This window comes from Lathyrus oleraceus, chromosome 7 (genome assembly GCF_024323335.1).
Source record: "Lathyrus oleraceus cultivar Zhongwan6 chromosome 7, CAAS_Psat_ZW6_1.0, whole genome shotgun sequence".
Lineage (NCBI taxonomy): Eukaryota > Viridiplantae > Streptophyta > Magnoliopsida > Fabales > Fabaceae > Lathyrus > Lathyrus oleraceus.
The window spans coordinates 473,384,413-473,456,501 of NC_066585.1; the positions used below are offsets into that span (position 1 = coordinate 473,384,413).

General features: G+C 37.6%; 4 protein-coding genes across 4 annotated transcripts; 1 reads left to right on the forward strand and 3 right to left on the reverse strand.

Moving 5' to 3' along the window:
- Positions 1-7,623: 7,623 nt before the first annotated feature.
- Positions 7,624-10,500, reverse strand: LOC127104413 (uncharacterized). The gene is made up of 5 exons (XM_051041597.1): positions 10,413-10,500; positions 10,118-10,189; positions 9,149-9,921; positions 8,771-8,954; positions 7,624-8,660 (listed from the first exon to the last, which is right to left on the reverse strand). The coding sequence occupies exons 1-5, from the start codon at positions 10,498-10,500 to the stop codon at positions 7,624-7,626; spliced, it is 2,154 nt and encodes a 717-aa protein (XP_050897554.1).
- Positions 10,501-11,656: 1,156 nt separating this feature from the next.
- Positions 11,657-23,907, reverse strand: LOC127106865 (uncharacterized). The gene is made up of 8 exons (XM_051044158.1): positions 23,687-23,907; positions 23,547-23,598; positions 23,339-23,455; positions 15,109-15,797; positions 13,953-14,079; positions 13,573-13,851; positions 13,365-13,466; positions 11,657-12,287 (listed from the first exon to the last, which is right to left on the reverse strand). Exons 4-8 carry the CDS (start codon positions 15,795-15,797, stop codon positions 11,796-11,798), a joined length of 1,689 nt encoding a protein of 562 aa, XP_050900115.1. The 5' UTR covers positions 23,339-23,455; positions 23,547-23,598; positions 23,687-23,907; the 3' UTR covers positions 11,657-11,795.
- LOC127104414 (uncharacterized) lies at positions 16,620-20,125 on the reverse strand. The gene is made up of 3 exons (XM_051041598.1): positions 17,829-20,125; positions 17,439-17,750; positions 16,620-17,352 (listed from the first exon to the last, which is right to left on the reverse strand). Exons 1-3 carry the CDS (start codon positions 20,123-20,125, stop codon positions 16,620-16,622), a joined length of 3,342 nt encoding a protein of 1,113 aa, XP_050897555.1.
- Positions 23,908-66,933: 43,026 nt separating the features above from the next.
- On the forward strand, positions 66,934-67,437 carry LOC127106866 (cyanogenic beta-glucosidase). Its single transcript, XM_051044159.1, has 3 exons — positions 66,934-67,105; positions 67,191-67,268; positions 67,331-67,437. The coding sequence occupies exons 1-3, from the start codon at positions 66,961-66,963 to the stop codon at positions 67,420-67,422; spliced, it is 315 nt and encodes a 104-aa protein (XP_050900116.1). The 5' UTR covers positions 66,934-66,960; the 3' UTR covers positions 67,423-67,437.
- Positions 67,438-72,089: the final 4,652 nt, after the last annotated feature.

Genomic DNA, 72,089 nt, shown 5'->3' on the forward strand with positions numbered 1-72,089 from the left:
CTTGATGATCAAGCGTATCATCCTACCACAAGGTGATCCCAGGGGCAAATGGACTCCCACATACGAAGGGCCATTTGTAGTTAAGAAGGTATTCTCTGGTGGAGCCATGATACTTGCTACGATGGATGGCAAAGACTTCCCACATCCCGTGAACGCAGACATAGTTAAAAAAATACTACGCATAAAAGAGACCCGCTAGGTCGACGTACCTAGGCAAAAGTAAGGGCATCCCGGCGAACCAAAAGGGTTCGGGCAAAAATTAGGGATAAATATATAAAGACGTACACCCGGCAAGTCGAAAACCTGAAAAGGCGGCTTGGGCAAGAAGGGGTATCCCGGTGGACTGAAAACCTGAAAAGGTGGTCCAGGCAAAAATTAGGGATTAAAGCGTATGACTATGTCCCGTTCTCTGTCAGCTCCAACCAAGTTCAAGGGACTGAACAAGCCAATCACTTCTATCCGACAATAGGTGATGAGATGCTTGAAGACATAATGACAGTAGTGGAATTAAAATCAATAGGACTTTTTCTGCATAGCTTTCTCTTTGTTTGCCTGACAATTTCCTCTTACTAGGATTTCTGTCTCCTTGTACTCAAATTGCCTATTTATAGGCCCTCTTTCAAAATCAATACAATTTTATCTCCAAAAAAAGATGCTTTTGTTTTCACTTTTTCTGTTTTGTTTGCGTAAACGTCCATTGATTTAACTTGAATTGATTTATGCATTTGAATACGATCAATGTTTACCAAAAATGCATGCCTAGAACGGTAATAGCAATTACTACACGACTTCAGGATCGAGGAGAAGGTCTAACCATGCTTCCCAATGAATCCGTTGCTAATTCGATTCCCCGGCAACGCCAGTTATTCCCCAGAAGAAATGGGCATCACTAGACGAATTGGTCATCTCTTCTATCCCCAGCCAGGCTCTGTCGAATGTTTCTACCATCAGACAGAAATCAAATCCCCCAGCTGAGACAGGGTCATCAATACAAATATCTCCGACCCGAAGACTGAGATTTGTTTCCCCAGTAGAGTCCCCTGGAAGAACGTTTCAGACACATAGTGCATTCATTACATCACTTCATATCACATACCTACATACAATTTTCATTCCGCATCATATACATTACATCATTTTATAACATACACATGTGTACAATGCTCTCATTTATTCCAGACGCATAATTCACTCATTACATCATTTCACAGCACACGCATGCATATAACCTTTGCATCTCATGCATCATGACATGGCATGAAGCTAACTTTATTTTTCAGGTCAATTATCCTCCTGACACAGTCAAAACAAAGGTCCATTCAGACGGGCATCTTCATCCATTACATTCAAGATTTAACTATATCCCTCAGATACTGCCTAGCGTACGGTATATTCCGAGGTGTAGTCTAGCGTACGACTACTTTCTTCTTCAGATACATCTTTCAGATATACTCCATGTCAACATTCATTCTGACATCCTCCTAACGATGGCATCTATAAGCCCATCCCAAATATTTATCGCAAATACAGCATACACAAATACTATCAGATATAGCCTAGCGTACGGTTCATTCTGATTCGGCCCAACATATAACTCCTTCCACTCAGATACGATCTAACGGACGATCCATTCTGATCTTCAACTACTCCAACACGGTCTAACGTACGACCCAGTTGGACCTTCACTTCTCAGGTACCGCCTAGCATACGGTCCATCCTGATTCATCTCAACATATGACTCCTTCAACTCAGATATGATCTAGCGTACGATCCATTCTGACCTTCAATAACTCAAAGACAGTCTAATGTACGACCAAGTTAGACCTTCAAATCTTCAAATACCACTCAAAGACAGTCTAATGTACGACCAAGTTAGACCTTCAAGTCAGATTCTGCAAATACAGTCTAATGTACGACCAAGTTAGACCTTCAAGACAGATTCTGCAAATACAGTCTAATGTACGACCAAGTTAGACCGTCAAGTCCTCGGACAACTCAGATAAGGTTTAATGTACGACCAAGTTAGACCTTTATCTCCTCAGATGCTACCTTCGGATGGGTACATTTCTGAATGGTAGTCTAGTATACGACTACTCCCTTACTCAGATGCTACCTTCGGACAGGTACATTTCTGAATGGTAGTCTAGTATACGACTACTCCCTTACTCAGATGCTACCTTCGGACAGGTACATTTCTGAATGGTAGTCTAGTATACGACTACTCCCTTACTCAGATGCTACCTTCGGACAGGTACATTCCTGAATGGTAGTCTAGTATACGACTACTCCCTTACTCAGATGCTACCTTCGGACAGGTACATTTCTGAATGGTAGTCTAGTATACGACTACTCCCTTACTCAGATGCTACCTTCGGACAGGTACATTTCTGAATGGTAGTCTAGTATACGACTACTCCCTTACTCAGATGCTACCTTCGGACAGGTACATTTCTGAATGGTAGTCTAGTATACGACTACTCCCTTACTCAGATGCTACCTTCGGACAGGTACATTTCTGAATGGTAGTCTAGTACACGACTACTCCCTTTTCAGCAGATTCAGCCTAACGGACGGCTCATTCTGCAGCTCAGATGCGATCTAGCGTACGATCCATTCTGATCTTTCATCCCCGGCAAAGTCATCCGCCTAATGAACAACTCACTCTGGTATTCAGACACGGTCTAACGTACGATCCATTCTGATCCCTTATCCCCAGCAGTATATAGCATACTCTGACTCCCCAGCGAAGTCGACAGCATAATGGATGACTCACTATACGGCCTAGCGTATGACCCGGTGTGACACCCATGTCTCCAGATATCGTCTAACGTACGACACAATCTGGAAATCTCGTCATCGAATCTCCTGGATGGCATCTTTAAGCCCATCTCCATCAAGACTAATGGACAAGCGCAAATTTTTGGGGCATTCTAGTGTTCAATAATCTTTCACCTCCAGTCCACGAACGGCATACTCGCCATTCTAACTCTCTCGGTTCAAGAATATTGAACAGGGGCAGCTGTCATACCCCAAAATTTGCCCGTTGATATTACAAAGCATTTTCCAAGACCCTCCGACTTGTTCCACAAGGCACTGACATCCCAAAGGAACGAAGGCCCAGCTCACGAATGGCCCAATCCAGAAAATGGCCCAAACTGGCCTGTTCGCTACGCGTTCACTACCAGCTCGCCTAGCGAGGCTGACAGACAACAAAAAATTTCGGGCTTCATTCTGAGCCCATTAGGTCATGAAAAAGGGCATTATAAATACCAGCACTTCAGTAATGAAAAGAGGGGACGAAAAACAGAGGAAGACGGACGGAAACCCTGGCACGGAAACCCTAGAGGCTACTTTAGAGAGTTCCGAGTGAAGAAACCCTGAAGGCCGCTTCCCCGCCCCGAAGCTACCGCCGCCCAACTCAATCCGACTCGCCAATTCAAGGTTGCAATTCGATTGCAAACAGGTTTGCATTACTATTATCGTGTTATTTTCTTAATTTGCATGTGATACCGCTTTGTGTTCTTAACTTGCATGTGATAATATAATTGAATTCATAAACATATTTGAGGTTTTGCATGTGAATTTAAGTGTGCCTGAATATTGTGAATGCTGAACCATGTAATTATGTGTTGAATGCCATAAGCCATGCCGCAGGTTGAAGTCATACTGTTCTGAAATTCAAAACCCGCAGCCGCTCGCTAGCACATCGCTAAGCGAGCATGTAGCGAGTGTTCGCTAGGCCTTCGCTAGGCGAGGCAGAGGCGAACGGGACAGCCATTGATATTTGTTATGTTCTATGCGTAACCTGATCTATTCTATGTTAATTATGCACTGTTTTGCCTGACATTCATGCTGCTGTATTTTCTTTTGCGGTGTAATCTTCGATTACACCCCGATTTGGTATTCTAACCCGTTTGCTGAATTTTGCAAAGGTTCACATGTTCCAGGAAAAGATTGCCGTTAGGTCTTCCACTTTATTTGTGGGATACCCTTGTGGAGACTCACCCTAAATTGCTTAATTAATTTTAATGTGTTAATTTTAATGTATTAATTTTAATGTATTAATTTTAATGTATTGATTTTGATGTGGAGATTCACCTTAAATCACCTAATTGACTTTAAAATATGGCCTTTAAATATGTGATCTTGGACCTCTCTTTTGCCTTACGATATTACGGTATAACGGTCATGTCCCGCGAATGTGGGGATACACTTAGCAATGGCCCTTCGATTAAATCATCATAAAATAAATCATGGTCCCTCGGATGTTGCCTTCGAAAATACAATTTTGTCCCTCGATGACCCTTCGGTGTAGCCTACGGTTAAATGATGATCGTCCCTTCGAATGCTAAGGTATCCTTACAACTGTTGCCTTCAATGACCTATCGATGACCCTACGGTGACCCTTAAACATCCAAAGGGTAAGATTACTTACTTCTCAATAGTAAGGACAGTTTTACCCTCATAAGGATAGGAAATGCCCATAACGACCTCAGGAAGGTATAACTCTCAATTACTGGATCATAACCTAAAACATTTTCCACCCCTCACACTTTACACTTTACAAATCCTAGAAAATCACCACTTGGTATACATTCATACTAGAATCATTACCGAGTCATATTTTTCTAAACAACTTTCAAAACTAAACGAGATAACCACTTTGTATACATTCATACAAGAATCATTACAAAGTTAAATTCTCTTTTCAAAACCTTTTCTAAACCGCTTTCAAAATTAAACGAGATAAATACTTTGTATATATTCATACGAGAATCATTACAAAGTTAAACTCTCTTTCAAACATTTTTAAGCAATTCACCAACACTTTTTTTTTCAGACAAAAATATAAGTGATCCAGCAATTAAGAGCCCATGGATAACCATGGATACAAAGGGTGCTAACACCTTCCCTTTGTATAATATACCTCCCGAACCCAAAATCTATTGAGGTCTTTCCTGTTCTTTTCCACCTTTCCTTATTGGATAAAAGAAAAGTCGGTGGCGACTCTTGCTATCCGCGACATTGCGATTAAAAACACATTAAAGTCCAGTTCACCGTATGACAATCTGTTATCACTGTGGAGCTCCAACCGATGGAGTAAATTTTCAAACGTTTGACCTGTTTCAATGAGGATGATAAAAGTGTTACTGAAAGAGTGATGAAAGTGCAAGAATTTTTTTATACGTATTACGGAAAAGATAAATACACCTTATTGTCGAGTTTGCCGATGGATGAAATACTTTGTTCATCCTTCCATGTGTTCCATTTATCTTTAAAGTCTGTTATCTAAAATTTATTGCATAAGAATAGTGAGAATAACTATCACCCCATTTATATCTAACATAAAAGCATAAAATAAATGATTAAGTATAACTTACTTTCATGTCGAAGCAAGTTTCAACATTCTTTCGTCTCAACTCCTTACATAATTGAAAGATTTCATCGTGTTCTAGTTTGGCTGTATATTAAAGCAAAAGAAAATTATATTTAGTTATTATCTATCTATGATATAAATAATACAATATAAGCTTGGTATGTCGTGTAACCAAAATGGGAATCAACGTGTGAGCAATTTTTTCAATGTACTTAATAAATACCTGCGGGTGCGATAAAAGAATTTGTTTGTAGACTACATTTATTGTGTAGTCACCATCTTCTCCTTTCAATTTTCTTTCCCTGGTTAAAACTCTTGTTGTAGTCTGTGAAACACCCCTGGATAAAGCCACATATAATTGTCCATGACTAAAAACATGTCGTGGAAGATATATTCCAACATTTGGAATGGTTTGTTCTTGTGATTTATTTATTGTAATTGCAAAACTTAGTCGCACAGGAAACTGCTTTCTACTAAGGACAAAAGGAAGTCCATCACTTGCAGATGTTTTTATTTTAATTCTAGGCAAAAAAGCATGTTTTCCCGCGTTGCTTCCTGTCAAGATTTCCACATCCAACATATTCATAAATAAACCACAACATAATAACCAGGTCCCATTACACAATCCATATCTAGGATCTAGATTTTGTAACAACATCAATGGTGCACCCTTTTTTTATCTTTAGAATATGTGGTGGCAAACTACCTTGTGCAATTGAGTTTAAGAATTCTTGCTGGTATAAATTATGATTATCTCCTTCAACCTCGTCAAACGATAACAAATTACGTTCTTCTCCTGGAAACTGATCGATAATCATATCATTCAATTTCTGGATATCATCATTTGTTGGTGTCAAAATAGCTCTTTGTACTATATATAGGGCATCCCAACCATGCAATTCTAAATTAGGAAAAATATGTTGGATAAGTACTTGTATGGAATGTTCACCTTCCCATGGTATTGCAATATGTAAAGGTAACCTCACCATGTCATCTGGTTTGGTAGGTTCGACACCATCACCAATGCGAATAAGAAATTCTGCAAACTCTTGATCATGCAATGGTCGCATATTTTGACGCAAACGCAAAATCTTGGTATGATTCCATAAATGAGACTGAATAATACATGCTGAAATCATTTGTGCCTTAGTACCTTTTCTTACAACAGGAAGAACTCGACGAAAATCCCCCCCCCCCCCGATCAGAACTTTTCCACCAAATGGAGCATTGTTGCTACAAATGTCTTGTAATGATCGATCTAAGGCTTCCAAACAATTTTTGTTTGTCATTGGTGCTTCATCCCAAATTATTGCGGCAGCAACTCTAATGAGATTTGCAAGATCCTTTTTCTTTTCACTACCACAAATGGAACTCGGTTGAATATCAATAGGTATCTTAAATTGAGAGTGTGCAGTCCTACCACCGGGTAACAATGTTGCAGCTATACCAGATGATGCAATTGCTAAGACAATTTCTCCTCTACTTCTTAAACTTACCATTAATGTTCTATAAAGGAATGTTTTACCTGTTCCTCCTGGACCATCAACAAAAAATACCCCATTGTGTTTTTGAACAATTACATTCATAATGGTGTTGAATGCAATCATTTGATCATTATTTAACTTAGCAATAGATTGAATATCTTCATTGGGGATATCGATCGCTAACTCCTCTTGTATGATACTTGGAACTGCACCTTTGTCTATTGTATTAGGGGGTAAAGATGGGAGATCATAATCATCAATATTTTTACCATGCAGGTTTAAGAGTTCATTCAAGTCCTTCAACAACATATTAGTTAAGTTTGATTCCACAACATTGTTAGCTGTTTGATAATCCTCTACCATATGTGTAAAAAACTCATTACAAAGGCTTCTAACATCAATAGGTTCACAAAATATTAAAATCGTCACGAATAACCTTCGTAAAGCATATGGCATTCAGAGACTCGTAGCCTCAACCAAACAATCACGAATACTATGATCAGTCTCTATAAATCCCCTATCCTCGGCTGATTTTTTGAATGTACTGAAAGTCATGCCATTATTTGTAAGAAGATATTCCCAACTGGTTGGACCTGTGACATGCGATAACAACGGTCGCAAGTAAAACTTATCTCCCTCCGAAGGTGATACCGTATAGATTCTCCCGATAACTTTTCTTGTTGATCGCCTACGATGCCATTCCATATCCCGCTTGTTCCAACAATAATGCTCTGGAATCTCTCTATACAGATACTTTCTTGCTTATGGATCTCGTAGATTCAATGCAAAGAATTGTGTGAGCATTGTTTTGGAGTTGCGTTCATTATTTAACACATCTGCAATTTGTTGATGATCATAAAAGCGCACTTGATGGCAGTTCGGCAAGTGGATCTGCAATCTTTCAACTGAAGGATATAATCGGTAAAGAGTGAATCGAAATATTTTCCATAATGCCTTGGGAGCACAAATCCATCTTGCATCAACATATTGCTGAACTTCATCCATGTATGATCCTTTATGAACCTCCATAGCCACACAATCAGGGCCCTTGTACACATATTTGTATAGATACTTGATACTTTTAATGCTACTGCAAATCTCTACATTGATGTGACAGTCATACTTTAACAGTAACCAAGGGTTATAAGGAACCACCCATCTATTATCGACAGACCTATCTTTACCTAATGATACAGACTCATCAAACCTTGTCCTATACTCGGGATATGAGTCAGTGCCTTGATGTGTTTCATCCAAGAATTGTTTGGGAAACCTTTTTTTACAATGTCCGTCTTTCATACATGGAGACTTTCGGTTGATTATGCCGCAAGGTACGTGGATCATATGTCTTACAACAGCTTCATGCAACTGTGGTTCACATTCTAATTTAGGTATTTCTGCTCTTACCATACTATCATAATCTTTTGGGTCACACAACTTATCGTTACTTTCTAAGACCAATAACATATGCACATGCGGCAGTCCTCGCTTTTGAAGTTCAGTGACATACATGTAGCTTTTAACTTTACCCAAGACTCCTTTATTAATAACATCATCCTTCAATTTCTCAAATTTCGAATGAAATATTCTTGTTAGCAAATCTGGACGATCTTGTGGTGTTTGAAAAGACAAAAGTTCTGATGTTATCTCACTCCAAGAAGGATTGTATGTCATTGTTAGAAAAATATCTGGTTTACCGCCATTAAGAACAATAGCCATGTCATCTTCATAACGTTGTGTCATGTCTCGACGACTGCCAATAAATGATGATGGCAATATTGTTCTTTTTCCAATGTTCTCTACGATGATTCATGAAATGCATTAGTATTAGAATATATGAATTATTAGCATTAGAAGTACAACTAATTATTAATCCAAAACTGTATATTTATGCTATATGAATTTGTACCTTCATTAGTTTCACCAACATGCAAAGCATCATGTAAACCTTGGTACAATTCAGAACGTATATCACTTTGGTGCTCTTTAATCCACCTTAATCTCCCTGATTCAATTTTGACATAATTGTCTACAACATATTGTTGCAACAGTTGACCCGCATTTAACAACATTGATTGATCATTTGGGCGAATCTACAGTTGATTGAAAAAAATGTCGGTGTTAAATGTAAAGTTTTTTAAACATCACTTAGCTAAGTAGATTATCTGCTAAAATTATCCAAATTTACCTGAAGCATGTAACTGTAATATGCTCGGCATGACACTCTTCTTCCATTGCAATTTGTTGTGTTTATGTCTCAACCATGCGTCCCAAATGGAAACAATACAGGGTATTGCAAAGGATCATAATATCCCTTTGTCTCTTGAACTTTCTTGAGATTTCCATCACAACGAATGACATTAATATCCCTTCCATAATCCATAGAATCTGCATCACATCCAACAATAATTTTCGCAACTTGTTCAGCAGTTGGAAGATTGTATTGATGGTGATTACGTGGACGCTCTTTAAGTATGAGGCTACATTCACTGATATTTGGAAGTATTGAAAGTTGCTTGAACCTAATTACAAAAGGATTAAACTGATGGAGCATTTTCTGTAATTTGTGAACTACACTTTGGTGCAACTGTGGATTTTCCTGCATTCTATTATGTAGCTCATTATCGGTGTCGTAGATGTATAGTTGAAAGAAACGCAGTCTGACACCCTCATTTGGATAGAAACCTCCTATGTTATGGTAAAAAGCACCTTGAGCACGAAATGTGTATATACCACGACCAGATGCAAGAATATTCTCATCAACATGAACACCAATTGAAGTGAATGAAAGCACATGGTTATAACTTCGAATATGTTGCCTAAAATGTTTTCCTTCAGTTGAACCATCCAAAAATAATTGTTGCAATTCTATAGGAGCATCAACTCGTGAGAATGATACCTTTCCACCATTACAACACGTGTCACGTGATTCATGATGAAACAATCTTGCATTGCAGTGTCTACAGGTAAATGGATGAGGCAACCGGGATTTTGCCATCATCATATTATTTTTGAAATTTCGAGCAATATTGTGCTTTGCTCGAAAAGCATGTCTTGATTCTACAGGCAGGAGTTTGATATTGATTACTAAATATTATCTAAAATCTAAAATACAAATAAAAAATATATGCAAGATGCCTCAATTATTATATTTTAATATTGCATGATTTTAAATTTTACGTAAATTGAGCAAAGGATACATTTATTTGAAGCAAAATTTTTACGAACATATCTTGAGGACGACGTGATAATGCACCATTTTCCCTGGCATCCATGTTAACATATGATATTACTGCATCCTCCAAAGCTTCATCAACATCCATATCATCTGATACAAAAATAATAATTAATATATATACATTTGTAAAAATTAATACTCGCATACTTAGAACTATATCACTTATACATGTATCGGATTGACTCGTGATGTTTCGTTGATTAGGTGATGTACAATTACGATCTGCGGGTTTAAATACATAAAATAAGATATGACGAAAGCGAAAAAAAATTATGAAATGTAATGTATAATATATATATTGATCATCACCAACCAAGTGCAACATCATTAACATGTGTAATTCTACTTGGGCCGACATCACTATCATGAGTTCCTTGAAAGTGTGATCTTGGAAAAGTCATATTTGTAAAATTTTGAAATGGAACTCTCGACTGACTATTTATATGATGAGATGTTTGAGCTTGTTTCTCTTGCTCTTTTCGCCGCCTATAATTTTCACGTCGTCTCAACAAATTGTTTTCTCTCTGCTCGTTGCTCATATTTTGTCTCCTCTTCTTTTCATTTTCGGACCTTCTTGACCTCTGTTGTTGACTTGATATTTGACGGGTATTATTTTCTATTTTATTAATGTAATTGTCAACTGGAAACTATACCGAATCCTCTACAAAAACATAAAATTAAAATAAAAAATTATGAAAATTAAAAAAATAAGCATGAATAACATATAATCATTATATTATTCTATATACTATTTTATTAAGTTATATCATTATATTATGCTTATAAAAAATTATATAAGCATATAATCAAATTATTAATAAACATAAACATAACTTGATATGGTATTCTATATACTATTTTCATAACTTGATATGGTATTCTATATACTATTAGCGGAGTAAAAAATAGTATATAGAATAATATATGCTTACACTACTAGAAAAACTGTTTTTAGCGTCGGCCATTTACAGACGCTAACGGTGAAAAAACAGACACTAATATGTGGTTAGCGTCGGTTTAGCGTCGGTGTCGGGCCTTGAATAAAAGTTGCGAAGCTACTGTGTAACGTCGGCTAAAGATACACCGACGCTACGTAGCCTCGGGGAGACGGAGGCTAAAGCGGACACTAATGGAACCGACGCTATGTTGTTTCAAAACCATGAAAAGTGAATATTATGTTTAGCGTTGGCCGGTCCGACTCTAAAGTCAACAAAAAAAGTCAACAGATAGCGTCCGTTTCACCGACACTAAAGTCAACATAGAAAAGTCTATACTAATATTTAGCCTTGCATAAAGCGGACACTAATGGAACCGACGCTATGTTGTTTCAAAACCATGAAAAGTCAATATTATGTTTAGCGTTGGCCTGTCCGACTCTAAAGTCAACAAAAAAAGTCAACAGAATGCGTCCGTGTCACCGACACTAAAGTCAACATAGAAAAGTCTATACTAATATTTAGCCTTGCATACACCGACTCTAAAGTCAACAAAAAAGGACAATAACGGGTTGCAACATGACAACCTCAGTCGAACAAATTTTTTCAATCCACAATATCATATTTATGGTAAAACATTTGGAAACAATTTTAAACATTCGTGAAAGTAACTACAAAAGTTCTACCCACATTAACTTTCAAAAAACATACACAAAAAGTAATCACATCCGAGATTAATTCGTTCTACTAAAAGTACAAGATCAATCTTCATCTAATGATTGATCATCCAAATCGTCATCATAATGATGAGAATGTGATACAAAAGTTGAAGTGTCAAATTTCTTCATCATAAATTCCTTCCAAGCATTCATCTCCCTCTCCATCCTTTGTGCAGTCTCGGTAGCAGCTTTTGCAGCCTCGGTAGCAGCTCGCATTGCTTCGTTAGCCTCTTGTAATTGGGTCGTTGCAGCCTCGGCAATTTGTTCAGCTCTAATTCTAGCTGCTCTTTCAGCTTCTAATGACATCCCAAACATAGAGTGTTGAGGAGTTTGAGATTGTTGGGTAAAACTTTTTGATCCACGTTTTAGATTAATAGCTAAATCTGCAGCGCCATAAACCCGACCACGGTTACGGCCCCCAGCAGCCTCTGTCCATAGCTGATTTACACGCTCTCCATCTAACACCTGAACAACCTCTCCATTCCCTTCTTCAGTTGGCTGAAGTTCTGCATCAAACTTCTCTTTAAAAGTCTTCTGCATAACACAACATTATAATGCTAAGTTAGTGCTCTGTTAAGAATTTAGAGATGATATGTTGGTTAGAAGTTAGTGCTCTGTTAAGAATTGTTAGACAATAATTCAATAAAATGCCAACAGTAATAACCATCCTATTTAATATTCAAATAAGTGTGACAATAATGCATAATCAATTAACAGTAGGTTTTCATAAATCATGAATCAAATCAATTTGCACCACAAGATTGCTAGCATTTTCATGTGACTGAACCAATTAAGCTAGTTTCCATTTGATCAAAATCGACTTAGTAAACTCATGCATCTAGAAGGTAATATATGTGACAGAATTTCATTTTCAATGGAATCGATTCCCTAGCAGAACTCAACTTGTCCAAACATCTAACAAATTAACTCTAACCGAATTAACATTCCAACTTTCATCTAACAGAAGTTATAATTAATTGCATTTTAACAACTCTTTCCTAACTTAACTCACAGTGTAACAACCAAACAAAAAAACTAATAAAAAATATTACTAACTATGCTCCTTGTTGATTAATAGAACGAATTATCACAAAAGTTAGAGTTAGTTTACATGGATAGAGTTAGCAGTTTTGAAACTCTATTAGAATTATATACCAACCTTAATTGGACTGCAAGTAAAAAAAATAGTTCAAATTAGTGGTTAGCATATGGTTAATTGAATGTTTGATTTCTGTTAGTGTTAGGAGTCGGATTAGTGAGTAATGTTGAGTTGTTAGCACGTCACTGTCAGTAGGTTGAAAAAGTAAGGAATATTTAACAGCAAGATAACACAAGCAGGAATTTCAAACTGATTGCAGGAATTTCAAACTGATATCAAACAGCACAGCAAATATTGATGCAGGAATTTCAAACAAATATCAAACAGCACAGCAAACTGATTGCAGGAATTTCAAACTGATAGTTAAAAATAGGACTTGTGCTATTATATCTAACTTACATTAGACTATAAAAATGGATAACTAGATCCTTTTTGGAGAGTTTAATTTGAATAAGTCTGCTTCTGAAAGCATGGATGCAAATATTGATGTAGTAAAATTTACGAGAACTTACATAAGTAGATGCAGCACGACTGTCAACCCATTCACCATTTTTCCTCTTGTGTGTTTTTAAAAATAACTCATCGGGACGCAGATCCCTTTGAAGTTCACGTGACTACAAAAATCAAATAATCCAATAATCAATACAGAACACGAGTAAAACTGTCAAGATATAAAGAATCTTCATAATAATAATAATTTGTTAGGATTTTATTACTTACAAGTTGAAGTGCAACATCAATATGAGCCTTACGGCCTGTGGTGTGGACTGCTCCGCCTCTTGCGGAAGCTCGATTGGTCTTGTTTTGAGAAGACACAGCCAAAAACTCGGTCTTTTTCCAATAAGTTTGAAGTTCAACCCAAGCATCATCACCAATCCATGAAGGTCGAGTCCCTTTTCTCCTCGCCTTCCCCAACATGTCGTTTAATCGTTTTCTTCCTTTTTTTTCAAATGCGCTATAGACAAATGCATGATCGAAAGGATCCCACGAAACCTTCTCCTAAAAATAATTAAAATCACATAATTAAAATTAATAACCAATTAGTTACTTTTTAAATATAATTTGATCAACTTAAGTGACAAAAGTCAATAAATACTTACTCCAAACAACTTAAACCAATCAGCTTTCGTATCAGGATCGAGTGCAGACCAATGATGTATAGGTTTATAAAATTGTTTGCGTATCGCATAATTAATGGCACCAGCAACTTCTTTGGCAGGAACTAGCCTACAAAATACAATAATAAAACTACTAAATTATTAAGAATCATATGGATAGTAATATTCTCAACTTTCTTAACAGGTTATATATATTTTAGACAAAATACAATAATAAAACTATATGAGATTTCTTCCACACTTAAACTTTTTTTTCCTTCCATTTTTTTTTAATTACAATGTATGATATTTGTTTGTAATAGGAAATGTTGAGATTCAGCAACAGCCTCCAAAGTATTCATTTTTTTTTGTAGTGTTTCAAATGTTGTATAATACTGACATGAAATGTAGTGTTACTGTTATTACCATAATTCTACATATGCAATGGAGAATCCTTTTTATCAATCAATATGTCTAATTGAATATTTTAAACATCAGTATCTTAATGATTACATAGTTAATTAACAAGATACTTACCTCAAAATAAAACATTAAGTAAACTGAAAGAAGCTTATTAGAGAATGATGTTCCCAAGTGGAACTTTAGTACTGTAAGCATATTTAGATTAGGAGCTTTTACACCCAAAATCAATCTACATGTTCTGTTCCTCTGTATAGAATCATGCAATGGAGTTCCTAATGACCAATTATGATTATGACACATGTTACATTCTTGTGTTAATTATTCCAGTCCAAGACAGAACAATATTATTAATCACATTTAACTGTAGGGAAGCACTTAAAAAGCTGTAGTGTACGAATCCATAAAAGGTGAGATTCACAACAAGGTGGAAAATCTTTAATCTTTATTTGGTTTATTACTGCATACTATATTACTATGTCTCTTTAGATGATTATGTTTACATATTTGATATCTGATATTCAGATCTGTCTTAAGTTTTCTGAAGGTCCTATGAAGGTACTATGTCGAATTTTGAGCTATGTGCGGTAACCTATCTTTCACATGCCAACTTCAAATGCAGAGGATACACAATTTTACAGAAGCTTCTTTAGGAATGCAGAAAAGCCAAAATCAAAATGTGCAACATATAGTAAAGATTCCTGCACAAAATTAAATTATGAGAATATATATGACTTACCCAGTACCAGATGGTTTTATAATAACTTTCCCATTCTCATCTATTGTTGGCACAAGAGGGGTAATAGTTTCTTGACCCACCGCCTCATCCTCATCAGCATCCACATCTTCCTCCTCTGCCAAATTTGAAGGGCTAGCCATTGTTTGAAGGTTTATACTTTGAGGGCCAGCCATTGTTTGATGGCTTAAAGTTGGAGTAGGCATAAAACTGAATTTCTCAGAGGTAGTGGCATGAACAGGTACTACAGTTGGAGCTGGTGTTGGCATCGACGATGCAGCCTGCACAGACGATGCTGCCTGAGCTGGTGTTGGCATCGACGATGCAGCCTGCACGGACGATGCTGCCTGAGCTGGTGTTGGCATCAACGATGCAGCCTGCACACACGATTTTTTAGAAGCTGATGTTGGCATTGATGATGCAACCTGCACGGACGATGCTTCCTGAGCTGGTGTTGGCATCGACGATGCAGCCTGCACAGATGATTTTTTCGAAGCTGATGTCGGCATCGACGATGCAACCTGCACGGACGGTGCTGCCTGAGCTGGTGTTGGTGCCGATGATGCATCCTGCATAGACAATGTTGTTTGAGCAGGTTTCCTAACGATATGCTTCTTGTTAATTATGCGATTTCGTTCTTCTTGAAGTTTTCCTGGTGCTAATACCTTAGCTTTTCCACCTCTTTTAGTCATCTATTGTCATAAAAATAAAAGGATTAGTCAGTCTCACACTCTTAACAGTATCATAACATTATCAAATGCAGTTTCTGATAAAATTAAAAGTAAAAGAAAAGATGTGGCGAGTATAATATTAAATTAATTTTAGTTCAACAAATGCATAGTAAAGTCACTGCAAATTATTTCATCAATTGTGAAAGCATCACTTCTGAAAACAACAAAAAGCACACATCCTGCAAATATCTTGGGTATGTGCATAGAACTACATAGAAGATACCATAGACATTTTGGAAGATGCAACAAAGGAGCGTGAAAACTATCATGTTGGAAAGAATGAATAAGATACATTTACACAACAGTGGATATGATAATATAAAATAATTCCTCGCAAATGTAATTTAACAGTCTATACTTGGCAGCATCAAGTTACAATGATATATCAAAATGAAAAGTTTAGTACGATATCCTACCTGCATCTGATTGAAGGAAAAGGTTGCAAAGTGGGAAACAGAAATGCAACCGAAAAAGGACAAAATAGAAAGTACTCACAAGTCATCAGAAAATCAATTAATCAAGGAAATCTACAGTGTTCAAATATTCCATTATAGAAACCCTGTAATCATATCATACATACCAGTATTTTCAGGTTCACCAATATCAAAAAAAGTGTTGAGTAATTCAAGGATGCAAATATCTGCCTAAGCATCAAGTAATTCAAGGATATTAGAAATGGAGCCATTTCAAATACAAAGGAATGCTGCTAACAAAGGAGGGGTAAACAAAGAAAAAGTTCTCTACAGGGAAAAGATAAATGCACAGCGACTTAATTTATCTTCATCAATGCCCTCTATCTGCTTCACTAGTAGAGCAATCAAAAATCTCTTCAAACACATCTAATTGTGACATGTCACGCAAACAAGATATTGCTTCAATTTCTACATTGGGTAGCGCCGGTAACATCCCATCAGATTGATAAGGTACTTCATCCTCTATGTTGTCAATCTCTACGCGACCCCTTGGTTTTGTGGTGATTGCCGCACACCATCCACGCATATCTCTACACATTTCTGGATATGGGACATAATACACTTGTCTTGCATTTTGCGCAAGGATGAAAGGATCATAAGGACGATAACGTTTATCCATCTTAATATCCACAGTTTTATATTGTGGGTGAACCTTTGTGCCCGTATTCCTTGTTGGATCAAACCATTCACAATAAAAAACTGGAATCTTATGCTTCAGACCAAAGTAATCTAGCTCAAAGATATGTTTGATTATTCCATAAAAATCAGTATTTCCTCCTTCTGCAAGACCTTTCACGTGCACACCACAATTGCTAGTTTTTCTACCTTTGCTCCATTCTTCAGTATGAAACTTGTACCCATTGATAAAATACATGTTCCATGATATGGCCATTGATGCAGGACTGCGAGACAAGGCAATTATATCTTGGTTAGTAACTCCATTTGTCTCCTCATTTACATATTTCTTCAGCCATATGGGAAACTCTATATGTATGCGCCCAGATGAATCTTCTATATCTAGAGAGTGGTTCTCTAAGAATATGCTGAAATAAATCACACGATTCATAAGTAAATATCTATTATGATATGCATCAATAATTTGATTGAATATATTATGATGCACACTTACTCAAGATATGGTTTAACCTCATCACAATTTATCAAGACATGCACATGTGAAGACTTCCATTCCTTATCAGATAGAAAATATTTTCGTGACTTCCCACTTGGTCGACCGCCACTTTGTAGAATGGACATTGTAGGTAGAATGTCATCATTGTCTAAATGAGGTTTGTTACTAAGATTTATGGTTGGCAACAAACGGAAAGAGTTGAAATAATGAGAGCAAAAGTAATTTGTCTCGCGATGTATATAATCACTGCATATGGAACCTTCAACTCTAGCCTTATTTGTCACTGCCCTCTTTGAGACTCCCATAAATCTGCACATTCAATCATTCCACGTTTATTAATTTATGATAAACATGCAATAACTTAATAAAATCAACCACAACAATTACCTTTCGAATGGATACATCCATCGGTACTGTACTGGACCACCTAGAATTGCTTCTTTGGCAAGATGGATTGGAAGATGCTCCATTGAGTCAAAGAAACCTGGTGGAAAAATCCTTTCCAACTTGCATATGATAATTGGAATATTCTCATCCAACTTAATTAAGTCGTCCATCCTCAATGTATTGCAACAAAGATCTTTAAAGAATCGACTTAGCTCAGTTAATGGTTTCCAAACCAAATCTGGCAATGAATGGAATGCAATTGGGAGTAAACATTCCATGAAAACATGACAATCATGGCTCTTCATCCCATGCACCGTACCCTTTTCTACATTGGCACACCTACTGAGGTTTGAAGCATAGCCATCTGGCATTCTCAATTCCTTAAGCCATTTACAAACCAACTTGGCTTCAGATTTGGTTAGAGTGTAACTAGCCTTTGGTTTACCATTCTTTCCGTTTTCTAAGGGTTGGAGCTCCAAGTCCCCGCGAAAGCATAATTTAGCCAAGTCTTCTCTTGCCTTTTCATTATCCTTTGTTTTATCCTTAACATTCATGACAGTATTAAATATATTATCGAAGACGTTTTTTTCTATGTGCATCACATCGAGGTTATGCCTTAACAAATTATCCTTCCAATATGGGAGATCCCAAAAAATACTTCGCTTTTTCCAATTGTGATCCACTCCATACCCTTCGAATTCTTTCCATTTCGCCTCCCATCCAATTTCAGTAACTTTTGGAAAATTACTTATTACCGCCCATATATCTTTCCCTGTGGAAATGGGAGGTGGCTCATTGGTCACAACCCTATTTTTTAGGAAACTTCTTTTACTCCTTCTGAAGGAGTGATTAGATGGCAAGAAACGACGATGACAGTCAAACCAGGAATTCTTATGGCCACTTTTCAAGGTGAAAGCATCAGTGTGTTCCATACAATGAGGGCATGCCAATTTACCTTGTGTTCCCCATCCAGATAACATACCATAGGCTGGAAAATCATTAATTGTCCACATCAAGCAGGCTTTCATGATGAAGTTTTGTTTTGTAGATATATCATAGGTCAATATTCCATTGGACCACAATCGATGTAGATCATCAATCAATGGTTGCAAGTAGACATCTATCTTTAATTTAGGGTTTTTAGGTCCGGGTATGAGGCATGCCAAAAACAAGTATGGTTTGGTCATGCACATTTCAGGGGGGAGATTATACGGAGTAACTATTATTGGCCAACATGAGTATGGAGAAGCAGACGCTTGAATGTAAGGAGTAAAACCATCTGAACACAGACCCAACCTTACATTTCTGGGTTCCCTAGAAAAGTCAGGATATACACTATCAAAATGTTTCCATGCTTTTCCATCTGACGGGTGGCGAAGGATGTTGGAACTATTTTTGTTCATGTGATGCCATCTCATTTCACTTGCCGACTCAGTTGATGCATACAATCTTTGTAATCTGGGAATGATTGGGAAGTAGAACATTCTCTTCACTGGGATATCTTTGTACTTTCCCATGCCAGTCTTGCGAGGAATGAACCTAGGAGCATTACAAAATTTGCACTCTGATAGATTGCTATCATCCTTGTAATATAACATACAACCATTCTTACAACAATCAATCTTCTCAACCTTTAGCCCTAACTTAGATACCAACTGTGTTGCTTGGTAATAGTTATCGGGCAAGCATTTTTGAACTGGACATACACTTTTAAGCATTTGTGCAACAAAATCTAAACCTTTTTGTGGTACATGCCAATTAGACCTAATTTCAAGAAGTTGAGTAGATATTGATAATATTGATTGGGTAGCTCCCTCATAAATGGGCTTGTTGAAAGATATCAACTTGTCATAAAATCGTTTGGCATCTTCGTTGGGAAACTCATCCTCCGTATATTCCTCAACTTCTATGTTATCATTCACGTGAGAGAATACTCCATAAGGCCTAAAAGCATCATACACCATCTGATTCATTGCCTCAATTTGGTCATCATGATGCACATGCTCACTACTATTTGAATCATTCCTTGTATTAACATTGAGCTCTACTTCTCCATGTTGAGTCCAAATCCAATAGTCTGGTTGAAATCCATCTCGATACAAGTGAAGTCTAACATTAGTTGGTGTTCTTATCTTGAGACACTTGCAATTTATACACGGACACCTTATCCCTCCCTCAGATTTACAAATAGGTTGTTTCAAAGCCCTCTTTACGAAGTCTTTAACCCCGCGAACATACTCTTCTTTCAATCCGTGTCTATTGGAATATACTCTATCGTACATCCAAGTACGATCCATTTTCTATAAGGCAAACAATTAACTCGTCAACCACTGAAAATTAAAACATATATTAGACAAAAATGAATGGCTGATAAGTTCCTAATGGGTATTAGGAGAAAATCAGATAACTTCCTAATGGGTATTAGGAGAGAATAGAATACATGCATTCCAAGGGATTTTTATTTTATTTTCAGTGGTTCAAAAATTAAACATGACGAACATACCAAATTTTAATACTATTGTACATTATTATTTCAGACCGTAAACAAAATTGCTGCACAGATTTATAAATCTATTAAACTGCTGTATATTTTAACAAATCCAATAAGCTATTGTACTCACTTCCTGAAATCTAACTAAAACAATGTAAGCCTTAATTCTTAGTTTATTTTTTAATGTAAACCGAACCAAAACTACATGTTAATGGAAATAACTAACAACTTGCAATATGTAGTCACTATATAGACTGTCATGTACAGTAGTACCAAATTATTACCATGCCAACACAAATCAACATACAAACCAAAACAAAACTTCTACCTACAAACATACGCAACCAAAACGCATAAGCTAGCCGATACACAAAGCAACCGCCTTGAAACCAGAAAAAAAAACACAACACTGGGACAGTGATCACAACAACAGAATAGAACTTAATTCGAAATATAAACAAAATCTATGCGAATCAAATGCCACAAAGGTGAAAGGTTATATCCCGATGCTAGAATTTCATTTACAACATAACCAATTCGCAATCCAAGGGAAACCGAAAAGAGAAAAACACAACATAGCCAATGCGTGTTCGAAATCAAATAAAGTTCAAAAATTTGTAGGGTTCACAATTCCACGAATTCGCGATATAGGGTTCGAAGAGGTTAGAATGGTGATTTATGTTAGAACGTTCGAAGAAGCCGCAAAGTTATGAGAGAGTGAGGTTATAGTCATTTTTCAATTCTGTTTTCCTAACTAATTAACTCTCACAATTTTCACTTAACCAAAATTTAACAAACATTAACAGTCATAACAGAATTCAAAACAACCTACTAACTGATAGCAGACTTAACTCAAGTAAGAAATCTAACAGAAACTTAACTCCATCCTAACAGAAATTCAGTAATCACCAAACAGTTCGCTAATAGCAGTCCACAATAAAAGCATATCATGGTTTCATTTAAGTCATAACAACTCAACATTAACATTAACAGAAGCAAACTATTAGACTTTCAACAATAGTTCACAGCTGACATTACTAATAAGTAATAACACATTCAACTAATTAATTTCCTAACACTTAATTAGCTAAGAAGTTCATAACATAAACTGTGCAGCAATTTTGTTTCTGTTAGAGGTTATTAGTTAGTTAGGATCTGTTATGAGAAGTTATAAAATCTGTTAGAGGTGGATTTGGTGAGTGAAATGTTTAACTCAAATTCTGTTTTGAAATTAAATTCCATTGTAAATTCAGTTAGTTTAGAAATTCAAAAGTTAGTTGAATCGAAATTGAGATTTAAGTGGAATGTAACTGAAATGAAAATTGTAAAATTTTCCCTCCTTGTTTTATGTGAATGTAGTTATGCAGGTTAATTTCAGTTAGTAAAAAAAGACTGTGAGGATGTAAATATCTCATCAAGCATGTTTATACTCTAAATTCTAAGCCGTAATGATCTAATGACTGAAAAATGGCATATCAAATAAAATGTCTAAAAGGCACTGAGCACAGGCCATAGGGCACTAAAAATGACATGACTCAACAAAATGAAAGCTAAAACCAATGCAGAGAATCAACTCCAACAAGGGATGCGTACTGTTCCTGACAAACTCAAAGATCGCAATTCTTAAACAAAATATATGACCAAAACCAAAGCATAATACATAATTTAAATAAACAATCACTTGGAATATATATGATAACAGCTTTAAATTGTTTGTAATCATACCTCTGTCCTATAGCGTGTATCAGCTGGTGGAATCTTTAGTCTTGCCTTCCAATCTTGTGAACTAACATACAAAATCAATTGAGAATAAAATTAAAAGACATTCTTTTCTTAGGGAAAAACAATCACATTAGATTTATCTGGCAGTAGAATAATTGAATTTTACAAGCTATTTTCAAACCTTTCATAAACACATGATAGAGCAAACATCAACCAATATCATATTAGATTTGCAATAGCAAGGCATTAGAAATCATTGTAAACATCATCAAATCAACTTTACATTAGAGCACTATACAGAAATTAATGCAATTCTGGTTATGTTGGACAGAGATAAAACACTCAGAACCTAGAACTTCATAAAACACTATCAAACATTCAGGTTCCCTGCTCAAATTTGAGTTTCAGCGATCATTTACAGACCATGATAATAACTTTCAAAATCATATAAAGCTCTTGATTAAATGAAAAAAAAATCTAATTTGATTCTTCACTAGATAGAAAAAGAAAATAAAACCAATTTACTACATAAGACAGGAAAATTAAGCAAACCACAGTGGAAGGAGACAGATTGCTATCAACAGTTAAGAAAAGAGTTGGCGAGCTAAAATAATCAAGCTATCAAAGTTACACAAACCATATCAACGAACAAACATTAACAGCAAATACCCTTTATAAGAGGAGAGGATTCCCTCCTACAGCAAGATATCACCGAATAGACAGCCTGGGCAAACAACCACGCACACAAATGTATAAACATCGAAAAGGTCTCATGCCCTAACATCAAAAATTCAAAACTCAACACGACAAACATACAAACTATATTAATTATCTCATCAAGAACAGGACAATCTAGAGCATTAGAGGACATACATCAAGCAACAAAAGGGAAACTAAACTACAGATATGAGTTCATCTATAAAGCACTCAAGCAGCCGCATCATCAATACACAATGCAACAACTGGAAATTACTCGGAGGCAACATCATCAAGAGAACCACATGAAGGACATTCAAGATAAGAGGAAGGATGAAAACATGCATCAATATCATCAACATACCAGAAACCTTGGTTCCACAAAAACAAATCTAAACCAGCACAAACTTTTTCAGCTCTTTTAGTTTGACCCCATAAGAAATAATTAAGCAGAACTTAGGAAATTCCATAGCCTCCTCATGACCACAAAATCAATTCATAAATAATTCTCAACCTTGAGAAATACTAACTGATGCAAACACTAACTATTGCAAACACTAACAGTTCAGTCTGGTTCCAAATTAACATAGGGATGACTAACCTTGAGAAAGAGTTGTCTTTGCAAAATCCCGGATGATATAGTGCTTCGGTTCCAAATTAACTTGCATTCAACAACTGCTTACTGCCTCCACTAAGTAAGATGAGCATTCTTGAAAACCTACATTCAGAAAACCAATTAGCAAATAATTTGATTTTTGTAGTTTCAGACTTAAAGGAGACTTTAAACATATTTGGAAACAATACTAAACTTGCAAAGAAAAGTTGATTCCAGCATCCACAAAGCCGATAGTTCTGGAAAACCTACATTCAGAAAACATAAAACATATGACTATCTCATACTCATTAAACCAAAACTCCATGGAAATCACTTGAGATGAATATGCATTACCTTTGATGATTCAGAAACCCTTTAACGAGGGATTTTGAATTAGGGATTCTTCAATGGATTCACGGATTAGGGATTCACGAATCGGTTCACGAAATTGGGAAAAAACGGATTCACGATTTAGCATGGAATTAGGGTTTTCGTGTTGTGAAATGAAATGGAGGGAGAGTGAAAAATGACGAGGGAAAAGGAAAGAGGGAAATAAGCTGTCGCGCAATTTTTGGTCAGAAATACAAAATTCCATAGCGTCCGCCTCGCGGACTCTATTTAATAAATAAAATACTTAAACCTTAAATATATATACATATTATAGATAAATAAATGGAAAAATTATATGTTATAATAATAGCGTCGGCTACGCGGACTCTAAGTAAATAAATACTAATTAAAAAATAATGCTACTAGATAGAGTCGGTCACACCGACTCTAAATAAATTAATCAAACATTCTTCAAAGGTAACATAACAAGTAGTGTCGGTTTTGCCGACACTGATAAAAAAAATAACTTGTCTTAAATGATGTACGTAGATAGAGTCCGTTAGTGTAGGCTTAGCCGACACTAATAGTGTCCGTGTCGGTGGCCGACTCTAAACTAGGAGGCTAAAATGACTTATTCTAGTGGTGTTATATGAAAATAACTTGATATAATCATTATATTATGCTTATAAAAAATGCTTATATGCTTAATAAAAATTATGAAAGTTAAAAAAATAAGCATGAATAACTTGATATATTATTCACTTGATATAGTTTCATACTATATATTAATTTAACTTAATATATTTTCATACTATATACTAATTTAACTTGATAAATAATTTACCTTAAAATTAAAATTTAAAAAAATGGTTTTCTATAAGAGAGAACAAAGTCAAAATGCAATGCAAAAAAAAACGGGAGTGATACTTTTCTTCTCTCTAACACTATCTATTCTCTTACATTTTTAAATTTCTTTTTATCTCTTTTGGTTACTTTTCCAGAAACTTTAAATTATTTCAGTAACTTTAATTAAGTCATGCATCTTTTTCATGTTTCTGCATTAAACTTTGAGGGTTTTTATAAGAACACCACACAATTTCAAGTATACTATAAATTTAAATATGTTGTTGATTTCCGCAAATAACCTACATAAATGTTGCATGACGTACATAAATGTTGATAAATTTTTTAGTGAGATTTCATTTCCGTTTTTTTTTCACATAATATTGAATTTGCGCATTCAAAATAATTTTAATAATTAAATTATTTCCACTTAATCTAACACAGTTAAAATACATTAAATATATCACTTATATAATAATTATGTAATATATTATTGTATTACACTTTATCTAAAATATGTTAAAATAAATGTTGCAGTGAATAAGATGACTTTATTATTCAAATTATGAAAATATATTAAAATAAGCGTTACACTTTGTATGTTACCCAAAATACGTTAATATTGTTTTCTTTTAAGTAATAAAATATTATGTTACCCAAAATACGTTAATATTGTTTTCTTTTAAGTAATAAAATATTATGTTACCCAAAATTTCCACCAATTTATTAATTAATATTTCGTTCAACTAATTATTTTAATAATTAATTAATAATTAAATTATTATAGTATGTCAGTCCATTAAATCAATATAAGTTGTGAACATCACACCCCCATTAAATCAGTTGTGGATTCTGTTTGTTGCACTTTGTTTAGGCTGTTACCTAAATATATAGGTGGTCTTTTGTCCGAAGGTACTCATATGAAATTTTGTCTCTTTTAATTATTAATTAATTATTAAAATAACTTCTATAATGTTTGTCCCGTCCAAATAATTATGTGAAAGGTATTTTAAATAATTTGTCCGAAGATACTAATTAGTAAAACGTGGTTATTAAAAATAACCGGTACATGAGTACCTAAATATATGAACATAGAAAGTGGTACTGATTTCTTAATGCTTTTTATTAATATAATATAGAGTTTATAAATTAGGAACTATTAAAAACATCATAATTATAAACGTCTAAACATCAATAAATAATGGGTTATTTTAAACGTTTTAATTACAGAAAAAGAATTATTAAACACGTTTTATAAACTCTGTGTAAATAATCATAATTATACGTAATTGGTTATTTTAAACATTTTAATTAAAACGTAATAATTAAAAACATCATAATTATAATTAATTAGTATACCACTATATAGAAGTTACTATTTTGTTAATGCTTTTTCTATAATAATTACACGTTTTATAAAGTAACTTCTATAATGTTTGTCCCGTTCATATATTTTTACATATAAGAAGTCATAAAAGGTGTAACTTTATAACTTTATAACTCCTATAATGTTTACATGTGATATTTACATGAGTACCTAAATATATGAACATCACAGCTTTTGAAAAAGTGTTAATATGACAAATCTCACACCATAAACTTTGAACCTTATTTCTTTTTGTTAATGCACTTTTCTTTTTCACTTTCACAATTGCAGAATGGAGGACTATAAATAAGTGAAAAAAGTTGATTATATAAATATGAACGAATCCTAACGAAAATTCCAGTGTTGCTTTCGAAACACATAAAGCAAAGAAGTCATAAATAGAAGTTAGAATTTCATGTACCTTCAAGAAGTTTCTGGCAAGGCAGTTCAATCGCGAAGGTTGGCCGTTGGATGTATCAGCGGTGATGTCGGAAGTTCAACGGTGATGTCGGAAGTTCAGCGGTGCTTTTGGTTGTTGTTGTAACCGGAGGAAATGAAAAAAATGAAAATCGTGAATGTTCGTAGGATCGTTGTTGGTGGTGGTTCACGTGAGAGATGAAGGTTTATGTTATGGTGAAAGATAAATATGGTTGGTAATTGTTTTTGTAACAGCCAATAATAAGAACATTGATATTGAGAAGTTAAGGAAATATTTTGGTGATGTCACAGAAACTCCCATTTACACTTGAATTTTATGTGTGTAGCCAATGCATCCATTATTTAAAATTAAACTGTCATTTCCTATATGTTGTAACTGCTATTCCTATTTTGTAGCAGTTAAAATTTGATAATATGAATAAAATGTGAGAAGTTATAAAGTGAAATATTTTGTTAAACTGTTCCATAAGTGTAGGATGGTATGAGTGCCACATATTATTATTATTGGACAAAAAGAATTAAAAAATCTAAGGGTAAAATCGGGAGAAAAATAGGCCCCTCCAAATAGGTGTATCCCCTTTATATATAGGTATAGATGAATCAGCGGTGATGTCGGAAGTTCAACGGTGATGTCGGAAGTTCAGCGGTGCTTTTGGTTGTTGCTGTAACCGGAGGAAATGAAAAAAATGAAAATCGTGAATGTATGTAGGATCGTTGTTGGTGGTGGTTCACGTGAGAGATGAAGATTTATGTTATGGTGAAAGATAAATATGGTTGCTAATTGTTTTTGTAGCAGCCAATAATAAGAACATTGATATTGAGAAGTTAAGAAAATATTTTGGTGATGTCACAGAAACTCCTATTTACACTTGAATTTTATGTGTGTAGCCAATGCATCCATTATTTAAAATTAAACTGTCATTTCTTATATGTTGTAACTGCTATTCCTATTTTGTAGCAGATAAAATTTGATAATAGGAATAAAAACCTGAGAAGTTATAAAGTGAAATATTTTGTTAAACTGTTCCATAATCGGAGGATGGTATGAGTGCCACATATTGTTATTATTATTGGATAAAAAGAATTAAAAAATCTAAGGGTAAAATCGGGAGAAAAATAGGCCCCTCCAAATAGGTGTATCCCCTTTATATATAGGTATAGATGAATCAGCGGTGATGTCGGAAGTTCAACGGTGATGTCTGAAGTTCAGCGGTGCTTTTGGTTGTTGCTATAATCGGAGGAAATGAAAAAAATGAAAATCGTGAATGTTCGTAGGATCGTTGTTGGTGGTGGTTCACGTGAGAGATGAAGGTTTATGTTATGGTGAAAGATAAATATGGTTGCTAATTGTTTTTGTAGCATCCAATAATAAGAACATTGATATTGAGAAGTTAAGGAAATATTTTGGTGATGTCACAGAAACTCCCATTTACACTTGAATTTTATGTGTGTAGCCAATGCATCCATTATTTAAAATTAAAAAATCTAAGGGTAAAATCGGGAGAAAAATAGGTCACTCCAAATAGGTGTATCCCTTTATAGAATTTTTTTTTTAAATATCCAAAATTTTAAAAAAAATTTCAAAATTAACCATTTTTTCAAAAAAATTACACAAATGGGCAAAATTTGCCCTAATTGTGTACATAGGCGCCACCCTAGTTGGCGCCTACCCTTAATGGGTAGGGCAAGTCGCCACTAGGGGTGGCGCCTATGCCCAATCCCTTTTTTTTTTTTTTTTTTTTTTTTTTTTTTAAATGTTTTATTAATTTTTTTTTTTAATTTTTTTTTTTTAAATATTAGATATTTGATAAATATTATTTTTATAAATTATATTAATTTATATTAACACTTATATATAAATAAAATTATTACAAGATATATATATATTAATTTATATATATATTAATTATATATATATATATATATATTAATTTAATTTATAAACAATTAATATTATACACATTTAATTAATATATATAAATATTTATTTACAAGATATATATATATATATATATATATATATATATATATATATATATATATATATATATATATATATTAATTTATATATATATTAATTTAATTTATAAGTAAATAATATTATTTATAAATTTTTGGGAGAATTAGGGTTAGGTAGACTGGTGTACAACCCAGATCTTTTCCTATAAATAAAGTGTTATTTCCTTGCATTTTCTTCAACACTGTTTCCTACCACCTTCTGTATCAAGTTGAGTTCATGGCATCCCCAAGACCGTCGTCATGGCAGCGAACATCATCAAGGCGCCCGGATCCTGAACCAGTAATCTTAAAAAGGGATGGGCATGTTATTTTCTCGCCTTTGAAACCCCCAATGGAGATGAAATTTTGGAACATCCGTTCGTTGGACCAACTAAAAAGGTCCTTGATGTCTTGGTTAGAGGGAGATTACCAACCTGGTGAAGTCATCAGAAGGATTCAGAGGCTTAGAACAAGGTTCTCATTTGAAACTGGAGAAACGATACGCTGGTGGGTTGAAGTTGAAAGCGACATTGATTGCATCCAAATGATGCATGGATCAGACGACATAGTGTTAACAGTTGTAATTTCTTAGATTTTAATGGTTGTTTGTCATGTTGTTGTTGTATTTGTTATTGTTCTAGTACTTGTTCTTGTTTTAGTACTTGTTTTTGTTCCAGTATTTGTTTTTGTTTTAGTAATTGGTGTTGTAATGTTAGATGTTTGTGTTTGTTGTTCAAGTGTCATCTTCTATTTGGAATAAAAAGTAAACTTTAATTTAAAATGATTTTGGTACACAGATTTATGAAAGTGAAAACTAAGTTGTGGAACTAGATCCACGATATGGACATTTGTTCTTATTATGCCCTAGTTGTCTACATATGCTACACTTCCTCTGCATTTTCTCTGCGACGTCCATTTCAGTTCTAATGCGCCTGCTATTTGGGCGACCACTTTTATTCCGCCGCATCGATTCGTTGTGCCAAACAATTTCCCCGTCATACTCTGGCCAATACGCCTCCAATGCTACCACCGGAAAGGGATTGTCGTATACATTGAGCAATGTTGCAACTTTGTAGATTGGAGACACTAGCGATAATGCATCGAAGTGGCTGTGTGAACACGCTGCAATGACATGGGAACAAGGCATACGATACGCCTGAAATTGACCACAGTCGCACCAACGGTCTGGTATTAGGACCCTATACTCTTGTCTGGGCAGCCCTTGGTTGTGGTCAATTGTTTCCTTGACACTGAAAGTGTGGCCATGGCGGTCGAACTCCGTAACCCGATGGCTGCTGGCTTTGGCAGATTCCTGCCTCATAAACTTCATGCAGGCTTCACTATAAACTTGACTCGTCTGCAACACTTCATTCCAGCGCCTACCCCTTGTTACGAACAACGTTGCCATCCGAAAATAGGTCGCACTCACCAATGCGGTTACCGGGAGGTTACGTATGCCCTTAAACACGCCGTTCATTGATTCCACAAGATTTGTTGTCATGTGGCCCCACCTCACCCCATCGTCGTACGATCTAGTCCACTTCGCTCTGTCGATATTATCAATCCACCTCCCTGCATCAGAATTTGCCAACACTATTTCCCGGCGATAGTATTGGAATCCAGGCTGGTTTAATGCGTACCCCGCGTTTATCAAATGTTGCTTCAAAAAGTTATCCTTGAACTCCCGCATAAAATTTTGTGCAATATGCCTGATGCAGTAGACATGGGTAGACGGGGGGTCATGCCAGCCATTTGCTGGATTATTGTATGCACTGTCTATTGAGGCGTGTCTGTCAGAAATAATGCAGATGCCAGCTTGTGGAGTCACGTGCGTTCGAAGATTCTTAAGGAAGAAACTCCAACCAGCTGCCGTTTCTCCTTCCACCAATGCAAAGGCTATTGGGAAAATATTTGAATTGCCATCTTGTGCGACCGCCATCAGTAACGATCCTTTGTATTTCCCATACAGCCAAGTTCCATCGACTTGAACAAGTGGTTTGCAGAATGTGAACCCGATGATGCATGGACGGAATGCCCAGAAAAGTCTATGGAAAATTCCATTACCTTCTAGACGAGTTCCGTCAGGGGATTGTGCAGGCAAGGTCTCCATTATAGTAACCGTCCCAGGTGAATACAATCGTAGTGCAGCCAGGTAGCGTGGTAGTTGTTTGTATGATTCCTCCCAGTTACCGTACACCAGTTCAATTGCCTTGGTTTTTGCTAACCAAGCCTTTCTGTATGACGGTGTATATTTGAAAACAGCCACACAATGGGAGATAATTGTTTTGACCTTCAGTGACGGGTCAGCCTCAACTAGAGGTAATATGGAATGGCAGATCATGTCATGGCTAAGTTTGCGATGATCCTGTGCCATGTTGGTGTTGACGCAAATGTGAGCTTGAGATATTGACCCTATCACCCACGCGTTATGCTTCTTCTTGTACGATGCCATCAACCTATATCCACACTCCGGATTTTTGCATACAATAACGTATCTTTCCGGATTTGATTTGATAACATCGAAGTCAACACAATTTTTCAAGTGCCAGTTCTTTATTGCTAACAGACACTCTTCCTTGGTCCGAAATTGGTCACCCTTCTTTAAGTCCTCATCAGACCTCATATATGGGTTGTAGAACATATCTGATGAGGGCTCATCCTCGCCCAAGTTAAGTGTTGTGAAGTGCGCAGGAGGTGAGTAGCGTTGCGCTATAGGTATTTGAGGTTGGTCTTCGTCTTCAGAATGACGGTTCACCAAGTCATCAACCACGTCTTCAGCATCATCAACCACATCGTCTTCAACGTGGTGCTCAGCATCTTGTTCGTCATCAATCACAGGATCAATAACCTGTGATTGAATATTCTGAGTTGGTTGAGGTTGTTCCAACACAATGTACAACACTATGTAGTCGTAACCAGAGTACTCATGGTTACGAAGCATGTATTGTGTCTCCATGTCATTTTGAATCAATGACTTATAAAACTTGACAGAGTTGTTTTCTGAAAAAAAAGGTTGTTGATAAAAAATTTGGGACACGGGTTGTCTTAGTTTGGACTCAATCTTCCTTTTCAGATAAGAGAAGTCAGCTCCTCTATTTAGACAAAACCGAGTGCATTCGGTGTTTCTAAATAGGAAGCCAGACATATCACATTCATAAGTCTCACCGTTGACGTGAGCTTTGACTTTGTATTGTGAAGAAGATGACATGTTTTGTGAAGACATTGTGAAGGTTTTGTGAAGGTTTTGTGAAGGTTTTGTGAAGGTTTTGTGAAGGTTTTGTGAAGGTTTTGTGAAGATATTGTCAAGGTGTTGTGAAGATTGCTGTGAAGATATTGTGAATCCCTTTGAAAATGTGTGTGAATATTTATACTGCAAGAATCTTACTGAAGATTGCTGTGAAGATATGTGTGTGAAGATTGCTGTGAAGATATTGTGAATACCTCAGAGATTCCCACGCATGCCTTACACGTGTCACACCCTTGAATGCAACACTCCCACCTAGTCTGTACTAATGCATGCCAACCTATCCACCTATAGCCTGAACCTAGTCTCAGAGATTCCCATGCATGCCTGTTCCCCATCAAGTCTTCACCACCAAGTCTCAGAGATTCCCACGCATGCCTGTTCCCCATCATGTCTTCACCACCAAGTCTCAGAGATTCCCACGCATGCCTGTTCCCCATCAAGTCTTCACCACCAAGTCTCAGAGATTCCCACGCATGCCTTACACGTGGACAGCTTCTGCTTGTGGCTTTGTTCTATTATGCATCATAGTAACAAATTATGCTAATGTAAATGTGTTCGAGAAATATATTTAGACACCAAAATATTGATATCAGTTATTGTTTTATTTTATTTTTTTCATTCCAATCAAATAAACTTTTGGTGAATTTTAAGATCGATTACCCATAACCACCTAGTCTGCACCAATGCATGCCAACACTACCACCTAGTCTGCACCTATTTTGCAAGATTCCCATGCATGCCTTCCACGTGTCACACCTTTGCATCATCAGATTCCACCAAGTCTTCCCCAAGACAAGACAAATCCCACCTAGTCTGCACCAATGCATGCCAACACTACCAACTAATAAATATTTGAAAGTGCACGCGTACACGACAATAATAAATATTTGAAAGTCAAATTTCAACCGTTAAATAAATTATTGGGGGATATCAAAGCTAAAATTGGATTCTACTATCTCTGTGACACTTAACTTCTCATCTGACCTGTACCGTGTGACACCTATTCTGCAAGATTCCCATGCATGCCTCACACTTGTCACGTTTCTGCGTCATCAGATTCCACCAAGTCTTCCCCAAGACAAGACAACTCCCACCTAGTCTGCACCTATGCATGCCAACACTGCCACGTAGTCTGCACCTATTCTGCAAGATTCCCATGCATGCCTCACACTTGTCACGTTTCTGCGTCATCAGATTCCACCAAGTCTTCCCCAAGACAAGACAACTCCCACCTAGTCTGCACCTATGCATGCCAACACTGCCACGTAGTCTGCACCTATTCTGCAAGATTCCCACGCATGCCTCACACTTGTCACGTTTCTGCATCATCAGATTCCACCAATGCATGCCAACACTACCACGCATCCCTTACACTTGTCACATTTTTGCATATTCAGTTTACTTGAAAAAGAGTATAAATAGAGGGTCATTCTTGCAAGTTTTCATCTACCACTAACACTTTTATTCAGAGAACTCAGGCGAAACTTCTCATCCACCAAGCTTCTTCCTACATTGCAGTCATGTCGCTTCTTACCATGGGCCAAGAACACAGAGGAACTAGGGCAAACATTGCCTCATTCGTAAGTTTTTCTTGAACATTGCCTCTTTCGTATGTTTGTAGTTAGTTTTTTAAAAGTCCAATATAATAATTTTTTATATTGTTTGTTTTTAAAGGATCCCAAGAAATTTCGTCAACGTTCACACCCAATGCCTTATCCAGACCCATGGTGCGTACCTTACATAGAGCGTGCGGGTTTCGGTCATGTAATGCATGTCGTAAATGCCACCATTGATGCCAAATTCATTTTGGCTCTGTGTGAACGTTGGAGACCTGAGACACACACCTTTCACCTACCAACAGGTGAATGTACCGTCACATTAGAGGACGTGTACATGCTTTTAGGTCTTAGAATAGATGGTAAGCCTGTCACCGGAAATGTTCAACAGCCTAACCAAATATGTGTTCAGATGTTGGGGGTAGATCTGGTCGAGGGTGAGGGGTCTGCCAAAGCAAGGGGTCAGGGTATTAAATTATCTAGCCTACAATTGTACCACGACTCCATAACTTTGACTGAGGAATCCTCCGAACAAGAAAAAGTCATAAAAACCCGGGTTTACATTATGCTATTGTTTGGGAACTTGCTATTTCCCGAAGGGACGGGAAATAGCATAAATTTTATGTACTTGAGTTTGCTCGGGGACATTGATAGAATAAGCACATATAGTTGGGGTTCTGCAGTATTAGCATTCCTATATAGCTCTTTGTGTAAAAATGCACAAAATGAGCACTGTACATTTTCCGGATGTGCTTTTTTGCTTCAAACATGGGGGTGGTGGAGATTGCCGAGGCTAGCCCCAGAAAATCCTAATGACTACTCCTTCCCCTACGCAACTAGGTAAATTTATGATCTTATTTCATTTTGTATATATTTATTCTATACATATTTGTAACTAATATTATTTATCTTTTTTTTTAGGTTCCTTACAACCGGACTGGATTACAGTCTTACCCCCAAAAATAAAATTATATTTTATCGTCAACTGTTGGATCGTCTCCGAGCACAGGATGTATTACCACTAAATCACTCAACTTCTAACTGATTTATTAATGTCATGCATTCTCGATAAATAACATATTTACTTTTTTCTTTGCAGTTTATTTGGAGGCCATATTTGGGATTGGAACATCAACCCAACCCCGAAGATGCAGCTGTTTGGACAGCAAAAACGGCCATAATGCGGTTCACCACTGTGGAGATGCACCAAAGTGACCGTGTCAAGCTTCAATTCGGAATGCATCAAGAAATCCCAGGCCCCCCAATGTCTATGGAACCTTGGCATCTAAAAAAAGTCAGCCACCAGTGGTATGCCCAAAATTGGAAGGAATTTGCTAAGGAGTTTCGAAAAATGTGGAAAGACCGTGCCCACTATGTTCTACAATTTCCGGTGGCGCCCAACGAAATGAAGCCGACACGCAAATATGTGGAATGGTATAGAGCAAATACCAATCCAGAAATGATTGTGTCTGACCCGTTCTATTTGGACGATCCCCGTATGCAACAGCCATATTTCCAACAACAACAACCACCACAGTATTCCCAACAACAACAACCACCACCTTATTACCAACAACAACCACCACAACCATTTTACCAACAACAACCACCACCACCTTATTACCAACAACAACCACCACCACCATATTACCAACAACAACAACCACAACACATGTCCACCCCCCAACAAAATCAACAATACATACCACAAACTCAATCCCAATACCATGAAGACTACCAACAACAAACTCAACATTCCCACCACCATCAACAGTCCCAACACCTACCACAATATCAATCCCCCTACTTCCACCAATCCCAACACTTCCAACACGACAATTTCCCAAGCTCTTCCAGTCCTCCACCTAGCCCCGACACGGGTCTACAAGAGGACTACCAACATGACTACTACACACCCCAACAAACATTGCACTTTGGCCAACCCGATTCAACCCTAAACTACCAAAGACCACATTTCGAGGGCGCACCCAACAGTAGTCAGTTTGTCCCACCGAGACAAAGCTTCGAGGGCGCAGAGGGGACCCGTCTTTCCTACAGCACTGAAGGGACTTCGACCCAACCACAACAGCAAGCGGCAAGGGGGCGCGTTAGGGCAAGGGGTGGTAATAGGGAAGCACCACCACCACGTGAACCGTCTAGGCGAGTAACTAGACCTCCCCCGTGCGGATCGTACAAGGGACCGCATCATATGTAATTAATCATATCTTTGTAATATTTGTCTTATCTATTATTTAAATAAAAATATTTTCTGTTTATTATCTTTATATCTTTATCTTTATCTTTAAAAAAATTGTCTATCATATCTTTATACATATATAAATTAATTTATAAATAATATTATTTACTTATAAATTAAATTAATATATATATAAATTAATATATATATAAATTAATATATATATATATATATATATATATATATATATATATATATCTTGTAAATAAATATTTATATATATTAGGATAAATGTGTATAATATTAATTGTTTATAAATTAAATTAATATATATATATATATATATATATATATATATATATATATATATATATATATAATAATATTATATATATAAATTATATATATATATATATCTTGTAATAATTTTATTTATATATAAGTATTAATATAAATTAATATAATTTATAAAAAAAAATATATTTATCAAATATCTAATATTTAAAAAAATAAATTAAAAAAAAAAATTAATAAAACATTTAAAAAAAATAAAAAATAAAAAAAAAAATAAAAAAAAAAGGTTTGGGCATAGGCGCCACTCCTAGTGGCGACTTGCCCTACCCTTTAAGGGTAGGCGCCAACTAGGGTGGCGCCTAAGGGTAAAAAATGGCAAAAATTGGCCATTTCTGTAATTTTTTTGAAAAATGGGTTAATTTTGAAATTTTTTTTAAAATTCTGGATATTTAAAAAAAAAATTCCCCTTTATATATAGGTATAGATGAATGAGCAATTTGAAATTCTTTATTTTTTGATGTTATTTGAAATTTTTTAAATTTACTTAAATAAAATATTTTATAAATTTATATTATTTTAATAAATCTCAATATTTTTTATCCAAACAATGGATATTGGTCAAATCATTTTGAATTCTCTCAAAAAAAAATATTTTTCTTTATTAAAATATTTCATCTAAACAGACTGTTAAGGTTTTAAATGAAGTGTTTCTTTGTTTTAGTTTTCTCTCTCATGAATCACACTTATTTTATTCTTTCTTATAATTTGTTAGTAAAAAAACTTGTTTAACTTTTATAAGAATGAGTTTGTCTTCTACTCAACGGGTTTTTATTAGGGTTTTTTTATAGATTGTTTATGCCCGAAACTGATTCATGCTTGCTTTACAATTTTAACTTGTCAAGTAGTTACTAGCCTAAATTTTTTATAACATTTGAGTTCTGCTGCATCGCCGACATCGATACAATAAGGTACTCTAAACTTTTGATAGCATTTATGTGGGTCATTCTTTTTTGATAGTTGTATAAGTTTCTTGATCGAGTTTTGCAACATCGTCAACATCGCGCACCCTCTACTATTATTTCATGAAAACAGATGAAGAAACGGTTTTATTTGGGTGAGAGATAAAAAAGGTGTTTGATAGTAGATTTTATAAAGTTTGATTTGCTGTCACATGTTTGAGATGTTTCTGCATAATGATATTTATTTTCTGCATAATATTTTGATACCGTAAGCTAACTGAACAATTTAATGTTATTTAACGACTAAATAACTTTCCTTTCTCAAAATAAAAACTGAATTAGTGTTCATAAGTTTCATAGTGTGATTGGTGCACAGGTTTTGTGGCATCTATTCTCATCAAATAGTTGCTTGAAAAGGGTTATGATGTTAATCCTACTGTTAGAGGTCCAGATAATCCTAAGAAAATGTCACTTTCCATTTGAACTCTCCAAGTCCAGACAATAATAAAGATAATGAAAATGTTATTAAGTATTTCTCACTAGAGTTTTTAATAATTTTATGAGCCATAAACACTTAAGATAAAAGTTATAGGCTATGGAATGGACACAATTTGTTTTTTGGTTTGAGGTTGTATGCTTATTTTATGATACAAAATTATCTCTCTCTCATATATGTTTATTCTCTAATTTCTTTCGTTTAAAAAGTGTGTATAAGTTAAAAAAAATAACATTGAAATATATTAATGGAGATTAAAGGTGGGAATACCAAAAAAATTAACATCTATTAATTAAATGACTATTATTAAAGTTATGATGAGAACATCAAACGAGAAGCTATAGCCGTAAAGATGCATATGGTAAAGGCTTGACATGCCTTAAATTATAACGTAGAAATTTTCGGTAGGGATAACTAAATATTTATACCATTGACTTAAAATCTGTAACTATAGCCTATGGTGATGGGAAATATCCATAGGTACAATAAAGTAAATGTCACATAAGTATGTTAGATTATATTTGCCGTAAAAATTATATTTACTTACGCTTTTTTACGTTTTTTTGGTTGTCACTAAAAATCAAAAATCTTGTAATGAAATCTATAACATCAATCTATTGAAACAACAATAACAACAAGATTAAATCTCTAGGATTTTGAGTCTTTCCAACAACAACAACAAATAACAACAATAATAACGAACAATGACAACAACAAACAAACAAACAACGACAAATTACCACAAACATAACAACTACAACAATATTAATGTAGTATGAGTAGATGTTTGATGTACCTGATATGTGAAAAAGTGAAAGAAATGATTTGAGTCTTTCTTTGTAGCATATATCGAACAAGAGCCCTAAACACATATCTTCTTCGTATTAAGGATGATATGTATTTTTGACTCTCATTGTTTAGTGCTCTTTGTTAGGGTACATCTGTGTTATTTTTAGGCAAATGAAATAGAATGTCACTTTTAATCGAGTTGATCAGACAAACGATCAGGTGAGGCAGAGTGTGATGGTTCATGATGGTGTGTCTCACCCTTTCACAAAAGTGTGTGCCCTTTGAAGCACGTCCCAAGTGACCAACATTCCATATATAAACACTACTAAAATGTAATATCCCTATAATGTGAAACTATAATAGTTTTTTTCAAATTCACTTCTGCACACTAACTCTTACTTGTACTTACACTACTACGAACAATACATTTTATGACAAAATTTTCACCTCACCCAACAAAAAACTGAGCTATAATGCCAAGGAGCGCCATGTTTTTTTAAATAAATATAACATATTCCCTTGGTTTTTAAATATAACTAAGGAAAAAAATAATTCAGAACATTCTTCAAATCCCAACAAATGTAGTTTATGCTTTTATTTCTTTAAAAGTGGTGTCTTTCTTTTAATTTTTTATTTTTAAATTAATGATCAATTCCTTCAGATTTATTTTATAATCGAGAGATTAGATAATCAGATTTTAGTATAAAGGCACTCGTTAATCAAATTTTACCCTAAACATAACTTATATATATGTAGCCGCCCCAAACTTGTATGCAACATTCTTTGGGATGGATTGTAAGACAGAAAAATCTTTAATGTTCTTCTATCTTGAACAAAACATTTTTGGTGCTCTTGCAATCTATATCGCATAATGGTGTTGATGTTGTTGTTGTATTTTTGGAATAACCTTCATATGTTGTCAATCAAAGAAAACACTGCATAATATTGCTTTCCTCAGTTGACAACGTTGAGAAATTTATTCCTAAACATTTGTCACGAAAATATTTGCTCAAGATAATGAAATCTTTGAACAGATCTTTGGGATGGATTGGAAGTGCAGAAAAAATATCTCATAGTTGGAAGAGATAACTTATCAGAAATTGGATGCATGTAATATCCATTGAACTTGAAAATAATGTACACAATTAGTTGCTCTCCAAGAATAACTTGAAAAAAAAAATTGTTCTCCAATAATCCATTGTCAAAATCTGAATTTGTTTAATCAATGTATTTTAATATTTTGTGTAAACAATGTAACTTTTTTATATAAAAAAACGTATTACCCTCAATTTTTTTAAAGAAGTCGAAAGGTATGTGGACTTGGGATGAAACTTATTTTATTATATTTTTTATTTTTAAAAAAAATACATTTTACCTCGACTTTAAGTAATCACCGAAGAAAAATATAAGCGTGTTTAATGAGTTTATTCACCATCCTTAAACAAACATTTGTCATCAATTTAATAAGTATCAACACTTAAGACACTGCAATTAGTGATCTGCGTGAAACCTAAAAGAAATTATAAAAACATTAAGATTATTAAAAATTAATAATAAAACATTCGACAAGAAAACTTTGAAACTTAAATTTTTTTAGAAGAGTTCTCTATGACGGACTGCAAGAACAGAAAATTATTTAGATTCAAGATTTGTGTTCTTAAATAATTATATAACTGAATATTAATTTAATTTTCTAACATTTTTTTGTTTGTTTTATATCATAAACAAATACATAAAATATCCAACATTTGATCCTTTTCAAGATTCAATTAAACGAGGATTCATCATTTGTTCTTCCGCAAGATATCCAACATTTGATCTTCGCCAACAGCGATGATGATGAATCAGATTCAAAGTTTGTTATATGTTTTTACTTTAATATTTTATGTAAACAATGTACTATTATGTGTAAACAATATAATTTATAAACAAATTAATTTATTATTATTATTTGCACTTTAATGTAATGAGTATTTAAAGAATATACCTTTCCCCTCGCTTTTTACGATAAATCGAAAGGTATGTGACGTAAGTTTTGAAAATATAAAAAAAATTATTAATGATCATTTCAGCTATTCTATCGGACATTTTAAAATCGAAAAGTATAATAGAGAATTTTTATAATGCATTCATTACCTCGACTCTGTAACCAAGACTAAATCTACTTCATTTTCGAAATTAAATATTTTTATAGTAGTTTTATTCATTGTCAACTTAATGCCATAAATGAACAAATGCTTACACGTGTTTTTCTCTAGTAGCTTATCTTGTGGTCCTCTTAAGATGCTAGAAAAAAATCACATGTTTTCTTTAATGCTCTGAATCTTTACTGATAGAGAGCAGTACTATTTTGAATTTTGCATGGATAGGAAATCTTGCATGTGCTATCTATATAATGAGTCTTGTAATAACCTATTATGGGGGAAAAAATCATTGTTTTGTTTATGACTAACGTGAGGATGCATGTGTTTTAGGAGTAACAAGAAAATTAAAAAGGTAACTTTATTGTAATAAAAATGTACAAGTAATTGTTGACGAATCATCGATTAAAATTACTTATTTTTATTTTATTGAGTTTGTTGATAGTAATGTTAGTGTGGTAGTTAGTAGTAAAATGTTAATCTCAATTTAAACCCTTTGAGAAGCATTGTTATGTTGTAATTAATACCACTTTAATTAAGAAAAAAAATTCTCTTACTCAATTTTTGAAAAAAAATATTATCATGACAAATTTGATCGCATACGTCAATTAAGTGTAGTGTGTTATATTTTAAATATATCTCAATAAACTTTATATATATTCTTGCTAAATCAAATCACTAGAGTGAGTTGATCATTTTCTTCCATTCTAAATTGGAATGGACTTTTGTTCATGTTATTTGTGATAAACTCTAAAATGGTCTTTAAGCTTTAGTTTAGTGATGTGGGTGTACCTATAAGAATTCCAATGTTCAAGTAAGTAACAGCAGTAAATATGAGATTTTTTTAGAATTGCGTGTGTTTGAGATTGATTCATTATCTTTCTTTCATATCATGATCTTAGGATTTTGAGGGACCTAGAACCTTATGTTTTCTTTAGTAGGTTAAGAGGATATACGTGAGGAAATTCCTTGAAATCCTATCTAATGATTTATATAGTCATGTTTCCTATAATCATGTGTACTTATAGGAAGGTTCAATCTCAAGGCTTTGTGATACTAGAACTTTCTTCGTGGACATTAACTTTAAAAAGATTAACGTTAATGGGTTTAGTTATGGATCATCATGAGGGGGAAGTTGGTTCAAACATTCACCTAAAGGTCAAAGACTCACCTAAACAAGTGAGAGAGACACCACATATTCACCAAAAACCTTAAGGTGATAGGTGTATGGGTCCTCTTACTTATAAAGTGCTCAACCTCCATTTTTCTAAGCAACGTGGGACTTAGAACTCACACTTGTTTCTCAACACAACTCACACTTGTTTCTCATCAATCTCCCTCTCAAGTGTGAGTTCATCTACTATGCTCCTATTAAGCGAAAGCTCTTTCATCCACATACTTGTACCGCCGTTGAAAGGCACTCTTATTGTTAGTACCTTAGGATTGGCATTAATTTTATAAAACAAATAATGTAATCATCTCTGTTGTTTTAATATGCTGGGTTGAAGAAGTTCAACATCTGGACCAACATGTCATGTACGATGTCACGACATCGTGACTGTGACATCGCGCATGTGTATAAATCTGCTTTGTGCTAACTGAATTAATATTCTGGGATTAGTTAGGATATTTGGTGAATATCCTAACTTCTTTGTGGAGGTCTTAAAGACTCAATCCGAATATACAGTTTCTAAATATGGAGATATATATGGAGATATTTTAGGAACTAAAATATTGAAGACCTTGATTGTAGCAGAAATTTTCTGCTATCTTTGTAACAGCAAAGAAGAAGTTTGCTGCGATTTCTGAAGGTCCAAATCCAGTTGGGTGCTTAGGTTATAAATAGCATATTGTAATCTAGGTTGGGTAAGCCTCAAAGAATGTAAAATTAGGGGTGTGTGTGAGGTAAACCTCCCAACCTGTGGGAAGGTTACCATGTGTTTCTCAGTGCTCAAAGCTGAGATTATTTGTAACTCAAAGCTTGTAGGTAAGAGTTGTTATGGTCTTGCATGAAGTTGTGAAGCAAGTTCAAGATGGTTCGCATTACATTGTAGTTGGTGTGATAGGAATGGAAACTGGTGGTTTCTATCTAGGAGTTCCTAGGTATAGATTGCATTGGGTAGGGATTAAGTGAAGAGTTGTAAACAGGGGAGTTTAACTCTGAATTAACACTGCTGATAGTGGATCTTCTTCCTGGCTTGGTATGCCCCCAGAGTAGGTTATGTTGGACCGAACTGGGTTAACAATTACTTGTGTTTTTATCTTCTGCAAGTTATGATCCTGTCTGCTATAACACTGTATGTATTTCAGTTTGTGTATCAAGAAGATAACAGACCTGGTACATAGCATACTGTCTTAATGTCAAACAGGATGTAATAATATTCATCATGGACAGCATAATAGGCAGGTTGGATGTTCTGCTTAGGTTCAGTAGTTATTTCAGTCTGTTTATCAGGAGGATAACAGACCTGGCATAAGGCTCATTGTATAAATGTCAAATTGGATGTTTTGACCTTTATTACTATAAGCTGATACTGAAGTATAGGCTGGTTGGTCTTTTACAGTACAACATTTTGTACAGTCTGTGATCAGAAAAATAACAGACTTAGCATATGGTCTTTGTTCTGGTCGTCAAACTGAATGTTGTGACATTCATTCCTGACAGCATATGCTAAATTGTAGGATGGTTAGTTTTTCTGTTTCAGTATTTTTCTCAGGCTATTTTTTAGGAATCCAACAGCTGAGCTAAAATCCAGGAAACTAACAACTAAGCTACAATTAATGAACCTAACAAATAGCCTATTTGTTAGCACCCTAATATGTGGAAATTAGGTTAACTTGCTTAACCTAAATTTTAGGAAATACAAGTACAAGACCAGCAAACTGTAATACTGTAACAGGTGATGCTCAAATCAATATTGAGACATCATGCTGATAACTGTGCAGGCTCAACCGAAGTAAGTGACCTCTGCTGTGTATTTGTACCAGATGGACAGAACTGGGTATTCTTCCATTCTAGGGTGATATAGTAGCAGATGTCGTGACATCTGTGAATGTGTGCATATTAGTACTGGGTCTTAATTTGTTTAACTGTCTTGCTGTATGAGTAACAATGTTGGATCAGATGTCATGACTTGGAGTAGAACATCTGAACTCTGACTACACCAAAATTTCACTTATCTCTTCATGGTCATTTCAATGGAACGCGCCGTCTGACCACCATGTCAGGAAGACTTTTGACACAAAGATATGATCCCTTACTTGAACCAGGCTCGGATACCACTGATGGGTCATCATGAGGGGGAATCATTCACATTGGGTCCAACACTCATCTAAAGGTTAAATACTCACCCCAAAAGTGAGAGAGAGACTGCATATTCACCCAAAACCTTAAGGTGATAGGTGTATGGGTCTTCTTACTTATAAAGTGTTCAACCTCCACTTTTCTAAACAAAATAAGACTTAGAACTCATACTTGTTTCTCAATATAACTTACATTTATTTCTCAACATCTAATTTTCTGTCAAATCCCACAAACTTTGTAAGCTTTGTCGATCTTGATATGTTGTGATACTAGAGTGTGACAATTCCATAAAGATTTATCTTCTCATATATTTTTACTATATGATTTCATTCAGTGGTACACTTTATTCTTTTTTTGTTGTTTTTAAAATCATTTTGTTTTCATGTGAAACGTAGTGGTGCATTTGTTTCAGTTATCGTAGCTATTGTTTCCCTATGTATGACGTTGTGTTTCAAAAGTACATAATTTGATATCCTCTAAACATTTTCTATCAATAACTTTTGACGATCCTTTCTTTGGCTCATTTGCAACTACATCCGCCATAATGGGCATTTTCTAAGGTCGTCAAGGTTTGGTTTGGTTTAACAAAAGCTTTAAGATTTTTTCACATTTCCCTCTTCCTCCTACTGATTTCAAGGATTAGTATGTGATCACCACCACCCTTATATCAATCACTCATAAAACTATATGTTCTCAGCTCGAGTTTCTTCCTATGTACGTGACACGCGATATTCTTATCATTTTTATTTTATTTTCGAAGCCCTAGTATGGGTCCACATCAAAAAAATCTAGAAGAGAATGTGCTCAAAGACTATATATTTTTTATCTCGTAAACGGTGGTACCTCGCATATGAAGTTGGTGGATTTAGGCCTAATGCATTTGAAAAAGTTCATATCCCCATCTTTTAAAGTAAGGACAAATAATTTTCACTTCTTCGGCCTCGTGGCATCCCGAAAATTGAGGACACGATCTCAATGTGGTCGTTAGGATTTGTCGTTCCAACATAGACTCTCATGCCTATATTTTTTAAGGTCCCGACGAATGTGATAATTATTCATCCTTTGAGTGAAAGAGTTCCTTATCATGTTATCTTCCTCACCCATGATATTTCTAAAAGGACGATGACATTGAGCATGTGTATCGAATGTCATGTCATTGATGGTGGCAGGAGAGTTTAAAAGGTGAGTGCCTTTGTGGTTACATAGGTATAGGTTTCCGCAAGGTGCGCCTTTGGCTTATTGATCTATAAATTTGAGGATAAGTTGGTAGATCTTCATCGGTGAAGAAGGAATTAACCCTTTCTAAGCAAATTATGCTTAAATTTAGCATATGAAGTCTCCATGATGGTTCTTGAGGGCCGAATTAGGCCACATTGGCATGTATAAGCCCTTTGTTCTCCCACTTAATGACATATGACTGCCTCATAATGGAAATGAATCAGAATCTATGAAATGTACTTATCTCGTCATTCTCCCCTAGTCTTTTGAAGGATCTAATAGCAGAGATGAAAGTGTTGGAAATCCATGAGATGATGAAGATGTGGTAAACCCTTTCAAATGATCCTTATTCACACACTACTATAAAATAGACCTTTCGTAACACTCATTTTACAAAGGTCTTCCTGTTAACCGTGGTAATAATTTTTGTATGATAGTTTTCTTTTTTTAGTATTTACTAAAAGACATTTCACAACGGTTATAGGTACCAACTGTGGTGAAAAGTGGAATCTGATCTTGAGTTTGAATCCTAGCACCTACCATCGACTTATGGACGTCATGTTATCTTACCATATTGGGTGGAACATAGAAGTCTATATGGATGATATGATATAAAAGACTATCGAGGGGGCACAAACATGCTGAAACCTTAGAGAATGTCTTGCACTCACTCAATAAGTACAACATATTCTTTAATTCTGCCAAGTGCTCTTTCGAAGTTCAAGCTGGAAAATTCCTAGGGTTCATGCTGGCAAAAATAGGCATAGAAGCCAACTCAGATAAGTGTTAGGAATTCATCTCCATGAGAAGCCCGACCAGTGTCAAGAAAGTGCAATACCTCACAGGTCGTCTCGCCGCCTTATATTGCTTCGTCTCATGTGCGAGGGATAAGGATTTCCTTTTCTTTTCCACCTTTAAGAAGAAATAAAAATTCAAGTGGACATCAGAATGCGATTAGGCTTTCCAGAGTGTAAAGTATTTCCTCGTGTCGCCTCTCATTCTCACTCACCTTAGAGAAGGATCTCCATTACATCTCTACCTCTCCATCACAAATCTGGCTATAAGCTCGTTACTAATGCAGGAGATGGATAAAGCTGAATGGTCCACGTACTTTCTAAGTAAGGTGTTTAGAGGCAACGAAGCTTGGTACAAAAATATTGAGAAGCTGGCACTAGCTATCATCGTCATGGAGAGGAATTTGTTCCCTTACTTTCAAGGGCAAAACATCTTCATAAAAACTAACTATCATATTCAACAGGTCTTGAAAAATCCAAATATGGCGGGAAGGATAGTATATTGGACCGTGGAACTCTCAGAATATGATATCTAGTACATATTAAAAGGAAGCATCGAGTCCCAAGCTCTTCCTAATTTTTATACAAAATTTAGCTCACCTAAAGACAAGGAGGAGACCTCGAAATGGACACTCTTCGTTAACGGTGCCTCAAATGTAAAGGATAGCGGTGCATGAATAGTTTTGAAAGGGCCTGATGACTTATTGATTGAGTAGGCGTTGAAGTTTGAGTTCAAGTCCAACTACAACCAATCAGAATATGAAGCTCTCACCACCGACATGATTCTCGCCCTAGAAATGGGAGCCTCTCGATTGAAAGCCAAGAGTAATTCCCAATTGGTCTCTAACTAAGTTTTCAGGAAGCATCAGACCGAAGATCCTCAACTGATAAGATACTTGCAAAAGATACAAATTTTATCCTCTTGATTTACTTCTTTTGAAATAAAACATGTTCCCTGTGAACAAAACTTTAGAGAAGACCTTATATCCTAACTAGCCACCTCTTAAAAACATCAGGTTTTAATAGAACAGTGATCCAGGAGACTCTCGACTCCCCCAATATTGAGGCAGGTGAGACCTACTCCTTGGAAGTTGTCCTTGAGTCTAGTTGGAAGTCTCTCATATTGCGTTACCTACAGAAGGATGAATTCCCACTAGACGAGGGGGAAGCATGAAGAATCTGAAAGTAGACCACTAAATATAGACTTATCTTAGGAAGACTTTAAAAAATAGGGTGATCAACTCTAATGTTAGGATGATTGGGAGACATGAAATCACGTTAGTACTCGCCGAAGTCCACAAATGAGCCTACGGTAGCCATATTAGCGGAAAGGTTCTTGCCTATATGTTGCTAGAGGCGAGATACTATTGGCCTACCCTAATGAATGATAGCATCGCCTTTGTCAAGAAATGCGGCCAGTCTTAGAGGCACTTTGACCCCCACCACAACCCAACTAAGCTCTTTAAATCAATGACTTTACCCTTGCTTTTTTACTAGTGGGGCATGTATATCTTAGGTCCGTTCCCCCTAACACCAAGCTAACTTAAATTCTTGATAGTGGGAGTTGATTAGTTTACCAAGTGGATAGAAGAAGAACATGTTGCTAAAATCACAGCTGGAAGATTTCGTCGTTTTCATTGGAAGAAAATTATGTGTAGGTTTGGGCTTCTATAAGCTATTGTCTCCGATAATGGAACCTAGTTTTCTAGTGCTATGGTCACTGAATTTTACCGAGATTCTTAGTGGTACAAATAAAGTTCATATATGTTATACATCTGCAGGCCAATGGGCAAACCGAATCAGCAAACAAGGTAATCTTGAAGGGACGAAAAAAGAAGCTCGATGATGCCAAAGGAATATGGGTAGAACTACTCCACGGAATATTATGGTCATATCATACCACCCCTCATTTTACTACCAAGGAAACTCCATTTGTTATAGTGTAGATAGTATATACCATATTGCCTGTAGAAATTGACACTCCCTCATGCCGACATTCTCAATTTAACTAGGAGGCAAACAAGTTGGGACTAGAGTGTGAAACGAATTTAGGAGACGAATTGAGAGAAGTCTCCCATGTCCAAGAATTCGCCACCAAACACAGAGCTTCCAGAAGATACAACTCCAGAGTAAAGTCAAGGGAAATGCAAGAAGGCGGTCTAGTCTTGAAGTGGGTGGTTCTGCCCACCTAATAGGGAAAATTTCAACCCAACTAAGATGGACCACACCATATATTTCAAAAGCTTTCCCTTGGGGCTTACAAGTTGCAGGAATTAGACGTAGAATTCCTACCCATAATTGGAATGTCCTCCATCTTAAACATTAAAATAGTTAAATTGTTTGTAATTTCCTAAGAAATGTCATAATTTTGTATTGGTAAACAATTTCTTTATTATTTATGACCAACATGAAAATTTTCTCAATATTTTATATGAGGGACTTCTTAACAAAGATCATTTCCACCTCTTAAGGCAATATTCTTGCGCGACGTCATAATGAAGGTCCTTGCCGCCTCTTAAGGCAATGATTTTGTATGTTGGACTTCATAACTAAGGTCATTTCCACCTCTTAAGACAATGATTTTGTCTGTTGAACTTCATAACAAGGGATCTTGCCACCTCTTAAGGCAATGCTTTTGCATGTTGGACTTCATAATGAAGGTTCTTGCCGCCTCTTAAGGCAATGCTTTTATATGTTGGACTTCATAGAGAAGGTCCATGCCGCCTTTTAAGGCAATGATTTTGCATGTTGGACTTCATAGAAAATGTCATTGCCGCCTTTTAAGATAATATTTTAAATGTTGTACTTCATAACAAAGATCAATGTCGCCTCTTAAGGCAATATTTTGGTTGAACTTCATAGCGAGGATCCTTGTCGTCTTACACAATTATATGGATGAACCACCTAACCTCTCGCCCGAGGGACGTAGAGTTGCCTTAGACGGTATTTGAGAGTTTGGTAGAAGTCTCGGCCAAGAGTTCGAACGCATCTCCTGCAAAACTTATATTATCATCAACCGTTCTTAATATAACTACTCTTGAGGGACTTCGTGTCTTATCATCCAGGTTTAAATATAACTTTTCTTATGGGACTAAGAGTTCCCATCGAACACACTATCTAACTCCTCGCCTGAAGGACATAGAAATCTCTCGGGTGGGGTCCAAACATGTATGTCTCTCCCAGGGGGCATGACTGAAGTCTTTCCTAAGAGACTTGACCTAAAAGTCTTACTTGAGGTTTTATATAAGTCTTTGCCCAGAGGTCCAATGCCTCGCCTGAGGGACTTATAGTCCCATCAGCCATGCTTAATATAACCTCGTATGAGGGACTTATTGTATCATCATCCAAGTTTAAATATAACTTCTCCCGTGGGACTAAGAGTTCCCATCGAACAGGCTACCTAACTTCCTGCATGTGGGACTCAGAGTTCCCTCAGGTGGGGTTCAAACAATTATATCTCGCCCATGGGGCGCGACCATAATCTAGCCCAAGAGACTTAGCCTAAAAGTCTTGTTTGAGGGTTTGAGAGAAGCCTCACCCGAGAGGCCCAATGCCCCGCCTATAGGACTTATAGTCTCATGAACCAGACTTAATATAACCTCGCCCGAGGACTTATTGTCTCATTAGTCAGACTCAATGTACCTCCACCTAAGAGCCTAAAACAAAGGCAACATTATTCATCACATGTTGCCAAGAATCTTAGAAACTTAAGGTATCAGGATACTACAACGCTCTATGGTGTAAAACACTTTGCCCTTCACCAAAAGCTCTCGAATATAATTCTATACTAAGGTAAGTAGAAAAATTAGAAAGGTTGTGTTGATTGGCTATGACTTGTTTTGCTTAAAATTTGTTAATGAGTAGATCAAATTTAAGGCGATGAACTATTTTGTTTGAGTTACATGTTTTGCCACGCCAAAATGAGCATTAGGAAAAGGAGGAAATACATGACATCTATGTAAAATTCACCCTGTTACAAAATCCAAATCTTGTATCTTTGTTTTAGTTTGAAATCTTGCTTTAGAAGTTTGAGTTTATTAAGTATGTTTTTAGCAGCTAAGCTTAGCACTAGAGTCAAATCTCTATGATCATGCAAAATTTGAAAGAAATTTTTTGACAAATGTGACATTGTAAGGATTTTTTTTTTAAAGTTTTTTGGAATGTTTTAAATTGCCACTAAACACTGATTATTTTAAATAATTTATTTACTATAGGCAATGGTTGAAACAACCGCTACATAATAAACCTCCTTCCACATCACTCTGAAGGTCTCTCACGTGAAAGATCAAATTTTCTTTCCAAAGCCATTTCACCCCTGCAAAATTTAAGTGTTTTTTTTATTTTTATTTCTATTTTTTTTAGTTTTCAGCATTGAATTTTTTGTTGACATTGAAATTTTGCGGGGTTTAAAATCTCCGTTAAACGATTGAAAACAAAAAGAAGAAAAACACTAAAAATTTTAAGGTGATTTAAAACCCCACTAAATTATTGAAACGAAGAAGAAGAAGAAAAAAAAGGCTAGTAGTACTATTCAATAAATATATCCAACTGTCTTGTCTATTATTTACCCGTTTGTAAAAAATTTCAAATTTTTTTATAAATATTATTTTAATGCAATGATGTAATAAATTTGTAATATCACACTAAAGTCAATTATATGAAACAACATTTTAACTGAACTATTAAATATTTCAAACCATATGTATTTATTTATTTTTAGTTTACAAATAGTATCAAATAGAAAAAAGTTAATCTTATCAATGGTATGAAGAATGTTACAAAATCAATAAGTAGATAACATATTTAAAATGTTACTAATGATACTAAAAAATATTACATTCACCGTAAATATTTTGAGTTTCATATAATAATCAACTTATTAGGAGAAAAAGTTATTGGTTTTTCTTTAAAATCGAAATATATTATTAGTAGCTTATCTTGACGTCTTCTGACCAATAATTGAGCTGCTGCTGGAATATCTACCTAGATTTTGTTATTTGAATAGATGGATAGTATTAAGTTGGAACCTATTAATCAATCAACAGTCCTTTCATGAGACAAATCATCAAAGTAAGTAGTCAAAAGCCATAACTCAAACCAACAAACCAAAAAGAAAGAGCAAAGCATCTCAAATTTTAAATGGGGAACTATACTTTTGGGACTTTTTTTACTAATTTATCCCTTTTTTTAATTTTTATTTCCAATATACCCCATTCTAAAATTAAATTCCTAGAATATTCCATTTTTCAGTATCTACTCGTCCAATGGATGAACGAGTTCGTGAATGATGTATTTATCTAGTATTGACTCGGTCAATAATTGGATGAGTCTTGTAAAAATTATTGGGCTGTGTGTGAACTCGGCCAATGGATGGTCGAGTTGATGAAATTTTTATCTTGGGAACAAACATCACCATGTAACTGTGACTCCATCTTCAATTATAATAAGACAGTGGGAGTTTCTATTTTGAATTGATAAGAGAAAGCCATTAGAAAGAGATTCATATCCACGCATGCGTCATCATTTCAGATTATTAAGCTAAAAATATTAATTTTATAAGTGAATTATCAAGTTTGACATGTTTTATTCTAACATTAATAAAGTAGTAGTATCAGTATTTAGTATTTGTGGTGGTAGTTGTTGAAATTCAACTTTTTAGTGTCTCATCAACTCGACCATTCATTGGCCGAGTCCACACATGGCCCAATAATTTCTACAAGACTCGTACAATCATTGGCCGAGTCAATATTAGACAGATACATCCTTCACGAACTCGTCCATCCATTGGGCGAGTAGATACTAAAAAATGGGGTATTCTGGGAATTTAATTTCAGAATAGGGTATATTAGGAATAAAAATTCAAAAACGAGACAATGCAGTAAAAGAAATCTACTTTTGGTTTTCTTTTACAGTAACTTTTTATTTTCATATTCTACTAAAACCTTAGTAAAATTGGTTCCTGCCACCCCGACTGAGATATGAAACTCGCAGTTTCCTGCAACAACAGTCCTCAAGTCGACCATGCATATCACCACAACTTACACATTAATTCTCAACGATGACACAACAATCAACTTGGATCAAACCAGCTCGGATCGATATATGAAGCAATTCCTACAACAGATTATTCAGAATGACTCACTTTCATTGCTTAAAAGGAAATTTATTTTCCCACGGTTATATTTTGAAACTGAGGGAAAATGTGATATTTAATTTTAAAATAAAAAATAAAACATGGCAAGCCTTGGGATTATACCTCAACTTTTTGTTGGATGAGGTGAAAACTTAATCATGAAACATATTGTTTGTAGTAGTGATGTGTCCCACTTTCTTCTTTTTCATCATCATCGACAATATCAGCATATGCCATTGAAATTATAATTCATCTCGTTTAAACATTTGAGATTGATCACAAATTTGTGATTGTTGAGATTGATGGAGTAAAATATACAACTCAATATAGTTGAGCTCAGAATGTTCATGGCTAACAAACATGCTTTCAATATGTTCATCATCATGAACGTTTAGTTAGAAAAATTTGACGTAATTGTTTTATAAAAATGGGAATATATATATATATATATATATATATACATATATATTGATCTTACCTGATCAGGAGGGCCTTCCAAGGTCTTGGTGAATGGGCCAGAGAATGAAATGAGAGGGGGGTGTACCTGCAAGGTGCTCCAATGCTTAAGTCAGAAAAGGTACAGAATGAGGTTATCAGCGTGTGAGTTAGCATACCTGCCCCTTTGCCATGAAAGGGGTATTTATATTGAGCCCCCAGCGCTGGGCCAAGGCTCCTAATGGGCTGGATTAGCTAGGCCCAAGGAGGAGCTGCCAGGGGACGCGTAAGAAGCGTTAAGACCTAGACCAAGGTCTGCCCCCTGGTCCAACTGCCCCTATCCCTAAGGAGACAATATAGGGGAGTTGGGTGACGTGGTGAGTGAGATGCCGTTATGGCTCTGCCCGACACAACTTAGGTGTCCGCGACGTGGGTTGACGATGAGTGGATGGAGATCATATGAGGAGGACCCGCTCGTTGTCCGACACGTATTTAAGGGGCCGGGGAGACGTTCGTCGGGCGGACGGTCGTTCACCTGACGTGTCCTCGTGGTCGTTTGGACACGGTCGTTTGGACGTGGGCTTGGCGAGCATTGGGCCGTGCCGTGCCTAGTGTCATGGCCCAGTCCAGAACAGGAGCCCCCCAAGTCGAGTCTCTGAGCCAGAGAGATGACTTATGTTTCAACTAAGGGTTCCCCGAGGCGATGGGGAAGCTTCATCGTTAGACAGGTGAGGTCGTAACAGACCTGTTCATGACCGACCCTTTCTCCGGGAATGTCGGGGATGGAGGTGATCGGTTGGTCCGCACCTTCCTTGTGGTAAACGTGGGTATGACGCGGGGAGGTGGCGTCTTGGTGAGTCGAGGAGACGGATAGGTGCTCGGGTCGTTTCAGTTTCTTATCTTTGATAGACGTGTCTCAGAATCAGTGGGGTCGCTTCGTTTCGTGTGCAAAGACGGCGTAGGCAGGCTAGGCAATGATGACCTAGCGTGTTGGTCCACGTGCCAAGCCCTATAAAAAAGGGGTTGAGTAACTTCATTTCCACTTTTTTCGCTCACACGTTCACCGGAGTTCTCCACATTCTCCCTCGTTTGCTCGCTCTACCGTCTGGACCGCCGTCTCCGCCCGTCCTCCTATCTGAACCACCGTCTTCTGCTCGGGCACCACCGTACCCCTTTCAACTTAACTATGACAGGTATGATTTTCCACTGTGACCCACTGTTTTTCCTTGTTGTTTTCTGTCAAACGCGTGCTATTTTTGTAGAAATGTGGTTAGGTTTAACTTAGGAACAGTGTAGTGGACTGTAGGTGTATATTAGGTGGTAGAAAATAGGGTTGGGATCATACTGTACCGGGCATAAATTTCATATGCCGGGCAATACTTGCATAGGCTGTATGAAGTTTATGCCCGGTCTCCATAGAATGCGCGCGTCACCGAGTTGAGCACGGTTAGTGTCCGTCGCCGCTACGCCCTTTCACTTGACCTGCGGTGGAAGGGTGGATTTGATACGACGTCGAATTCACTCTTTCTGTCTGCGTTTCAGGTGCTACCGGGCGCTTACGACCGAGGAGGGAAGATTCTGGGTCCTCCACCGAAGACGCGACAATCGCTCGTCTCCCTGTCGGGGATGGGAGTGTCCGAGATGGTACCGAACACGCCTCCTCTTCCGGGCAGGTCGACTTCTCATGGGTTGCGGACGAGCCCTTGGAGGAGGAATCAGACTTCTGTGACGAGGCCGTCATTGCTTACGCTATGGTCGAGACCATAAGCCGGGAGGATCCACCGAACTGGTATTGCTGCGCCCCCAAGGAAGAAGACCGCATTTGCCATCATTTCCCGGGGAAGCAGTTCACCATGTATGAATTTGCTTTCCGTGAGGCGGGGATTAGACTGCCCTTCAACTCCTTCCAGATGTCGGTCTTCAAGTGGCTCCGGCTGGCGCCGTCCCAACTACATCCTAATGCTCTCGCATTTATGCGGGCATTCGAGTTAGTTTGCCAGTTCCTCGGCATTGGTTGCACCCGGGCTCTCTTCTTCCACGTTTTCCATCTCCAGAGGTCCGGTTCCCGTGGTCGCCACAGTTGGGTTTCTTTCAAGCAGCCCGTGCGTCTGTTCAAGACGTACGAGGATTCTGTTCGCCATTTCAAAAACCGGTGGTACGTGGTGATGCCGATTACCCGGGCTGCCCTTCACTCTCTATACTACTATCAGCGGACACCCAACGGGGAGGAGACGCTGATGTCGAAGATACCGCTGAGGTGGCAGCGCGATCATTTCGATCTCTCCACGGCGCATTACCGAGTCAAGTATGCGATGCTCGGCGAGGAGGATAGGCTCGCGTACAAGAAGCTGGTCGATTACGTGCAGAGCTTCAGCTTGGGGTTCTGGGCGAATCGACAGGGCGTGCCCTACCTGGATGAGGCCGGGGAACTAATCACCGAGGCGCGTTATATCAATACGAAGGCTCTGCTCGAGTGTGATACCGAGGAGGAAGCTCTGGCGTTATTGAGTAGGCAGACTTTGTTTAGCTTTTTATTTCTGTTTATGACTTCGCTCGCTAATGTTGGTGTGTAATTTATTTGCAGGTGCCATGCCCAATGCTCGTGATCGGGTGCTGAAGCTAGCGAATCAGGTCGGCGCTCCTGACCGGGTGCCCAAGAAGAAGAAGAAAACTGTGGCCCGTCCCTTGGAGACTGCTGGCGATGCCGGGGCTAGTCCCTCGCAGGCGGCGAGCGTGATTCCTTCCTCTCCTCCTCGATCTAACCCGATCAACATTCCTGATAGCAGTCCGTCGCCAGCGGCTTCTCCCCTCCATAAACGGAAGCGTCCGGCTGGGGCCCTTACCAGGTCGTCTCCAGGAAGTTCGCATGGACCGGGCAGCTATCTTCTACCTCCCTGCTATGTGGAACGGTCGTTCTTCAAGGCCGAGGAGTCGATTGCTGTGCCTGCGCCTGAGGCCAAGGCTATTCTGGACCAGGATGTTGCTGCCCGGAGGAAAGATCTGGCCAGGGATATTGCTGCTGTCATCCGGGTGATGGAGACGGCCATGGTTTTGACCGACACTTCGGTCTCCACCGCCTCGCTGGAGGATGCCCTTTTGCAGGTTCGGACGGAGAAGGAAAGACTATCTCAAGATCTGTCGGACTACAAAGAAGAGCATCAGCTGCAGGAAGGGCTGAGCCAGAAGCTGGAGGAGGTGGAAAAGGAGAGGGACCAGTTGAAGGCTGCTAAGGCGAGCTTGGAAGAGCAGGTGGTCGACCATCAGAAGCTGACCGAGGACAACGCTTGCCTACGGGCTCAGGTTGAGTCTCTCGAGGGAAAGGTCCGTCCTCTGGCAGATGAGACCGAGGAGGAACACGCCCTTGGTTCGCGCGGTGAGCTGCTAGGGCATATTCGGACTCTCAACCAAGATCTCGTGGCCTGCTTCAAAGAGGGTTTCGACAATGCTGTCGAGCAGCTCGGGCTTTTGAACCCTGAGTTGGTGACAGTAGGGTCGGCCTATAACTGCTGCGTCCGGGACGGTGAGATTATCTGCCCGTTTGAAGCGGAGGAGGAGCTGGGGGGAGAAGAAGAAGAAGAGGATGAAGAGGTGCTCCGAGCGGAGTCTTAGTTTATTTGTTTTTCTTTGATTTTAGTTATCATGGCCTGCGTGCCTTATGTATTTGGCCTTCGGGCGTTGTAATATGGCCTTCGGGCGTACTTGGCTTCGGCCGCTCTTATCGTTTTTAATGCATGAATATTTACGTTATCATTCATTGTGCTCGTTTGTGTTTGATACTTGTTTGTATGAATTCGTACTCTGCTCGACTTTGATAATCTCCTCGGTTTAGGGAACCGACGAAGTGTCGGGCTTTGTGCCCGTGGGTATCGAGGCCCGGGTCCGTTGTTCGAACCCTGGTCCCGAGGCTTGGGCCCTCCCATCGCGAGCTGGGTGCCCTGCCAGTCCTGGTACTTCGACGTTGAGTCTTGGTCAAGATCCCAACCGTCGGGGAGGGTTGTGTTTGTCATGTGACCCCGGATCGTTCCCGGGTCTCGTGGTTCCTCCCTGGGGTTTTGGGGACGAAGAGCGTGGTCGTACCTGCCACGTCTCCCCGTGGTGTATTTAGCTGTAATATTGTCTAAGTTTTTCTGCGTTCCATGGTCGAGCGAGTTGTTCTCCTTGTAGGTTTTCCAGGTAATAGGCCCCGTTGCTCGTTTTGTCGCGGACGCGGTAAGGGCCTTCCCAGTTGGCCGCCAGTTTGCCCTCTCTCGGGTTTTTCTGGTTTCTTCTGAGGACCAGGGTGCCAACCTGGAACTCTCTTTTTATGACTTTCGCGTCATGGCGTAGTGCTATTTTTTGTTTGAGGGTTGTTTCCCTGAGAGCTGCTTCGGAACGTATCTCCTCGACTAGGTCGAGCTCGGCTCTAAGGGTTTCATCGTTCATTTCCTCGTCTAGGGGCTCCTCCGTCCTCCTCGTTGGCGTCCGTATCTCCACCGGGATGACTGCCTCGGTGCCGTAAGTTAGTCGGAACGGGGTTTCCCCGGTGGTAGAATGTGGAGTCGTGCGGTAGGCCCATAGCACGCTATGTAGCTCCTCGACCCATGCCCTCTTTGCCTCACCGAGTCTGCGTTTGAGGCCACGTAAGATTACCCTATTGGCCGCCTCTGCTTGCCCGTTCGTCTGCGGATGCTCGACAGACGTGAAATGCTGTGTGGTGCCCAGGCTGGCGATGAAGTCCTGGAATCCTCCGTCCGTGAATTGTGTCCCGTTGTCTGTGACAAGGGCCCGGGGTATACCGAACCGAGCGAGGATGTTGCGTTTGAAGAACCGGAGAATGTTCTGCGCGGTTATTTTAGCCAGTGCCTCCGCCTCGATCCATTTGGTGAAGTAATCCACCCCGACGATGAGGTATTTATTCTGATATGATCCGGTGACGAAGGGTCCGAGGATGTCCATGCCCCACCACGCGAAGGGCCATGGGGAAGACAGTGATTTGAGGTCGTTCGGGGGTGCGAGGTGCATGTCGGCATGTCGTTGGCATTTGTCACATCTTTTGACGTGCTCTTTCGAATCGTTTTGCATGGTCGGCCAGTAGTAGCCTGCTCGAAGGGCTTTTCGTGCGAGCGATCGTCCGCCGAGGTGTTGAGCGTTAATTCCCCGGTGTATCTCTCCAAGTATGTCGGGGACTTTCTCTTCCTCGACGCATTTGAGTAGTGGGATGGAGAATCCTCTCCGGTAGAGTTTGCCCTCGAGGAGTACGTACGAGCATGCGCGTCGTTTGACAGTGGTCGCCTCTTTCGGGTCAGCCGGGAGTTCGTCTCGTGTGAGGTAATTGTAGATGGGTGTCATCCAACAGTGGGCATCTCCAATAGCGTTGACCTCGAGTGGAGGCGGTAGTTTGTCGATGCTGGGCCGAGGGAGAATTTCTTGGATTACTGATTTATTCCCACCCTTTTTCCTCGTGCTGGCTAGTTTCGAGAGAACGTCTGCCCGTGTGTTGTGCTCGCGGGGTATGTGTTGAACTTCCCATTTTTCAAATCTATCAAGTTTTTCTTTGACGAGGGACAAGTACTCGAGGAGGTTGTCGTTCTTGGTTTGGTATTCTCCTCGCACTTGTGAGGCCACGAGCTGGGAGTCGGTGGATATTTTTACCTCTTTTGCTCCCAGGTCCTCGGCTAACCTCAGGCCTGCGAGGAAGGCTTCGTATTCGGCTTGGTTGTTTGATGTTGGGAACGCTAGCGCCAATGATACCTCTATCAGGATCCCTTCCTCATTTTCGAGGATGATCCCGGCCCCGCTGCCTGATGTGCTAGAGGCGCCATCGACGAAGATCGTCCATTTGTGGGCGCTTTCTGCTGGAGTCGGGCAGTGGGTCATCTCCGCGACGAAGTCGGCCAGTGCCTGAGCTTTCAAGGCTTTCCTACTTTCGTATTGTATGTCGAATTCGGAGAGTTCTAGTGACCACCTGAGCATCCTCCCGGCCATATCAGGGCGCCCGAGCAGCTGTTTGATTGGCTGGTCGGTCCTCACCTTTATCGTGTGTGCGAGGAAGTAATATCGTAGTCTCCTCGCTGTGTTGATGAGGGCCAGGGCGACCTTTTCGATTTGCTGATATCGGAGCTCGGGACCTTGGAGTGCTTTACTCGTAAAATAGATGGGCTTTTGTCCTTCGTCGGTTTCTCTTATTAGAACGGCGCTGACGGCCTCGGTTGCCACGGATAGGTATAAGTATAGGGTTTCCTTTTCTGATGGCCGTGATAAGACCGGGGGTTGGGACAGAACCTTCTTTAGATGGAGTAGCGCTTGCTCGCATTCATCGGTCCAGTCGAAGGTGGCCTCTTTGCGAAGGAGTCTGAAGAATGGCAATGCGTGCTGGGCGGACTTGGCGATGAAACGGGAGAGTGAGGCGAGCACTCCATTGAGTGACTGGATCGATTTTTTGGTTTTCGGGGTCGGAAATTCCGAGAATGCCCGGCATTTGTCGGGGTTGGCCTCGATCCCTCTTTCGGTGAGATAGAAACCGAGGAACTTGCCTGCCCGGACTCCGAACGTGCATTTTTCGGGGTTGAACCTCATTTTACACTGTCTCGCCTGCTCGAATACCTTCGCAAGGTGTCGAGCATGGGTTATCTCCTCGTGTGATTTGACGATCATGTCGTCCATGTACACTTCGAGCATGTCCCCTATTTCGTCCTTGAAGACTTTGTTCATCATGCGTTGGTATGTAGCGCCAGCGTTCTTGAGTCCGAACGGCATCACGTTGTAATAGTAATTGCCCGTTGGGGTCATGAACGCTGTGTGTTTCTTGTCTGCGGGCGACATAGGGATCTGGTTGTATCCACTATATGCGTCCATGAAGGACAAGAGTTTAAAACCTGCAGAGTTGTCAACGAGCAAGTCTATATTAGGGAGGGGGAAAGCATCTTTCGGGCAAGCCCTATTAAGATCAGTATAATCAACACACATACGCCATTTTCCATTATTTTTCTTAACGAGGACTACATTAGAGAGCCAGGTTGTGTACTGGGCTTCAGAAATAAAATTTGCCTCTAAGAGGTCTTTTACAGCCCGCTCGGCAGCCTCTGCCTTTTCGGGCGATTGCTTGCGTCTACGCTGTGCTATGGGCTTGGCTGCCCGGTCTAAAGCTAGCTTATGACACGCGATCTCGGGGTCCAGCCCGGGCATTTCTGCGGCATTCCACGCGAAGAGGTCGGAGTTCTCTTTGAGGCATGCTACTAGCTCTTCTCTTGTTTCCTCGGGTAGTCCCTTACCTATCTTCACCGTCCTTTCCGGATCGTCCCCAAGAGGAATGAGTTCGAACTCCCCGTCGGGGATTGGTCGGACCGGGTGTTCGAGAGAGCGTTCCTTGGGGAACCTCCCCTCTTCGGTCTCGTCCAGCCCGATGCGACAGTCGAGGTCGATGGCGTTGACTCCTCGGGCAGGATCCTCGGTCTTGAGTTTTTTGTTGTCGCAGTTGCTCTTCGTGCTGACTACGGCCTGTCCTTTTACTGCGGCGTCGTAGCATCGCCGGGCTGCTTCGATGTCACCATGGATGGTGACCACACGTCCCAATTTGGTGTAGTATTTCATCTTCAGGTGGACGGTGGATGGGACCGCGGTGAGTTCGGCCAGTGTCGGGCGTCCAAAGATGCAATTGTAGAGAGACGGACAGTCTACGACCAGGAATTGGATCTTGACTTCCCTGGCCGTTTCTTGTTCGCCGAAGGTGACGAGGAGCTCAACATATCCCCACGGTCTGGTTGTTGCTCCGTTGAATCCTTGGAGATCTGATCCGACGTAGGGGGCTAAGTTGGTCTTGTCTAGCTTCAGAGTCTTGAAGAGGTGGACGTACATGATATCCACTGAGCTGCCTTGGTCGACCAGGATGCGTCGTACGTCGAATTGGGCCATCTTTGCCCTTATCAATAGTGGGATGCCCGAGTTCGGGGATCCGCCCGGGAGTTCCTCCAGGAAGAAGGATATTGGGTTGGATTTTCCCCGGTATTTTGTCAATGTCGCTTTCTGCTCGGGGGCAGTCAGTAGGAGTTCGTCGAACTTACGTTTGACGGAGAGGGCCGCGGATTCCCCGTTAGTTCCTCCTCCTGATATCACCAGTGTGGCAGGGAAGTTTTCCCAGGGGCTGAGTGCAGTGATCTTGTCCTCGGGCAATGGTTCGGGGAGGAAGAAATCTTCCGGTCGTGACACGCAGAGGGCCACTTGATAGGGAGAGTTGCCAGGGGGTGTGTCTTCCCGGGGTCTCTTCTTCTCTGGCTCGTCGTGTCTGGGAGCTTCGTTCTTCCTCGTATACTGCTTCAAGTGCCCCTCTTGGATTAAAATTTCTATCGCATCCTTCAGGTGGACGCAGTCTTCGGTCACGTGCCCGTGACTTCTGTGGAACCGGCAGTACTTTGATTTGTCGGTGTGGGGCTTTGGTGCAGACGGTTTTGGGAACCTGACCCTGCCCTGCTTAAATTCAGAGTTGATACATTCTGCGAGGATGCGCTCCCGAGGAGCTGTCAGTAAGGTGTACTCGCTATATCTGCCCGCGGGGCCTCTTCCTTCCCGGAGCTCGCGAGGTCTTTCTTCTCTTCGTTTGTCTCCGTTGCGACGGGAAATGCTCGTGTCCTCGCGTTTTGAGTGCTCGGTTTCCCCAGCGTTACGTCCGCTGCGGGCATTGTGTGCCACCTGCTTTTCCTCGTATCTGATGTAGGCCTGGGCTTTATGCAGGAGCTCGTTTAAGGTGCGGGGAGGCTCGATCCCTACGGCTCTGCTAAGTTCACTGCCGGGCAAGAGACCTCTCTCGAGGAGATACTTCTTCATGTGCTCGGTGGTATCTACCTCGACAGCTTCCTGGTTGAATCGCTCGATGTATGAGCGCAGTGTTTCATTCTTCTTCTGCACTATGGCTTCAAGGGTCGCCTCAGTCTTGGGGTGACGACGGGAAGCTGTAAAGTGCCTGGTGAACATGGACCTCATGACTCTCCATGACGTAATGGACTCAGGGGCCAAGCTTTTGTACCAAGCCATGGCCCCTTTCCTGAGGGTCGTTGAGAACAGTCGGCATTTGAGGTGCCCGGTTATATCATTGCGGTAGTCGAGCATCGCGTTGACGTTGTCGACGTGATCGTCGGGATCTGTAGTCCCGTCGTACACAGCTAGATTTGGTGGTTTCTCCATGCCTTTGGGGAGCGGGGCTTCCATTATTGCCCGAGATAGGGGGCAATGCAAATCTTCCTCGTCGCTCCTTAAGGGAGACAGTTCGTTGTTGTCGGGGCTGTGTCCGCGCCTTGGTGATGTTCCCGCTCGACCACCGTCACGACGGGCGCGTGCCCTGCTGACGTGGGGTTCTGGAGAGCGACGTCCCCGCTTCTTCGTTGGCTCCGAACGTTGTTGTATCCTACTCACCGGCTGGGGCCGGGCTTCTTGTCGTTCGGCTTCGAGGGCCATGATTCGTTCGTGCTGCTGGTGGAGCATAGAACCGGCCTGATTGAGGGCATTCACCATGGCAATCATTACGGCGTCTCCTTCAACGGGAACGGGAATGGGATGAAATGTCTCTGCCCCTAAATTGTGGGCGTGAGAGGCATCCCCGTTGTTTTGGGGCTCTGGAGACGGGGTGGATGGATGACCGTCCCGAGCGCCCGTTTCATGGGATGGCGGGCCGTCGTCCATATTGTAGTTGTCGAGGGGACGACTGTGATCGCTATGTTGTTCTCCGGCCATGTTGGAAGGACAGAAATAAATGAGCTTTTGATCCTCGTTTGATGAAGATGGGGATAGCTATTTCCCACAGACGGCGCCACTGATCTTACCTGATCAGGAGGGCCTTCCAAGGTCTTGGTGAATGGGCCAGAGAATGAAATGAGAGGGGGGTGTACCTGCAAGGTGCTCCAATGCTTAAGTCAGAAAAGGTACAGAATGAGGTTATCAGCGTGTGAGTTAGCATACCTGCCCCTTTGCCATGAAAGGGGTATTTATATTGAGCCCCCAGCGCTGGGCCAAGGCTCCTAATGGGCTGGATTAGCTAGGCCCAAGGAGGAGCTGCCAGGGGACGCGTAAGAAGCGTTAAGACCTAGACCAAGGTCTGCCCCCTGGTCCAACTGCCCCTATCCCTAAGGAGACAATATAGGGGAGTTGGGTGACGTGGTGAGTGAGATGCCGTTATGGCTCTGCCCGACACAACTTAGGTGTCCGCGACGTGGGTTGACGATGAGTGGATGGAGATCATATGAGGAGGACCCGCTCGTTGTCCGACACGTATTTAAGGGGCCGGGGAGACGTTCGTCGGGCGGACGGTCGTTCACCTGACGTGTCCTCGTGGTCGTTTGGACACGGTCGTTTGGACGTGGGCTTGGCGAGCATTGGGCCGTGCCGTGCCTAGTGTCATGGCCCAGTCCAGAACATATATATATATATATATATATATATATATATATATATATATATATATATATATTCACTGGATTATACATTATCTTTGTTTCTATTCTCCCTTTGAAATGAAAGAAATTTGATTTTCTATTTATTGTAAATCGGATAACATCGGTGTAACGGTAAATTCATGACCATTAAGCTTTGGATAAACTTAACGTCAATAAAACCAGAGTCGCCACCACGCTTTTATTGTTTCCAAAGGAAAAGGGAAAAGTTTGAACAAAACCCAAAGATAAGAAGTTTTCAAATCAAAACTAATAAAATGGCAGAGATTACAGGTAAGGGGATTGTTTACACAAAGGGAAGGTGTTAGCATCCAAAGTGTCCAAGGTACTCCTAGGGAGCCCTTTTTTTATGTGTGTATGTGTTTTAGTATGAAATTATGTTTGCAATAAATAGAGTGAGGGGATGAGAAAAGAAATCATTAATTATATTTTTTTGTTTGACAAGACCTTCGGACTTGTGCCTACGTACCAACATAAAAATGAGGGATCAAAACCTTGTAGTTCGTGGTATCAATTTGAAAGTGAAGGAATTTCTTTTAACAAAAATTTAAGTTTAAAAGAGGCATAAAGGGCCTAAAAGAGTTTGAATGAGTGTTAGTTCTTTTTGTCTTTTGAAATTTTAAGTCAATATGGTTAGATTCATTTACAAGTTTGATTAAGAAAAAGAGTTTGAAAAATACAATGGCATAAGGCCAAAGTTTCTAATTTGCAATAAAGTCTAAGTTTAGAAATCACAAGCAAAGAAGATTTTGAAAAAGGGGGGAGAGATTTGAAATTTAAGAAATGGGAGGAGATGAAAAAGGGGGGAGAGTTTCTAATTCGCCACAGCCCTCGCCTAGCGAGCAGGCTGATGAATGCTTGTTTTCTTTGGTTCCTTTGCCAACTTTCTTGTGTCTTTATTTTCAATTATTTCATGCCTTTTTCCTGCACAATAACACACAAATCAAAGACACCAAGCTTGTTTATCAATGTAATGCATTTCATCTAAAACAAAGGTGGTTTTGACAATTTAGCAAGGAAATAGAGTGAAAGATGCCCACATATGATAGCTCAAATAAGCACTTTTGGGCATCTAACACTTGGCCTATTCAAAATGACAATTAAATGGCATGCAGTTCTGCATGCATGCAAATGCATAACTATTTTGAATGCATGCAAAAATTTAACATATTTTTAGTCATATTCACTATTTTCTCTCATATTCTACATTATTTTTACTCTTCATCTTCACTATAAATTTACATCTTACTCTGTTGAAGTTAAATTTACCATCACTCTATAAGAAAGATGGAGACTTAAGACACAAACATTCCATCTTCCAACCAAAATATTTATTGTTACACTCGAGGACGTGCACATGTTGTTAGGTCTACCCATAAATGGTAAGACAGTAAATGGTGCCACCAACATTGATGAATCAATATCTGAGCAACTTATGGGTTGCTGATTGACACAAAACAATATGAGGGTCCAAGATATTAAAGTAAAATGCATAAAAGTTTTACATGTAGTATACAATTAAATTAATGAAGACTCTCCCAAACAATATAGATTAATTAAAACTATAATTTATATCATGCTACTAATAGGTTTATTTTTATTTCCAGATACTTCTAATTATAGTATAAATATTATATATTAACCCTTATTAGAAAATATAGATAAAATAGGAAAATATAGATGGGGTCCACATGTTTAGCATGTCTCTATAGATCTTTGTGTAACAATGAAAACAAAGATACATATATTTTTATAAGATGCGTCGTCTTGCTCCAAGCATGAGGTTGGTCGAGAATGTCGTCCTTAGCGCCTGTCAACTACGACGACTTTATTTTCCCATACGCAACAATGTAAGTTTCAACATTATTTATATTTTCATTTACTTAATTTATAATATTACCACTAAATAACTTATTTTAATTTTTTATTCAGGTTGTCCACCCCTCTAATGAACTATGACATATGTGCTCGTTACTGCCTCATGGCATATCAAAATCTGTTGGATCACTTAGGACAAAATGACGTATTACCACTAAACTATTCATTTCATAATAATTTATAACATATACTAACCTAATTTTTTTTCAGCAACAATTTATTCGGAGGTCATACCTATATTTAGAAGATCAACATGAAGTGAATCAATAAGATGTTGTCGTTCAGAGTGCAAAAACACCAATATTATGCTCACTATTGTGGATATACATAATAATGATTATGTGAGACATCTATTTTAAATGCAACAAGCACGAGTGTATATATGAGATTTAACACCATATTTTTTAGAGATTTAATACCAATTTTTTCGGTGTTATTGCTACCGGTATTGTAAGTATGATTTTGACACCAGATTAGAAAAGATATGGTAAATCAATTTAACATCGATGATAAACTGATGTTATAAGTGTTACATATGGGTGTTAAAACTAACATTTGACACATTTTTTCTCCTTCAAAGAGGTGTAAACAATTATAAATCATACATACTTTTTCAGAAAACCGGTGTTAAAGTCTAAAGAAGAGTAGTTTGACCAGAAACCAACTTATGACACCTGTTTTACGTAAAGAAAAAGATGTATAACATATATAGCGTACCAATTTTCTCCAAAATTGAATGTTAAAAGTTTAACGGAGTTATTTGGTTAGAAACCATCATTTCGCACCTATTTTTTTCTTAACTTCGGTGTATTACCTTTTCTTATAATTATTGTATGACGTATGTATCACACATGCTCTTTATTAAAGTTAGTGTTATAAATTCTATAGAGTGTAATTTAACTTTAAATGAACCATCGACAAATATTATTCTCTAAAATGGATGAGAAAAAATAAAACATAATTATTTAATCTTAAATCAAGTTGAGGTTACATTTGACACCTGTAAAAAATTTATTATTATTTCAACCGAATAAAACTAAACTCACAAATTTTAGTTAAAATTTAATAAATTATACCAAAGAGTGTAAATCCAAATTCAAAAAAAAAAATTATATTAAAAAAATGTCAATTAATAAGTCAATATTAATTCTTTCTCTTCAAGTTGATGTTATTCTCCAACTATTTGTAAAATGAATTGAGCTCAAAGTTGTTGGATATTATAAATAACGTCTTTGTCACATGATGATGGATCATCATTTGATGTAGCTGGGGAGCTTGCTCTGAAGGTTTAGAATGTGATTTTTGATAGCCTTCTCAGGTGAGTTCAAACCTTAATGAGTCTCTCTCTGATCGTGTTCAAATGAACTTCTTCTAATACCTTTTCCTTTTTTGGTTCTGAGGTTTCGATAATTACGAATCTGAGACATGTTAGATTGAGGATTTCGAAAGGAGGGATGCTCTTTGGCTCTGTTTGGTAAGTCATATTGGCGAGCTTCTAGTTTATTTATAGTTTATAGTTTATAGGTTAATATGACAATTTAGATCTATTTGGTAATGATCTTTTCATCATGACCTTATAGTATGTTTTATTAACTTATAGCTTATCATTTTTTCTTCCATTTTTATCATTATTATTTTACAAAAGTCATCTTTTATCCTTTATAATTTATTTTAATTTAAAATAAAATAAATATGCAATAAATATGTTTTATGTCATTTTACATTTCTAAGTTAGTTGAATCGTTAATTTTACCCAATTCTTCAATTATCTTATCAATTATCAGTCATCAATCATCCACAATAAGCTATAAACCATCAGTTACCAGTCATCAATGATAAACTATAAGGTAGTTTATTAATCGACCGTAATTTTTATCAAACAGAATCTTCATTCGCGGTTAAAGCATGAAGGGTTGTGTCGTCCTTTCTAACTTGAGTTTGGTGGTTTCTTTTACTTTTGTGATCGTTCAATCAAACTTTGATTTTGTGATGGTTTCTCTCATTTAAAAAAAGATTCTATGTCAGTAGACAAAAATAATATTCATCCTTTTAATAAAATTATTATCCAATTTTGTTTACTAATAAATTCTTTTTAATTTGTGTGAAATAACTTAACATACACTTTTTTGCCAAGACAATGAGTTGATTTTATAAAGGCAATGAAATATTGTGCCTCGTATACTATAAAGGCAAAGCATAGTCAAGAAAATAATAAGAATAAAAATGGCAGTATTTCATATCAACGTGTTTCTGTTACTCTCTCTTTTAACCATCACCATTGTTACTCCTATGAATGGTTTTAAACCTCTTGGTGTTCATGAAGTTTCTGATTTCAACCGGAGCAGTTTTCCTAAAGGCTTTGTTTTAATTTAAATATACAAAAAAAGTTTCCTTAAATGGATTTTTATATTGAATGAGATTTTAGACAAATTTTAATGAACTTTGGAATTCGACTAAATACCCTGACTTTTAAGCATAACTAATTAAATTTTTTAAATTTATTTTTATAAAAAAAAACATGACATAAAATAGTTAAATAATAGATACATATGCAATTAATCTCAAAGATATTATATAGTTAACTTTTTCTTGTTTAACGGATCTGCACGGCAAACAAATAGTCAACAACCTACATCTTTAATTATAGCTTCCAATAAAGAAAATTTAATTCTTTAAATTTATTGAATAATTAATCTATATTAGTGTTAATAATGTAATTTTTGTTTTATTTATAAACCGAATTGAATTTCCAGTTACATAGGTTGTATATAGATTGCTCATAGTTATTAATGAAATGGTTGCAGAAAAAATAAGAGATAGAAGTAATGGTGATGTAGCGGTTGACTCCTATCATAAGTACAAAGAAGATATTGAACTCATAAAGGATTTGAATATGGATGCTTATAGATTCTCCATTTCTTGGTCTAGAGTTCTACCAAGTATGTCATTTTTTTTGTTAATATGTCTCTTTGTAGATCGGTGATTTATAATAACTATTCAAAATTTTGTGTGAATTATTTGTAGAGGGAAAGCTTAGCGGAGGTGTAAATCCTGAAGGAATAAAATACTACAACAATCTCATCAACGAATTATTGGCTAAGGGTAAAGATTCATCAATGTTTATTTCATGTCCATGTAGTTGTTAATCATTGAGAATAATGCAGGTTTGCGACCATATGTGACACTTTTTCATTGGGACGTTCCCCAAGCTTTAGAGGATGAGTATGGCGGTTTTTTAAGGCGTCGCATTGTGTGAGTGACACCAATTTCATGTTTAGAATTATTTTTTATGACTATAGATTATTGATTAACATATGTAATTCGCAATCTTGCAGAAATGATTTTAGAGACTATGTTGAACTTTTGCTTCAAGGAATTTGGTGATAGAGTGAAACATTGGATTACTATAAATGAACCATGGAGTGTGAGCATGAATGCTTATGCATTCGGAAAGTTCGCACCGGGTCGATGTTCAGATTGGTTAAATCTGAATTGCACAGGAGGTGATTCAGGGACAGAACCATATTTGACTGCACACAACCAGCTTCTTGCTCATTCTGCTGCTGTAAATTTGTACCGGATCAAATATAAGGTCTTCTATTGTTTAAAGAAAATTACTTATTATTACTCTGGTATGAGCCGGCCACTACAGCGAAGACCGATGTTTATGCTTCAAAACGAGGTCTCGACTTCATGTTTGGATGGTAAATATTGAATCAATTATTATTTAATTTCAATCAGAAATAAAAAACTCAGTTTGCCCTAAACACATGTAACGTTGTTTGTTATATATCCTTGGATGTCGTTTGAAAAAGAACCATAGGTATATATTTTTAATTAAACATATTCTAATTCTTTTGCGTTTCTTTTTGTCAATTCAAAGGATTTCATTTTGTGTTTCCCCAAACCCTCAAGAACCCAAGCACGACTTGTATGTGGCTTCCTTACAATGATTCCTTCATTTTCAAGATCTCTCTCTCTCTCTCTCTCTCTCTCTCTCTCTCTCTATATATATATATATATATATATATATATATATATATATATATATATATATATATATCTCTCTCTCTCTCTCTCTCTCTCTCTCTCTCTCAATTAACAGTTTTATATAGATAGATGACCTAACTTTGTTTTGATGCCCCATATCAACCAAACAATGGCCTTTCTTCATTTCCTCGAAACATTGATCTCATAAGATTCTACCTCCTACAACAACCTTCATCTTCAAAACAATCACAGAAATCAAATCAACTACCTTAATAAACTATTATTCTCGGTTATGGTCTAATGAGTTCTACATTGCTTGTTAGGATTTAATTCACATGCACAATGTCATTTAGTTTAACAATCACTACCTCAATTTGTGTAATTCAAAAATTCTTCTTTTAAGGATAAGGTTTTTTTCGGAGTTTATCATATGGTGAGCTTCCTTCCTAATGTTGAAATGAGTTTTGGTTGAATTTAAGTAATTTGATTTTGTTTCTTACATTATCAGTTTTCTTACATATTTGGGTTGTTGAGCCTTTGGAATAAGGAAATCTTTGATCCACATTATGAGTTTGCTACCGTTGAGTTTTGATTAACAAATACATGAGGTATGATGTGTTATGTGTTAATCTACAAATGATCATCAGTGTCTTAAGATGTTAAGTAAGTGTGTCTAGTGTCTTTAAAACTAAATGTATTGTCCAAAAAAGTATAAGGTGTGTTATCCCTACAAGAGGAGCGAGACTCACATGCTCTAGTAGGTATATTACACGAATGTGGGAGGGCTAATTTATGGTGGCGATGAAGATAACTGACAAAATGGTGTACGCACCAAACACATGGTACGCTTGAAGGTACAACAGAGTCGTCATCGAACTTTATTTATCCCTAAAGAGGGAAGGGAAAGTATCGATAAAACACAAGGGAAGTAGAAAAACGGATACGGAGTCGGTTATGCAAGAGGAAGGTATTAGCATCCCTCACATCCACAGTACTTCATGGGAACCATTTTGAATGCTCTTGCTTGAATGAGTGTTGTTATCTTTAAGTACATGCAAAACAGAAAATGGGTTAGAAAGAGAGTGCTCGAGGAGGATTGTGACCCTCATGCCTACGTATTCTCATGGTGCAATGAGAAAGTCAGAGTCTCGTAGTTCGTGGAACCGGAGAGGACAAATAAAATAAAGAAAGGTGCTCGCCAAGGATTCACATTCTCGTGGCTACGTATCTTTATAGTGCAATAAGGAAGTCAGAGCTCCATAATTCGGAGGACAGAGATTGAGAAAAAGATAATAATTAGGGGTGGTGTTTAAACCAGAAAAGAAAGGATAAAAGTGGTGTTTAAACTGAAAAAAAGCTAAATATAGTGTCAAAACCAAGAGGAAAAGGCATCATAACCCCCTAAGCACTAATGCATTATGGCAGGCAAAGGTTACTCTACAAATTGCAATTGAAAGATCTTCTAGATGAAAGCTTTATGAAATGTCTATGTTGTATACAAATATATGAAATGAATCTAAAAAGTATCAATAGAAATTCGAAGCGTTCTTTTTTTAACTTACCACATATAATGCTGAGTTATCTTTCAGAAATCCACGAGTTCCATCAACTGGACCGAGCAACTGTATTTAATCAATAGACTTAATAGAATTTATTTTTGTAGGGATTAAAACAAACAGAAATTAATGCATGAATTCTTAACATAAATCTACAAATAGACAATGCCTCCGGGGGGTATAGACATCAAATAGTAGAAATATATAGTTTTCACAAAATATAGGACATGTAATCGCAAATCATATTTTCATTCAGAATAGTTTGTGAGTTTACAAATAATAATTATCCATGAACTCAACAGAAAGTAAATCCTAGCTAATGATAAAAGTTACTTAACAGAAACTGTAACAGTCTATTACGCATAAGAAACACAACACACACACTACGCCAAAAACTGGAATAGACAGCGCCCTTTAGAGGGCGCTTTATTACAAAAGCGCACTCTAAAGTGAAGAGAAAAAATAAGGAGCATACTATTGGAATAGACAACGCACTTTAGAGGGCGCTTTTGTAACAAAGCGCACTCTAAAGTGAAGCGAAAAAATAATGAGGAAATGGAGGGACACCAATAGAGGACGCTTTATTGAAAGCGCCCTCTAAGGGTAACCTTAGAGGGCGCTTATAAAAAAGCGCTCTCTATGTCCATGTACATTTCCAGTTTATAAGTTGCTTTTGGAAAGCCTTAGAGAGCGCTTTTAGAAGCGCCCTCTTAGGCCTCCTTTAGAGGGCGCTTTTGTAACAAAGCGCCCTCTAAAGTGAAGCCAAAAAAATAATAATGAGGAAATGGAGGGACAACAATAGAGGGCGCTTTAGTGAAAGCGCCCTCTAAGGTTACCCTTAGAGGGCGCTTTTAAAAAAGCGCTCTCTAAGTCCATGTACATTTCCAGTTTAGAAGGCGCTTTTGGAAAGCCTTAGAGAGCACTTTCAGAAGCGCCCTCTAAGGTCCCCTTTAGAGGGCGCTTTTTTTACAAAAGCGCCCTCTAAGGTCCCCTTTAGTAAACATTAAAATTATAACATATACTGCATGTCTCTTTATTTTCCCTCTCTATAAGCTATTTCGTTTACGTAACTGGGTTTTCTCTCTACTTCGATTACTCTCTACTGCGATTACTCTCGTCCTCCGTTCGTTCTCCCTCCCTCACCGTCATCGTCGCCGTCGCCTTTTTCTGCTGCTGCGTTCACGTTCACTGAGTTATCTGCGCCCACCGTCACTGTTCACTTTCTTCTCCATCGTTACCGTCACCTTGAAGGTATTTCTCTTCTCCATCGTTACCGTTCACTTTCTTCATGTGTTTGATTAGGGCATTTTCTAAACTTAGTTTTACATTTTGTGCATTATGTTGATTAATGTTGTTTAGGGCAAACTGAGTTTTTTATTTCTGATTGAAAACTGATATCATTTGAAGTGTGTTTGAGCTTGTGCTTGGAAGTTTGATGATTATGGATGCAAGTTTGTTCATGTTCCAAACACCATAAGTTTGCATTGGTCTTTTGCATGCAGTAGGTGTGTGTGAGTTTAGATTGTTGTAACATGAGAGAAATGGAAGGTATATGAATGTGTTCACGTATTGAATCATTGTCTTACTTGGGTCTTATTGAATCATTTCTATATTACAGATAAAATGGCTAACCAAGACGATACCCATGACGCGAATGGATCACGTAACAATGTTGAAAAAGAAATCAAACGAGGATTGACTGTTATGAAGTCAATCATTCGTGCAAGAGACAAGGGTGTAAAATTTGAAGTACATTGGAGTGCTGAAGACCAACTAATTGAGCCTAACGGTTCAATGTTGGCAAGTTACATTGGTTTCCTTGTTCGACAACATATTCCGATTACATGTGATAATTGGAGAAGTCCGGACTTGAAGGTTGGCAAAGAAAAAATATGGTCGGAGATACAGGTACTTACCATATATTGTTATGTGTTTTTTTTTTGACTATTTGTTGACCATATATTGTTATAATATTACTTTATAATAACACACTCCATGTGTATGTTTTTTAGAGATCCTTTCACATCGATGAAAGCCGGCAAAAATATTGTATTCAATTGGCCGGAAAAAGACTTCGAGGATTTCGATCCTTTTTGTCCAACAAATTTCTCAAGGATGAGGAAGGAAAATTTGTTGAAGCAGAACGGCCAATGAAGTATGCCGAGATTATTTCAGCCGATGAATGGGATAACTTTGTCGCCAAACGAAGAAACGAAAAATTCCATGTAATGTCTATTAATTATGGTATTATATATATAATTGTTAAGTTACTTGGTTCTAATATGCCTTAAACTTTTTTATCCAGGAAGTAAGCGACAAAAATCGGAAAAGGGCATCAAAACCCGCGTATCCGTACAAAAAAGGGCGTACGGGATAT

Bases quoted from the DNA above. Each gene is read 5' to 3' on its own strand.
- LOC127106866 (XM_051044159.1), top strand. From the start codon at position 66,961: ATGGTTGCAGAAAAAATAAGAGATAGAAGTAATGGTGATGTAGCGGTT. The intron at 67,106-67,190 runs GTATGTCATTTT...AATTATTTGTAG, and splicing joins TTGGTCTAGAGTTCTACCAA to AGGGAAAGCTTAGCGGAGGT. The intron at 67,269-67,330 runs GTAAAGATTCAT...AGAATAATGCAG, and splicing joins CAACGAATTATTGGCTAAGG to GTTTGCGACCATATGTGACA.
- LOC127104413 (XM_051041597.1), bottom strand. From the start codon at position 10,500: ATGACTTTTCCAAGATCACACTTTCAAGGAACTCATGATAGTGATGTC. The intron at 8,955-9,148 runs GTATTGTTTCCA...AATCAACTGTAG, and splicing joins ATGATCCTTTGCAATACCCT to ATTCGCCCAAATGATCAATC. The intron at 8,661-8,770 runs GTACAAATTCAT...GAATCATCGTAG, and splicing joins TGTTGGTGAAACTAATGAAG to AGAACATTGGAAAAAGAACA.
- LOC127106865 (XM_051044158.1), bottom strand. From the start codon at position 15,797: ATGACTAAAAGAGGTGGAAAAGCTAAGGTATTAGCACCAGGAAAACTT. The intron at 14,080-15,108 runs GTAAGTCATATA...TGTATTTTGTAG, and splicing joins ATAAAACCATCTGGTACTGG to GCTAGTTCCTGCCAAAGAAG. The intron at 13,467-13,572 runs GTAAGTAATAAA...TGATTTTTGTAG, and splicing joins TTGATGTTGCACTTCAACTT to TCACGTGAACTTCAAAGGGA.
- LOC127104414 (XM_051041598.1), bottom strand. From the start codon at position 20,125: ATGGATCGTACTTGGATGTACGATAGAGTATATTCCAATAGACACGGA. The intron at 17,751-17,828 runs GTAATTGTTGTG...TTGAATGTGCAG, and splicing joins TGGATGTATCCATTCGAAAG to ATTTATGGGAGTCTCAAAGA. The intron at 17,353-17,438 runs GTAAGTGTGCAT...GATTTATTTCAG, and splicing joins GAGGTTAAACCATATCTTGA to CATATTCTTAGAGAACCACT.